The sequence below is a fragment of the Aquila chrysaetos genome, chromosome 8 (genome assembly GCF_900496995.4).
Source record: "Aquila chrysaetos chrysaetos chromosome 8, bAquChr1.4, whole genome shotgun sequence".
NCBI lineage: Eukaryota > Metazoa > Chordata > Aves > Accipitriformes > Accipitridae > Aquila > Aquila chrysaetos.
The window spans coordinates 23,752,653-23,824,741 of NC_044011.1; the positions used below are offsets into that span (position 1 = coordinate 23,752,653).

The window sequence follows — 72,089 nt, forward strand, 5'->3', positions numbered from 1 at the left end:
TATGGCCCAGGCAGTTAGCACAAGCAATTGTAATTGATAGGAACATCTACACTTAAGGTATGAAAGAAGACATGGGTCTTTGGGAGCTATACACACAGTGACAATGAAATTGCACACAAAAAAATCATATGCAGTTAACTACAGTGCCAATGATGGGGCTTCCAGCACTGATAAGCATTGATATTTTGGGGGGTTTGTCCCATGGGGATATCGTGCAGGTAACTAAAGACCTGTGGTCTCTCATGAGAAGGAGGCAAGCAACATCTCATGGGACTGGAAGAGATCACAGTCTCATTTTACTAGATACAGCCTGCCTGTTTACCAGCTCAGCTCCGTAACCCATCCCCAGGGCAAGGGCCAAATATCAGGAAGAAGCAAGTCTGTACTTCTGGATTATAACCTTTAGGGCCACAGCATGCAAGAGCAATTATTCTTCCATCAATGAAAGCCAAAGGTTTTAACACAGACAGAAATAAAACTGCAGTCTATGCACAGGTTCTGGAGTGAATTCTCAGTATCTTCTCCTGAGAGGTGGAAAAGCAGAATTTGTCTCCCCTACCTTTAGTCAGGATACTTAAAAGATAAGTATCCTGTCTAATCTAGTTTTCTAGGTGCTATTTAGTGGAGAATGATTGACACATACAAGGTTAATGTGTCATATCCTAAAGCAGGTGTCACTAAGAAACCTTTTATACCTGCTAAATATAGATTTGCCTATCTCCATTGATAATACAGGAAATATAAATGACCAGTTTAGATTAAATATGTTCCTTGAGGACACCTGAAGTTAGGTGAGATGCATCCTACTTCTAACAGCATCATACCCCACACAAAGTCTCCACTTTGTTCTCCACAGTTACAAAATGCAGTTTCAAGACATTCTTCTAAAATGTCCTCCCTCAAAAATGCTCTTGGTTTCAACATTTCAAGCTGTTGCTGCCCAGGGCTGATTAGTCTTGGAAAAGCAATCCTAGCAGTTTTCATAGATCTGGGCAGAATTCCCATAGATCATTGTTCTTTCCAGTCATTATTTCATGAATGGCTCTTGAGTCAGAGTCTGCCTCCATATATCACACATAAGCTTTTTCAGAGTCTCATGCCTGCATTACAGGGCAGAAAAGTTACCATGAAAGTAGTAAAAGCCCTATGCGACATACTTAAGTACTAAATTGATTTCTGATTTGTGGAATCATTACTGATTAAGAGAAATTTTGGATTTGGGGAGAGGTTTTTAATTTGGCATTTGTCTACTTAAGTCCTAAAATCCTAGCTAACCCATGGCGGTTATATGGTACCCTTGCTACTCAAGCAACTGGAACTTAATTTTATCCAAAATGGCAGCTGTCTGAAGATGGTCTGCATAAACTGGCAGAATGTCACATTAGTACACTGAATGTAGGTGCAATTGAAGGAATAGGCATTGTGAGATTCCCAGTACCCAAACTGCTTAAAACTAACTGCTACCATTGTTACCATTTTTGCTGTTACCATTATTCACATCCAAAACCACATCAGGCATCTCTTCCTCTAGAACAACTTTCTTGGCAGCTTCCCCAAAGAAGCTGAGAGTTGAATTGCCACAGAAACTGGAATGTCTTCTCATGGCTAAGGACATTTCCACAAGAACAGACTGGAGGTATGTTGGTAGTATGAGAAAGCGTTGCCACTGCAAGTGCTTTTACTGTTCTGGGAATTTATAAAGGACTTAATGCCTACCACTTCAGCCTATTCCTGAGCACAACATTCACTTTAAATTATGTGTATACCCACAAGTATGTATTTGCCTACTCAACAGAACTATTGTTATTGCTTAGAAAGGGGTAATGTAGTTCAGCAAAAATAAGAATTGCTCCAGAGCTCAAACGTTTTGAAGTTTGGAAGATGTATATAAACACACAACTAATACCGGCTGTAGTAGTAATAATAGTAATGATGATAATCATAAAATACATCATATGTTGCATCCATCTGTCTGTTGTCAACCAGTAACATGAATATTGAAACACTCCAGTGACTCTTTTTGTACCATTTCTGAGCTGGCTGAGACAGAAGATCCCTGGAATATGTTCAGGAAATCCAGATCTGATGAAAATGTCTGCCTATTTCCAAACCGGGGAGGCTTGTAAATGCATCCAAGCTTTTGGATGCTTAATGAAAACTGAATTTCTTTTGCAGTATGCCCGTTAATGATTGGTACCATGTGAAATTGTCATTGTGAAATTCAGAAGTATGAAAAACTCATCCAGTTTTATTATAAAGTTTAAACTCAACCCTTGTACATTGAAAAACTTATGTCCACATTCTTGTTTACCCCTAACACCCAGGGGAAATTATACCTTCTGACATATGTAACACCAACTAGGAGTGTTCCTCATCAAGGTGAAAGTGTTCCAGCAAATCTGTGTCAAAATCTAAACACAAGGTCCCTTTTTTCAGAGGAATGGCAAGGTAGACAGATGGGAGCAGTGGAATATGAAAATAAGATTTACATGAAATGCCAAAAGCTGTATACTGCTATCCCAGTGCCTCTCTTCTTTCTACAGATAGCTTCAACCTATTTTCTCTTACTGACATTTTCAACATCAGCAGCACTTGCAGTATTTGTATGAGTCAGATCATGGGTGGTCTTTGTCTTGTTCTCATTAACTAGACATCAGCAAGAACTCAGTGGTGGAGATTATAATTGAGATGAGTCCTCAGAATAAGGGAGAAGCTGTCGAACATTAGAGAAGAGAATATGAACAAAAGAGCAAGTTCTCAAATAAAACAAGGAATGTGAAATAGTGTTGTTTCCTGGAGTCTTACACTGGTGCTGCTTCTAAGCTGGAGTTGGAGTTCCTTGCACTCCCACAGCTCTTCCAGGGGCATCCAGTGCACCACTTCCCCATACCCCAGCACTTCAGGATCTCCCTGAATGTCTGATAGGTTCCCACAGGTCAGACAATCTGTTGGTCTTAAATTCCTTCTTCCTGCTGAGGTCCTCTCTGCTTCCTTCTTCACTGGCCCCTGCCATGAGAGGCAGCCTGGGTCCCTCACACTTTTATACCTCTCAGCATCCTCTGCGTGTCAATGGGTTAACATGTTTTGGGAAGACAGTCAGATGTGAGAAAGGAAAACTGAAATGTGTGAACATGTTAACAGCTGCTGTAAATCTGTTTTGCCTAGAGAAAATACTAAGCCATTGGAAGCTGGTACCAGTACTAACTGCATGCTGGAGCTCCATGACTTCCTTGCTTGCCTCTCTTGGCTTTCACCAAAATCATTTGGGTTCATCCTACTGACATTCAGATTATTCTCTGAGATTTTGGAATTGGTTCCACTTACTGAAATACAGAAGTGTTAAGAAATGGGGGTTAGGGCTTAATTGACTTCAGCCAGTGATTATTTCAGCATTTATAGGACTAACAGAGACCTCATGAAGACTTGGTAAGACCGTGGCTCCCACAAAGGCTCTTAATATACTCTGCTATATATCAAGCTTCCAGGATCTTTCTTCTGCCTCTTATTTTAAAACTAAGAATTTGTATTTATATGCATTCTGGGTTTCTCAGGACATTGTCTCTGTGGCTGACAGCTCAGCTTAGCCTTAGCAGTACCTCTGCAGTAGTGGCTCCAGGTGGAGTCCTGTTCCAGCTGGGCAGCCTGGAGGTCCCTCTAGGGCCCTAAAGTTTTGAAGGGACTCATCCTCTTCCCAAAAGTGCCTGTGTGGCCTACCACCCCCTTCAAGTTCTGCTTCTTCCAGTGCAAAATGGTTGTCTTGCATTTTGTACACAGGTTTCTCTTCTTATAAATGATCAGTCAAGGTGCGCAGCAAAAAGCTGGGCCTCTGGAGCAGAGAGTTACCTTGGTGGTAGTCTGTCCCTGGTTTCACTTCAAATGCCCTCAAATTGCCCAGAAGGTTTTGGGGGAAAATTATCTTGGTTTCACAACCCACAGAGGTTGTGACATTTCTCTTCTCCACAATCACGTTGTGAGGCAAGTTGAGTAACTCTTATCCAGTACTTTGGGAGTTACAGTGGAAAGTATTCCTATAAATGTTTCCATGATATTTTTCCTTAATTAAACATTTCACTTCTCATACTAAGAAATTCCCTCGGCATTGAACAATAGAAAGAGCCTAAATGTAACTTTGATCATGGGCAGAAGAATACTGTGAAAAAGACAAGATTGTCTAACCTTTTTGTCACTTCCCGCTCTTTTAGCATAAGACGAAGGTGAGAGGGCTGAATGCCCCAGCAGCTCGCCAGCAGGTTTATATGTCAGCTGCTACCGTTGACTGTGGCAAACATGTAATTCTGACATCTTGTGGGTGAGAAGGATGTCTTTTTAGTGAGCAAGTGTCTCCCCTGCTTTGCCTTCTGGGTTTGTGATTTCCTTGGTGGGGCAGCCGAGTACAAATGCAGATGGGTGAACACTAGATGGAGACAGATGCTCCTGCCATTGGGTGTAGAAGATTTCCTGTGGCGAGCTGACATTTCCTATCAAACAAAGAGCTAAGGCTAATGAGGTGCTGACTGTTCTGAAGCAGCAGGAGGATTTAAGCATTAGAGAGGTTTTACTCCCCCCACGTCATCTCAGACCTCAACAAGCAGCTTTTTAAGGGCTAAATTTGAGCTTTGCTGTCATGTGAATGTCGTATTAGTTCATAGCAGAGATGCAGGGTATATGGGACGTTGCATAAATCACACGGTTTCAAAGGGGTGAATCCAAGGAAAGGGTAACGTTCATTAATCTCTTTCTACTTTGTCTATGCCTGTGATCAGAGGTCTTTGCTAAAACCAGAATTGTATTTGTCTTTCGTGACCTACCTTCTCTTTTTCATAATGTATCCTGAAGATACATACTGACTGCAGCACTGCAAACAAACCATATAAAAGAAGAGGTGGGTGAAAGATTTGGAGTTGGGATGAGATAAACATCTGGAAGTTTAGAGCTTTTTCAGAATGAATCAAACTATCCACCTACCTGAAGCTTTCAGCAGTCTTGTGGTAAAAGCCCCATGTGTAAGCAAGGCATGATAGATGGAGGTATGTTAATAATTCTGGGTTAAAGATCTTGTCCTCCAGATGAGCATCCAGGAACATTTTGTTTTGAAATTCAGATCCGGTTTTGAATACAATAGTTAGAACTTGATAAAAAAAAAAATAGAAACTAGTTACTACTAGAAACTAACAACCAAGCACTTCTCATCTCAAGGGGACATACAATTTCCAGAAGAGTCCCAAAGGCTATGCTTGGGGTTTTTTTTTTGGTTTTTTTTTTTTTTTTTTTTAGCTCATCTCTGATTTTGATCCTTGACAGAAAACTGTGAAAGAGAAAATGGTGTCGTCTGGAATTGCACAAGAGCTGGCCTGTGGGAGGCAGCAGAGCCTGGTAAGGGAGAACAGGAATGCTGCAGGACATGAGGCCCCAGCTGAGGGAGTGTGAGTGACCCACCACCACATGGGCACCCCTGGCACCAGCCTTCCACCCTGAGGTCACTGGGAAGTAGCTGACACCTACATGGAAAAAAGGGGGATACACTGCCTGGCAAGGATGTAAAGTGAATAGATGTCCTCTGCCAGCTGACACCCTCTCTCACCCAGCAAGTGAGTCTGTGTGTCCATACCTGAGACTCAGCTCTGAGCTCTGTTCTGGCCCTTACCAACAATGTGACTTTGAGGAAATCTTTTCATCAAGGTGGGCCTTCACTTGCCCAGAACAAGAAAAAAACAGTAAAACATAAGTCAGTTCTGCCTGAATCAAAGTCAAATAAAAACCGTATGAGGATTTCTCCTGAGGTAAATGAAATCTCATGAAGTGTGGTAGACAATGATGTACCTCGTCATGACAGATAAGAAAAGGGCATACAACAGAGGGAAGAATTCATAAATTTGAATCTTTCTTTAATAAATTATTTTTTCCAGACACATGTTATTTGATTTTTTTCTTTTCTTTTTTTTTAAGAGGAAAGTAATGGCATGAGTATGCATTTATGTAAGCATACCTGAGCCACAAGATGTTGAAGTCCGTCTTTACATCACAAACAAGTGTACATACAATAATCACCAGCTAAGAAGAAAATGGTGCAATAGGGAATGGCTGGTGTTAGAATTGGTCACAGCATTGAAATGAGCATTGAACATTTCATGGAAACAAGACCAATGAACTAAAACACAGCCTGGTGGTAAATACATTAGCCAGATATGTTGGGGTTAAAATCCATTCTCCGCCTGACTTGAAAGCATTTGGGATTAAAAACTAAACTGAGGTCCGATTCGAACAAAATCAGAGACTGGGAGCAACTTAGTTTTTTCAGAAATATGGGGAAGATTTTGCTATCTTTCTACTGCAGAATGAAAACCAGTTTCTGCTATATAATTAGATATGATATGTTCTGAACAGTTCTGCATGCTTTTGACCCACTTATCCTTTACCTCCCCCGTTCCCTGGCTTTACAAGCAAAGAAATCATGAGGAAGCTGTCAAGAAAACACATTTATTCTTTGGAAGGAGCACTCCAATCCACACAAACACCTGCAGCTCAGCTCTGAATTTCATTCATACACTCAGTAAATGACTTCTCCAGCACTTGTGTAGTGAGGTAGGTTGCTCTGACAAAGCAGCAGAACAAGGGAACCACACTGAACACAGAAGTAAATGTAGAATCAGAGGCTCTGAGGTAAAATCCTTCACCGTTGCTTAGTACCAGCAGAAGAAAAATAAATGGAGCACTGGCATGCTCAAAAAGCTGTTATGTTTGCCTCCCTTTGGCTTTTTAGGCACTGAGAAAGATGCGATTTCTCCTGAGAAAAGGCTCCAAGAGAAAGTAGAAGGAAATCATTAGTTTTGCCTCTGTTATATAATTTCAGATAAAGTGCAGTGGGAGTTGGGGCCTGCACTTCTGAATTCAGAAAGGACAGGTTTATGTATGGGCAGTCACCTGCTAGTCTAATACTTAACCCCATCAAATATAATGTTTGTTATGACCATAGCTTCAAAAGCAGGGACTTATTCTATTAAATAAAGCATCCTATCTTTTTTCCTTAAAAATGTATTGATAAACTTTTTTTTTTTTATGTAATAATTTCCTTCCTTGGAAAATTACATAAACCCAGCTGCACTGGCTTTAGCTCAAGGGATTAATTAGTTCCAATAGAGGGAGTTGAAAGTTTTCTGAAGTTTGTCTTAGATAAGTATTCAAAAGACTGATGCTTATTCAAAAGTTGTCCAAACTATGTGAACCTGTTTGGCACAGAAATACGGAAAGATTAAACCTGAGAGCCTTTCACTACATCCTGGAATGACTGCCCTTCTTGTAGTGAGAGATGCCTGACTGCTGCAAACACAGAGTTGGAGAATATTTGTTCACATTCCAGCATTCAATTTGTCTGTAATTCTCTCCCTTGACCATATTCAAACAGAGAATCTTTTTTTTTTTTTTCATGTCCCTGTTTGAGAAATGTCAGTGCTCCCCTTGTATCTATAACTGAAAAAGGGTGCTTAGGCACAAATAATTAATTTGCTTAGAAACTTTCAGCAGTCTGGTCCAAAACCAAAATGTAGAGAACAAATCCCACCCCCTGAACAATGAATGCTGAACAGGCAAAACCAGTATTCATGAAAATCCAAATAATACAAGCAAGACTAGCAACATTTGGATTACTATTGCTAAATACATATGCAGAAACTGAGCTTGCTGCAACAGATTTTTGGACAAGAAGTTTAAGTATGCCAGATAATTTTTCTTAAGTTTTGCCATCTTTGGTAATTCAGACCTACTTAGCTCTTCCCTGAACCTGAGAGTGTGAAGGGTGACTGTCACTAAAGTAAAGTATAGGTTTCCTAGCTTTTAGATCGTGTTGCAGAACCCCATTCTTTGTTCTTATGCTTTATTTTGGCTTTTCAAAGTAAATTCATATTTTGAAAACTGATTATCTCTGCCAGTTTTACTATGTCAGGAAGGGCCTTCTCTGATGTTACCATATCAAATCCTTAGAGAAACACCAGGGAAAAGTGTTGAGCCACAGCTTGTCAGCTTTGATTGCACAAGCATAGAAAGACAGGGACCATATGTAAAGTTTCTTTACAGCACCTCAAAAGCAAAATAAGCCAGTGATGGTGGTGCAAATACTCAAATTTCCATGAATTCAACTTAAATCAGAAATTTGGACCACTTAATGGGCCAGTTGTTGGAGTCTTGAGGAAACCTTGTATGATGTTGCTGTTGTTTAGGGAAGAAGGTAGTGTGAGGGAAATACTAGCTCTCAAAAGACCAGCCCCTCCACGGGCCAGGTGTACTCTGTTGTCACGGAGGACACAGTGCTACCTGCTTTAGGATGGTGCCACCACAACACTCTGCTTGTTCGCAGAAGGACTTGTTCACTGTCTCCCTGAATCTCAGTGCCTTTTAGGACCAATCCTGGGGTGATACACAGAGTCCCCTGCCCAGGACAGTGGCTAAACACATAAAGTGCAAGTAGGACAGACAAAAGACAAATACAAGGGCTGTGTAAGCTACAGTCAGCACTTATTCATAAATAAATTTGTTTTTTTCTTACAGATTGTCTCCCTTTTAAGGTGCAATTAGACACTCAAGTTATTTGGCAGAGAAGAGGGGGAGCATGGTTTGTAAATCAGAGAACCTGCTTCCTCTCTCAAGCCATGCGTCATTGCCTTGGGGGACTGTTACCGTAACCAAGATCCGAGCAAGTCAGTCCTGCTGTCTAGCCACAAAAGCTTTTTAATACAAACACTGCTGAACGCTGCTCTTGAGCACGGCAGATGTCTGCAATCAGCTATTGACTGACTACTGTGTTTGTCTCATGGGCTGGCCCGTGCTTTTGGTTGACAGTAGATATCTAGGCTATGAAGTAATGCTGCTGAGAAGAAGCGTATAGACATGGAGATTGGTACTGTCTCACGGGAGTTTACTAATCCTTTTGCAGCATAGTCAGAGACAGCAGACATGAAATCAGCAGTAGGAGCAAGCTCTGGAAGATTTGGTTATGATTAATCTTTCATGGGGGATGAGTATCTTCCTGTAGCTCCTTTGCTTCTGTGTAGTTTTGATAAAACCTTCATAGACATGTTATAGTGTTCCCCAACAATCTGATAGGCTATTTCCAGCTCTAATAGCTTTAAGCAAAATACCAGGCACCTTATCCTGTTTCCACTCAAACTTCCTTTGGAGCCAAGAGGAGTTGTCTGAATGAGAACAAAGAATCTGAGTATCTTGCTCCACTTATCTGGGGGCTGTCACCACCGGCACCTGTGAGTGACTGTAATGTCACTGATGGCAGACAGCTTAAATTCAACCCCCCTCTCCTCTTCCAACCCAACTGCTTTTCCCATTAGGCCCTGCTCTCTTTAACATACTGAGCTTTGTATTGCAAGGACATTGTGCAAACAGTGGCAAAGCAAACACAGGTTGCTGTGGTGGCAGGTGCGAGGATTTTTGCAGCACCCAACTTACATCAGCAGCCCTCAGGCAGACGTCACTTGGTGCTTGTTCAGCATTGCTCACTAGTACCACGCCAGATTTCTCTGTGTCCTCTGTGTCTTACATGTATTTTGGTAGCTCCTGAAGGTCCCAGCTGGGGTCCAGGCCCTGCTGTGTTGCAGCAAGGCGCACGGCCCCAGTCTTTATACTACAGAGATTGCTCTAATTTGTGGTTACTACCCATGTTTCCACTCACTGTGTTTTTCTCAGTGACTGCCTGACTAGCTTAGTGCCTTTGCTTTGTGTTGGAGTAGTTCAAGTGATATAAACCTTTGCCTGATGGAAACTATCACCACTCCACACAAGGTATACTTCTGTAACTTTTTATAGGGAGTGAAAGCCTTGTAACTAAGGTACAGCTATATTTCCATGCAAAGGCTTGTGTTCCATCTTGTGAAGAAATTAAAGCTTAAAGCTGTCTGACTTATGCCAGTTTCATCTTGTTTCTAAAAGTAAGTAAGTTACTCAAAGCAGCAACTGAAGTAATATCACAGGATTTAGCTAACCAAGAAGAGATTTATGAATAGCAAATGCTGAAAGCAAAGTATTTCCAGGGAATATATTGTGTAACCTATGAATGCATCTTGTAGTTTAAATAATGGGCTTGCTGATGAAACGGAAGCCTGCCTTAGGCAACTTGTGAGCAGACAATAGCATTAGATCAAATAGATCAATAATTTGCCCAGCCACTGCAGAAAATTTATTAGCGACACAGGAAAGGGACAATATTATGTTTCCAGCTGGTTATATTTGTCTAACTTAGTTGTTAGACAATTATACTACTATTATACTTTTTTATACTACTATTATACAATTATACTACTATACCACCATTGTACTCCGACAAGAGCAGAGTGTGCTCTTCTTGCTCCAGCTACCCGCTGAGGCAACCGTAATTGTACTTTGTGCAACCAGCTGACCATGGAAGCAGAGACAGCGCAGACCCTCTTGCTCCAAATACAGGCTGTCCCTTTAATATGCTTACTGGTGCAAATCCACAGGTCACAGTTGACTACAATGTATGCAGCCCATGTATATGTATCCACAAAAATCGTGAAAGCATTGAGAGTAAGCTGTAAGGTTATTGGTACAACTGCACCTTATGAAGATCTTGTAGCTCTGCATTATGACACAGTTTGTTTTAAAAAAAAAGTGAAGGAATGTGGAATCATTCATTAAAATGACTAACACTGATATTAGGAATAAAAAGCAGAGGATGCTTGTTTGACCCAGCTTACCCCAATTACCACTTTGCTCCCCTACAGTCAATCTCACCTCCCTAAAATCTACTCCTTTTTATGTTTTAGTTGTCATTATTTTGATTAGTGTAGAAGTGCACATCTATTCCCACAGTGCTATACAGACATCTTGTTTGATGTATTGAGTACGTAGGAACAATAAGCCTCTCTTCCTGCCAGAAGTACCCAAGAAAAAATGATATCAGTGAATTGCCTCACAGATTAAACTGTGCAATATATATCCAGCAGCTCCTTCTGGGTCTTACCACTTGCACAGCATGCTGTGCAGGAAATGGTAAGAGGGAGGAAGAAAACAATAAAGGTGGCCCAAAGTATGTAAAGTATCAAAATTAGAGGTAACATTAAGAAGGTGGAAAATTGAGAAGAGAGGGAAAAGAAAAGAGTGTGTTTTCGGGCAAAATGCTTTTGGGAAAGAAGCTTTTGAACAGTGAGCAAACACTGTTTTATCCTGCTTTGCCCATCTCCATAATGAAATTTTCCTTCTGCTGGAATCCATCTGCAAGTTAGGAGGAACTTCTGAGTTAGGCTAACTTTTCAAGTCTGGAGAGGTAACAGTATGTTCTCAGCATGGTGCATTCTTTCTGCCTTTTGCCTCATTAGCAACCAAATCTGTTAAAGCACACCGCTTAGGAGACCTTTTAACTTCTTAGCGCATCTATTGCCTTTCACGCAGATGTTTCCTTTGCTGAAACCATGCCAGAGAGATTTCTGAGAAATCTCCATCTGTCGTATGACATGCTGAATGCCACAAGGTAGCTAAATCCCTTATCCAGTCTGACTTGCCAGTGAGATGACTCCGCAGACAACATGTGAAACTGTGTGGGCTGGATTTCTCCTGCAGGCACATTTCCACCGAAAGGCAGTTGCTTTTAGATGAACACGGGTCCATGGGATGGCAGAGAGCCTGTTCCTCTTTGAATCCTTTTCTTTGCACTGTCGGTGACCTGGCTTTGCACTGGGCAGTCTGGTAGCAGATGGCTTTTTCCCCTTGGGAAAAAGTTTTACAAGATGAACAGGAAGAGTTAAAAGTGGTGAGCCAGATTTCCCTGGATAGGAACAATTATTTTTCTTCAGGACAAAACTGACTCTCAATACTTGCTTGCCCATCAGCTTGCAGAAGAGGACTCTGAGCCAGATCAATGACTTTGGAGGCCTACTACTAGTAATCAGTAGTCATATAATCTCCTGATTATGAAAACAGTGAGACACAGCTGCCCTGTATCTTTGAAAGGTGGGTCAGATGTTATCTTTGAAAGGTTGTACCAAGCAGATGTTAACAGGGATCTATCAGATGATTTGCTCTCCAAAAAATCGCAGCACTGACACAGTTTAAACCAGATTTTTGTTTGCCTAACTACAGGTGGACAGGTTTGAAAATGTTGGCCTGGATACTGTCAATACTGCATATTAAAGACTACGTCAGATACAAAAGCACTCAAGATCTGCTGCTATTGTGCATATGATTTCCAGAAAACCAAAGTAAAAATGTAGCCTTGTATCACACATTTTAATATGTCTTGTCTTTCCTTCTCCAGCTGGGTGGTTGTCTCACACAAATGCCAATAAATGAAGTACAGTATGTACTGTTACCTGTAGTTTATGCATCTATTATTTGTGCAGATTTTTTCCGGGAGTAGATCATTTTGGGCAGGAATTGGTTGCCAGCTAGGAAAGGAGAGAAGGAAAAACAAAATAATGTCCCTTAGGGTGGGTGGTACTAGTAAGCAGAACATTATTGGTCTGTGCAGGCAGCAGGATCTGGGTTTGGTGGTGTCACTGACATCTTCTCTGAGCGTGGCAATAGAGGAGAACTATTACGGCAGCCACAAGTCCAGTATGCAATTAGGGTTAGGTAAAGGGATTGAGTAATCCTGCAATGGTTGCTGTTATATAACTTGTAAGACTGTGCCCAGGGAACAGAGATGTAACTTAATACTACAGCAGCAGTTCTTAACTCTGTGACTGCCAAGGGTCAATTGCTATTCCCATTAAAAACCTTGTTTTGCAGCTAATTTAGAACCCAGACACTTTAATTCACAGCAGGCTAAAGCCTGGCATACACACTATTTTTTTTTCCACTTTGAAAGCTTAAATGAATTAGATAACAATAAAAATAGAATATAATATAACTACTGTTATCATTAATTTAGACCCAGACCATTCAAAACAGTGAAAGGAGCTTGTGGTTTTAGACTTGCATTTTCTTCACTTAACACAGGTTCAGTTTATATCTCAAAGCATACATTAAGTCAGTCACTGCACTGGAAACCTTTTCCTTTGCAGTCTGTCTACTGTTATGCTTAGTGTACATTTAATTTACATCCCATTAATTTATATTTAATCTGATACATTAGTTCTGGTTCTCAATAACTCATAATGGAACATCTGAAAGAAGCGCTAAATTATTTTGCTTTATAGGACTGGTTTTTTCTTTCTTATTCTACAGAGTATTTTCCATTCAGGTTATTTTGTTAGTTTTGTTAGCAGTGTTAACCATTACTTTGCAGCAAGATTTTTCATTTTTTTAATTGTCATCTACCTAGAGATTTTTTGCTATAGTGCCACTCAATTGTAAAAATTCTAAGTACATGGAAAGGCTTAATTTAAGCCCCAACTGAATTTCTGTTTATAATGCACTCTTGTTAGAAATTACTTTATTCCTTTATCATTTACCTCTGTGGCATCTAGTCAACAGTAAAAATAGGAACTTTCCTGAACTTGGCAATCTTGTGTAAAGCAAAAAATAACCCAATACACAACAGAAGGTTTGTTTGATTAAGATGACAGAACAGGATACATTAGATAATCACTTAATTCAGACAGATTACACCTGACCTATGGTCCTGAGCAAAGCTGCATGGGCGCAGCGGAGGTCTACAGGGTGGTGTGCTTCACAGCTCGTCCCCAAAGGAAGGCTGTAATATTCTGTGGGCACACAAAACATACCTCATGATAACAGATCTACCATAGTGTAACAGTGTGTGAGCTGGAAGCCAAAGTTTTAACCTATCTCTACCCCCATTGCACCGTTTGGGAAGATCAGGTATAGTCAAGGCATAGGCTAAGGGATGCTTTGTGCTACTTTTCTCAAAATAGCCACAAACCTGGACGCAGAAAATAAAGACAAAGGATATGGCTCATTAATCCTATTTTTTTGCTAATCTATGGAACTGTATGGAAAACACTTGAAAAACGTGGAAATGCAAAAATTGGTCAGTCTACCACAAAGAAATTAGACTTTTCTTCCCTTTCTCAGATAGCCTTATTAGGTTCAGCAGTACTTTTTTCAGAAGACATATGGAGTAGGACCGTATTCTCTATATGGCAGCAGTTCCAAGATGGGGTTGTAAGTTAGGGATCATAATTGTACATACAATATTTCAGCTGACTTAGGATGGCTAAGTTTTATTCTCAGTTTTAGTTCTTGTCATTCAGAATTATTAAAAACAAAATGAGCTTTGTAAATATGACTACTGAACATCACAGTATGCAGGAGGAGATTATGTGATGCTGGAGGGTTATCCCAAATCAGATTATGGAGGTTTCTTGTTTATTTGAGTTGCATACATTTATAACCATTATCTTCACAAAAAAAACCAAACATGTAAAGGATTATTTATAGGGTCATTTTGCTTTCAGATGTACTTCTGTAATAGTGTTGTATTATATCCCTCCATGCCTTTGCAAAATGTTTTATTAATTGGATCTTTCTTATGGTAATTATTTAACTGCTGTGCACGTTTGCAATTAATATTCTGTGAATTTACAGAAAAAGGAAAACCAGGCATTCCTAACATAAGAAACAGGCTTTGAGTGCTAGGTGGCAAATAGCAAGGGGAAAAGTAAAGTGAAGAAAGTTAGTCAAAACCTGTTGTAATCATTTGGCCCCAGGAGACATTTAATTTGTTTTTTGTTCCTATTCCAATGTATTATAACATTATTGGAGTTGACTTCATAGGTCAAGTTTCACTAAGAAACTGCATATTTTATTTAGCATTATGGGTTTCAAGCCTGCCAGAGAGTCAATATTTATCAGAGACATTACATTTAATATTTTTGTTTTCTACATAGCCTAATCCACACTCTAAAATTGAGAATTTAGTCAGTGGTCCACTCAGTCTACCTCTATCTGTAACAGTGTGTACTGATTCAAACTGCCAGCTGCCAAAAGCAAGACAGAGCTACAGTCTTGTTAACTTATTATTGTGTTGTGGGTTTGCAGTTATTGGACTACCCATGACTAAATTAAAGTTTTGGTGGTGGTTTTGGTGCTATTTTGGGGCTTTCAGTCTAGGAAGTGAAGAATTTGCATGTGTTTTTAAATATGCATTATTAGAGAAAAAAAAATTGAAGCTATTCCATCTGTTTCAAGACTTTAATCAAATGCATTCTATTTCTTTGCTCAGTCACAGAAATAGCAATGGTACTTTCTTTAAAACCTACCACAATTTTGAAATTATGTATTTTTTAGGAGTAGCAAAATCTTTTTAGAAAGAACAAGAATCTAAATTCAGCAGCATTCATTAGCTGTTCCATTTCTTGATTTTAAGTTGAATTAAAAATGCCAGAAAAGGCCAAGATAGAACCTAGTCCTGAGATTTCCAAGTGACCAGATGGAAGAACTAGAAATCTCACCAAAATGCCTGTCCATTGCGCAATCAATTTTGCAGACTAGCTCTTGCCAATACTTATCCAAACCCAGCCGAAATTCCATCTGAAACCTTTGAAGTACTTCTGGAAAAGTAATTAAAAAGAGTGACTTGTTAATCACTCATTAACTCACAAATAACTACTTGAAACCTTACATTGTCACTTGGTTGAATTGTCAATAGGGCTACTTCCATTTTCCTTGACGTTAGTGTTTTGACATCTGGGATTCTCAGAACCCAACATCAAGATCTAAATATAAATGACTGCTTTTTTTCTTCTGGTGAAACAGTCATGTATTTTTTCCATAATTGACTTCACAATGTTTAGACTTAAAACAGTCAGAATTCAGCAGCTGTATGTCAGAGCTATCTTTGATTGTGCAATGGCAGAACAGCAAGGGCTTTTAGGAGATGGACACAGCACAGAAGCAGGGGAAGCAAAGCCAGAATGGAGTTACCCTGATCCAACCCTTTCATTGATGGTTTCTTTTAGTGATAAGCTGCCCAAAGAAGGGAGAAAGCCATTGTTGTGAAGAGCTGTAAGTTTTAAGAGTCCTTTTTTTCGGCTTTGTTTTTAATAGATGTTATCTGATATCACTCAAATATAAGAAGCAAGGGCAGGAAAAGAGGGTATAAGGATGAGTCATCAAGCAAACATGCCAGCCTTCCTGCCCATCAGAAGAATTCCTCTGAGGTCAGCCACAGAACCTTTTCATCTGTATCAACAGCCCAAGAGACAGCCAAGAGCACATGGAAAAGGCACAGGAAGGACCTGCAAATTGCAAATGGTTCCTTTTGAGACCCGTCAATACCTTCTCACACAAAGCACCACATCGGTTCTGGGCAATACGAAAATGTAGAAGGGAGTCCACAACTGATGACAGCAGTTTTTAGAAGCAGCATCTTTTGTACGAAACAGTGAAGAGAGCAGGAATGCTGAGCAGATGTGATGGTGGTTTTCAAAATATGGGAAGTTATAGAAAAAGCATGTGGCCTCTTATATTTAGCCTTTTTCATAATACAAGAAAGATGGTGTGCTGATGAAATCAAAAGGCAGCAGATATGAAACAAATGGAAATATTGTCAGAATTCCTGATTAATTTGAGGAACTCATTGACACTAGACATCACTGAGGTCAACAGCTTAAACCCAGGCAAATTAGAAAAAAAAGTGAAATCCCTGGTAGCTACGCACATGTCTAGCTCTAGGGACTCCCCATTCTGCAGATTGCATCTGTTCCGCTTAGTATTTGAACAGCAAATTGGTTAAGATGTTCCTCGTAATATAAGAAAGCAGAATGCTTGCCGAATGGGATCTTCAAGTAATATTAAAAACTCACTTTAAAAAATGTTATAAAAATGGCAAAATTATCTATGATGACTGTTTTCAGCACTTTGCTATCAAACATTCATTGAAGATTGCTGTTGGAAAGTTTATTCTGATTTCCTAGGGCAGCCCTTGTCTTCCTATGCTGTTGGATTTCAGAGGAGGAGTGCTTCTGCTGCCCCTTGCATGAGTCTAGATTAACAGGCTGGCTAACTGCACAGACATTTACTAAAATCTTAAAAAAAACAAGAGCTGAAATCTATGTTTAATGTTCCAGCTGTCTGCAGATTGAAGAATAAAGTAAAAGTTTAAATGAGCTCACCAAAAATAATGAAGTCTGGCTGAAAACCAGCTGGGCAAGAACAGAGTTTAAAATCTGGAGTTACTCTGAGTACTGAATCTGATTCCAGTAAAGCTTTAGTACAATTCCAGCAAAACTCCAATTTCCCTGCTGCTATTTTCTCTGGGAACTACTTTTTAAAACCAGTTGTACCCATGCCATCCCTTCCAGAAAATGGTTTGAAGTGGATATAAATAAGGATAAGATTTTGACCACCATTTTCCCTTTTGAATGTCCCAATAATTGGTGCAGGCTTTACGAACACAAGAAACAGTTGATGTCCCCAAAACTCTTTTTATTTGTCCAAAAACTCATATCAAAGGAAATGAAAACAAGTACTAGTGTCTGAAAACTAATCTAAATAACACCCGGCTGCAAAATGGAACAGCAGGGGGTTGTGTTTCAGTCAACTCTGGGCCTCCAGATCACAGTGAGTAATCACTGCCCTAAGATTAGGTACATGTTTCTTTGAGACACTGTTTACTGCTGAAACTTCCCATTGGAGGCTCTTGCTCCATCAGAAGGACCGTTACCAGTTTGTTGCAAAAGGAGCTGATAGCAAAGATCCATCCGAAGCAGATAATGTTGAATGATGCTAGACCAAATGCAGAAGAGCACAGGTGCTGACTTATGTGAAATGTTTGGCATTGGTCTGAAATGAAAGATATAAATAACCAAACAGGTAAGTTCTGTGCAGTTTATCTGGATTTATGTAGCAGAATAACTTGACTAGGACAAAGTTGAATCTCACATCCGCAGTGTACTGAAAATATTTGGATACATCAGAGGTACTTAAAAACATACTGCATGTAAAAACCCAGATTTACCTATGCAGAAGATAAAGTTCTTTGTAAAGCAAGTTGATGCAACAGATACTTGTGTCAAGTGGATCCCTTCGCTAAGACTGAGGAAGAGATTGGTCTCAAGAAAGTCCCATTAACATGATAAAGAACTCATTTCTGATGTCCGCGGTACATGAAACTGCAAGGAAATACCCCTCAACTGCAAATCAGTATGTTGTTCAGTAGAGATTACAGGGTGATATGAAGTGTTCCAACAAATTGTGAAAATGCTAGCAGACATAAAAGTGCATTAACCAGAAAAGCAAGAAAAGAAGGGAAAAGTCTTCTTTTTAATGTTATGATCTCATCTCCAAAGGAGCAGTGTAATAAAACTTTCAGTAATAACAATCAGTGAAATGTTTGTGAAAAACCATTTGACATGTTGTAGGTCAAATGACAAAGCCAACACAGAATGCAGGAAAAGAAATGCCTGACCTGTGACAATAGAAGAATGTTGTTACAGTTTGTAAAGCAAGAACAAATAAGGGGTGGAATAAATTAGCCACACTGAAGAAAACCCTATACAGCAAATGGCTTTGAAATATGGAATTATTGTGACTGTCACCAAGTCAAAGAAAAGGTGACATGGAGTAGTTGCACAGCCAGTGCGACAGTGGGAGTTGTCTTTTTGAAAGCACACTCAGATATGAGCTGGCTAGAGAATTAATTTTATTCCAAACTAAAGGAATGCCTAGTACAACATAAAAGACTATGAAAATGAAGCCCTTTTGATAAATCACCAGTGCATGTTGTTGGTAGATTAGACCATATGCTCACACGAAGGAAAAACATTGCCCAGAACTATTTAAATTGCTACCATTACATCAGCCCCAAATTATAAAAATAACAGAGAACTTTTTACAGATAAAGTCATTCTTAATTCAGCAGAAGGAAATGGATTGCACAAAAACATTACTGCAACAGAAAACAGGCTTTTATTGCCCCCCCAAGGTCTCGGGTTATGAGCAGGGGCTTAGTGAATGCAATCACAGAACAAAAATGCAAGCAATACAGTTGCCAGGAAGCATCCCATTGACATTGCTACCAAATTTGGAGATGGCCTTGGAGCAAGAGCTGGAAATTTGAAAATAAATAAATAAAATGGAAATGTCATTATTAAAAAGAAAATGTATGAAAATATGCAACTGATTAGAGCCATTGAAAAAACTCAGAACATCACAAAATGGTCATGAAACATGAGAAAGCAAAGGTTGGTTTTGACACATATACTTCAACATTTTAGAGAAAAAGATGATGTCTTAGAGAAAGAGACAGTGATGTGACAATAATCAAATGATGCTACATTTAAATGTAACAGAGATTTTTCAACTTGATTTTTGGCACATTTTCCATAGAGAAGTGAAACTCTCAGCTCCATTAAAATGAAGATCTACAGAGACTGTGTTACTGTCTTTGGGAAAGATGGGAAAGACCAATAGAATTGACAAGTTTCTAAGCTATGCTGATGAACATTGTGGGCTACGGGTTACACAGTTTGGAATTAAAACAGTCCAACAATGGGCCATTTTCCAAAAAACAAGTTTTCATATCCATTTTATATTTCTTTTTTCATAAAATAGCCAATAACTTTATAAACATTATTTACATTTTTCCTTTAATCATTTAAAATTTTTTTAGAACATTAAATTATTTACTGAAAGGGTAGATTTCATCCTGGAAAAATAATATTTGGCTGGAAAAATGTAAAAGAATTTTGGAGATAATTTCAGGAGCTATGTAGACAAATATTTCATACAATGTTACAGGGAAGTGAAATGGGTCATTTAAGCAGTAGGAAATTTGGAACAACTTTAAAACTGCTATTTTCCATGAAATAATCAAGGAGCACTAGCAGAAAAACAAGTGGTGTGTTCTGTTCTCAAAATACTACTCTGTTCCCAAAGTTTCAATAAGTCAAATCATCACCCTGTGATTACTTCTTCTCCCACCTCTTGTCTGCATTCTCAATATGGATCATATGGTCTGAGACAGGATTTGATCCTTATGAATTTACATGACATCTGTCACAGAGAACCTCCAATATTAAGTGCTATCTAAAACCACCAGAGCAATAGAGTGATAAAAACACCTTTTAAAGTGTACTTCTTCCATATGCTAAGTGCCAGGTGTTCAATGACAAACATTAAAATAATATTCTTCCATTGGCTAGAATTGTATTGCAGTTGTCCTCGTGACAATTTTCTGAAATCCCTGTAGAATATGTAGGAAATGTCTGGTGCCTTAGTAATAACTCAGTGTAAACACTTCCGTTTGTGAAAAGCAGATGTGTTTCTCACAACTGGCATTGCAGAAGAATAACATCAGACACCTAGCCATGAAGTGGCATTTCTTCAGGATTTATCAAGGCAACTGGAAAGAAGTAGCTTTTAGAGTAGGATGTCAGAGTGGGCAGCAAGATGAGCTCACAGGAGAAAACAAGCATTTCACTGCATTTTCTGCAGGGCATGTGTGCAGAAAGCAATTTGAGGAGGATGAGCTTCTGGACAGCAAGAGGCAAAAGGCTGGGTACTGCTCTCTTCATTGCCAGTGAGAGAACAGAAAATAGCCAAAACCAATTGAAAATACTTATGTTAATACACAGCAAACCTTGAGAGCTTTTTGTAGTCTAGTATTTATCTAAAGAATAATCCCATTTGCTTTGTCATTTTGGCTTCTCTGCCAAGTTTAGCTGAAGCCAGTCCAGAAAAGACAGAGAAGCTCATATCTAGTACTTCTAGCTGTCTTTCTTGATGATGAAAGAGCAAAAAAGAGCAAAGTTCTGTCAGCAAGAAAGGCTTGTTTATTTATAGACTTGTTTGTTTGTTCCACAGGTGCTGCTCAGTGTAGCCATGTCTCATCATCAGGAAAAAAAAAAAGAGAGAAAGAAAAAAAGGAGTCCTACTGAAGGAAAATAATATTTTTTCCCTCTCAGTAGGTGATTTTCTCTGAGGTCAGCCAGGTATGTGGGACTTTTTGTTTTTCCCACAGTATTGTGATTTGCTTCCCGTTGACAGGAAATGTTAACTTTTGTAGTAGGAATATCACTTGCTTTGGAAATTGTAGTACAACTAGTGCCCTGAATCAGATTTTGTTTGAATTGGTGTAAATCTGTAATAAACCCAGAAACAAAAGACTGAAAAAAAATTACAGAGAAAAACATATTTGCTACAATTTGGAAGTCTCACCTCATAATTTGTTAATTACGTGCGGTAGTTATGCCATGTGCAGTAACCTGAGATATAAGTCAAGAGCAAATAGTACTTTTTCAAGAGCACATAGTACTTTTTGAACCATGCATAAGGATGTAGTTTAGTAATCTGGATGGTAGAGAGGCTCTAAAATATTCACCATCTCTATAAACTAAATGCATATTTAATATACAGATTCTACAAATACCAGTGAGTAATCATGTTCAAATAAAGGGAACAAAATGCTAACACTAGATTTATCAGGATTTAATAAAGAATTTGTAGTGTAGAAAGCTGATGCTTTTCCAGAGGAGCCAGCTAACGCGTGTCCTTGATGTCTATCTAACCCGCACCATTTATAAGAAAAGCTACAGTCTCATCTTAAAGCCTTTTAGTCAGAATGTGTCAAGAAAATTTCTCAGGTGTTCCAGCCACTCAATTCTCTGAAAAGATCTTTCCTGATGGTCTGGAAACACAAACAGGAAGGTATTTATGAGAGAATGGGATAGCTGCTGGTTTGGCTTTTTCTGAATTCCCTTTACTGCACATGTCCAGTTTTCAATGTGTGAAGCCAGCAGCAGACAATAGAGGAGCTACTGTACCCTACAGTCACACAAAGGAAAGATCCCAGGTGCTAAAATGGGCATAATAGAAACCAGAGACATCCCCTGATGTGGTACTTTCTCTAGCAGAGATGACATCTCCACCAGAGCAAACAGATCAACTGTAAAAACAAGACCTCTCTTTAGGTTGCTGCACCTGGTGGTCATATATTTTCTTCCACACGTTATGCTGGTCATTACATTAATTCTACACAGACATTATTTTGATTACACACTGCAGTTTTTTTCCAGGGTGGCTAGGCAAGGTGTTATTTGGGACACATTATCATACATTTTAGGCTAATACACGTTTCACATATTTTTCATTAGTCATTGGAAGATATCAGTAAAGATCAGTAATTTGGAAGGCATATTTTTACTGCGAAAATAAAAGAAGGTACCCCATGCATGGGAAAAACATGTTCAAAACTGTGCCTTGGGCTTCTCCACATTACCTTGAAGCCCCCTCTCAGATGCTTTTACCCCTCCTTGAGCCTCCTTGGAGGCCCCTTTTCTCCCTTTCTCCTTCCTGTAAGCAAGGTAGCTTTTCTCTGCAAGTTCCCAGCAGCTGACTTATTTTTTGGCACAATTCCTGCCACTGATTTCACTTGACAGCTATTCTGCACTCTGGTTGCAGACATAATGGACATGCCTCAAGTGAATTTAAACTTGTAATGGTTCCTGAAGCACCTGGGGCTTAATCAGTTCCCTATTCAAAGCCCTCAAGAGGACAGAACACATCAGTGAATCACCTCAAGATGTCCATTGCTCTGATCCTCAGCCTAGGACTGGGCAAATCCTGTGTGTGAAGCTCTCCTGAAATAGAAAGACAATTTTCTGTGCAAGGCAAGCCCCCCCAAAACCCTAGGAACATATTACCACAGTCATTGATTTCTTTGCCATATAAGAAACACTTTTCTCCTTTTTCTGTACAGTTCTCAAAATCCAGGCATCTTTATGAGATTTTTTCCTTTTTGTGGGGTACTGTAGTCTACAGAGAGAATTTAATATAATGCTTTCAGGTTTTTACTAATGAAAACAAAATACTGAAGCAGCCCTTCTTCCATTCTTCCTCACTCAAAGTTTTTTGTGCTTAAATGCCAAGGTGAACCTGCCTGAGATCAGGTTATTTTGTTGTTGTTGTTATTAGTTGACTATCACTTCATTTTGTCTATAACCCCAGTCCATAATTTGCTTCTGTCCCAACTGTGCTCACCAGTCAGACGCTGTCAGCCGAGTCTTCTCAGCCAGCACAAGCAGAGGTGTGCAGGGTCATGTTTAATATGCTTGCCCTGCTCTGCTTCTCATTACCCAGGAAAAGGACTTCAGGGTAACTGCTCTGTGAGGCATCCCAACAGGAACTGGCTACTTATTTCTGCTTCAGCTCACGATCTTGATTTCACCATGTTAAATATATTGTGCTAATATTCATTCACTGAGGACATGTTAAAAGATGCCCTCCAAAGTTTCAAACTACTGTTCTATTGGATTGTTCAAAATTATATATTGTTCTTATTTCCAGTACTTCTGGGAGTTTTTATATATATTTAATGTAATTAGCACAAAGGAAAAAAAAGTGAAAATACACTTTGGGAGAGTTCAGAGCAGTTATACCAGAGATTAATTTAGGCCCAATTTCTCCAGGGAAGGCAGATGATCTGCAAAGAGTCTGCTCCGTGTACGAATTCTTTGATGTTTCACTGAACAGTCTGGCGATATGGTCCAGAATGCAATTCCTATTTAAAGACTAACACCAAATCCTATTCTGTTCTATGAAAAAGGTGAGTTTTTTTGCAAAACATTCCTGAAATCTAGAGACATTAGTAGAAAACATGAGCAATTTAAGCATTTATGTAGCAGTCATTCGTATGCAATCCGTAGACACAAAATACTATGCATTTATTCTGAGACAGATTGCGCTTTCTGCTTTAAAATAATCTCTCTCACACTTTTGACATGCCAGAATGTTAAAAAGTGTTTCTGTTTTCTGATGAGCAATGGAAAGTAGTAAATGGATGCAATGCCCTTCTCCCAACTGTTGATCTCATTTATTTTGTGCACAAGGTAGAAAGAAACCTGTTTTCAGAAAATGATAACAGCTTTGGAATAGAGTTCAGCTGCAAGTCATGCTTACTGGCTGAAAAGAGTTTTCAGTCCATTTGGTACAACAATAACAGTCAAAGTTAGGGAACCATTTTTCTCCCTCCTAAATATGTCGTAGCACCAGCATGATTTTAACAAGACAGCTCTTCGTTTTTATTTCTTTTGCTCATTCCTTGGGTTTGTTGCCAAGAGCAACACAAAGAATGCACCAGGGTGTCATAATAATCCTCCATTAAATCCCTAGTATTTGAATTTTAATGCTATAATTCAACAGCTGACAAAAGCCCATTGAGCAGGTCTGAGGAGAGGAAAAGAGCTGGTCCCATTTTCTCAGGGGGTGATGCTATAGCAACATGGAATGAATTTGGGGTCAGGGAACAAGCTGTCTCCAAGCTTTGTTTGCATTTCCTGGCTAAAAGTAGAATCTGGTGTTATAAATTTTACCAAAATAAGTAGTTATTTGGAGCTGCATGAAGATCGTTCACTCTGTAAAACCTTTGCCTTGTAAAAAACGAGCGGAGACAACAAAACCAGCAGCCAGAAAGACAACAAACTAACAGACTATTTTAGAAAGTGCCAGCCTAAGAATTATTTCACAGTCTCTCTTCCTTCTCTGGTTTCCCTACCTTCCAGCACAAACCCTGCACCAGAACTTGAAATGATGCAACACACTAAGTCCATTTTAAAGGAATAACACAAAGACAGCAAAGTCAATAACGGTGGAACAGAGACCTCTTATAATCATCAAAGACCTCGGGAAAGTCTGGTATGTCATTTGTTATGCTTAGCTGTCCCCACACTGAAGGCTTTTGTGCGCTGGGGAATGTTGTTCGGTGGAGACAAATGAATACACCTGGAAGACAATTGTCCATTGTGGGAAACGCTGCCCGTCGGGCGCAGCGCAGCCCCCCGCCCCTCCCAAAGCCCTCCTTTCCGCTTAGGGCCGAAGCCGAGGTGCGGCTGTTCTCAAAGTTGGTTTTAGTGGGGATCAGAGCTCAGGGTGTCTGTAGGTAATAACGATATATTGGCAATTTCTGTGTTTTGCACTGTACTGAGAGGTATATTTTAAAGAAGAGGGCTGATGCATTCTTCTTCTCGATTAAAATAATCAGAGATTCATTGGATAACAGTGAAATAATGAGATATAAAAGATTAGAAATAACAAGAAATGCAGTTCTCTGTGCGGGGATACAGCTTTTGTCACTGAAGAAAACTATCAATGTTTTACTGTATTTGAGATCACTGAGCTTCTTTCTCTATTTTTTCACTTTGAAATCCATTGCTGATCACCCGTAGCCAGCCAGCTCCCCAGAGCCTGCTGCAGGGACCTCTCGGGTCTGGCCCTTCTTGTTCAGGCAGGGAGATGAGAGACACATCAGCACAGGGAGTACGGGTGTTAACAGCCTGATGTAAGGAGGGTGGAGTGTGTTTGGTAGGTGAAGTGATGCAGCCAGGATGGATGAAGGTGGAACTGCTGTGACAGTAGAGTGGAGAAGCGAGAGAGATGGTTTTGAGGCCTTCGAGAGGTATGTGTACAGGAAAGAGCAGGATGAGTAGGAACTGGCACAGCAGCAGCCCCCCTTGCAGCTGGTATGTCTAATAGCTGCTTGGTCCCGCAGGTGTTGGACTACAAGACACCTGGAGTAGGGGGGAGGCTGCCCCGAACTGCAGTGCCTGCGCTTCTTACTGATGGGGTGGACTTTTCTGTCTTTCATGCAGATCCCCCTGACAAGGATTTGGTGCACAGCGAGAGGGTTAGGAAGCCTTCCTCCTTCCACCCTCCCCCTCCAGAGCTCAGTAGCAAAGGCTTTCTGTAAGAAAAACAGGGCTACGTAATGTCTTCCTCTGCGATTCCCAACATTTCCTCCTGCATGCTTCTGGATGGGAGAAGCCACTGAGGAGTCAGTGAGCCACTCCTCTCTTCAGCGTACCTCTGGGACAAAACGGTATCTCCCTTCTTTTGTTTGTCAACAAATCCATTATAAAAAATGATTGTTTCTCCAAGCCTGAATTTCAAACTTATATAGGCCAAACTTGCATTACAGGTGCTACATGTAATGCATGTGACTGTTGCTAGGCTGTCCACATACTGCTTTATGGAAGTGGTACAGCTATTTCTGATCTGCGTACTGTAAGCATCCATTTTCTGTCCAGTATTATACCAATATTATTAAGCTGCTCATTCACAGTCCTTTAAAAACAGAGCACCTTGTGCCTGCATTTTCTTTCCCATGTCTGTGAATTGCTTTCAAGTGCAGTTTTGCTATACCTAAGATGAACAGATTTTATGAAAATTCCATTCTTTCACCCTATAAAGAACTGTTTTTCAATAGAAAAGCTCTGAGCACTGGAGCCCCACTCCAAAAGAGTTCAGCTCACTTGACTTTGGGGTCTTTAGAACAGGAATGATTCCTGTCAGCCTGCTAGATCTAAAAGGGAAGCAGTTCATGTGCAAACAGCTTTCCATCATTATCCTGGGAAGAATCCCACTGGGAGAATAAAGAGTAGCCATAGGAGAAATTTTTTGCAGTAATGGCATGTCATTCCCTTGACCCTCTGCTGAAGTGTTCATTTCTGTTATAGCTCAGGCGAGAAATATGACATTTTATTGTCTGAGATTTCCAGGCAAGCATTCCTGAATGGGGTGCAGTTCTCATTGGGTAATAATCTACAGGACCAACCAAGAGAAAACAAGAAACTTCACTGTCATAACTTTAAAGCCTGGCAAACGATAAACTGTGAAGATCCTTTGTTAGATATTTTTTATTTAATGTCCTTTGTGTGACTGAACTGATTTACATACAGAGCTTATTGGATTTATGTAGTAGCTGCACTGATTCTGATTATTCCAAGCAATGAAGAACACAGGCAGAGTTTTGGAAGGTTTGCCAAGGCTTTGGAGCACCTTTTCTGTTCTGGAATTCTGGATTCTGTGGATATAATGAGTCTTATAGCTGGAATTAGGAAGCACCTGATCTTTTGCAGCAATCACCTTTTGCTCTGATGAAATTACCCTATCGCGGTTTAAATGCTGCCACAATGTGACTGAACCAATAGCCTCCTCTGGCAGCAAAGTTTATAGGCATGCACGAATGGCACTACCTGGGATTCACTCCGAGGCAATTCTTCACTGAACAGTATTTTGCTATTTAAGTGCAGATGCTGCTCTGCTAGTCCTGGTGCACTTCAAGGTGCTTGGAGGAGTGGCATGCTCAGGCTTCCAGCATGCCAAACACACACCTGCAAACACATACTGAAAATGCCAGCAATCAACCCTTAGAAAAATGCTGCTTGAAGACTCCTTTATTTTACAGCACTGCTGTTGGCAATAGGTCTTAGAAACAGCAAAGTAAATGGCTTCAATATAAACCAGATATATATGTGCTGGAGAAGGAGAGTTGAAACTGAAACAGAAGGGACCAAGATGAATCGATACTGAAAACAGGGCTCATTGCATTTATGACACTGGGTATGTCTAAGCTGGTTTTGCACACTCTGCTGAGGATTTGTTATGGCCAGACATGCATCAGCTTCAGTCTAAAAGCACCTCATTTCTGCAGTACAGTATTAGACTGGTGCTGAGGTGTAGCTGCAGAGCTGAGCTCTGAAACTGCAGTGGCTGTATTTCAATTACCTCCACTTCCAGGGTGTACAGGGTACAAATATCCTTTCATGCTGAAGATAAGTCTGCTCCTCACTGTCTGTGGAAGTCCCTTTCCCATCCCCTGTTAGTTTGGCCTAAATCCTATGTATTAATTTTAGTTCTGTTTAAAATCTGCTTAATTGTGTTTGACTGTCTATCAGACTCCTTTATACTTTTTGAAAGGCATCAAGTGACGCTCGATGCAGATTTGGCTAGAGAAATGCAATGGCCACAGTTGTAAAATTTTTCTGTGGCTTTGCCCAGGAAATTTTATCAAGTAATTCACAGTGAGGATTTAAAGGAAAAATAAAGATACCTGTTAGAACTAATAAAAAATAAGTTGGAGCACCTCTTCCTCAATAGTATTAATAATTTCAGTGTAATAGAACAGTGAGCTCAGTCTCACAGATCAGCATCTCTTGTGCAGGTAGATAAGTATTAATAAAGGCATACTAAAAATGGAGAAGTAGAAGACGTAAGACAGTTCCTGGGCTAATGCTCTGTCATATAGAAGGCGGGCATTAGGGCTAAGGGTTACTGTGAGCACAGCACTGATGATTTCTGCAAATGGCAATGTCCAAGTGCTAAAAAGTCTGGAACTGTTGTACTAGAACCCAAAGGAAAAATTTCATATTATTCTTTGAACGTTTTCTTCAGTGCTTGCATACAGCTTCAAAACAAAATGATGCATTTCTGAAGCATTTCCAAAACTCCTGTCATGGATCCATGATAGTAACCAGGTCTTTGGCTGCCCCTGTGATGTGTTAGCTCTGGGTCTAACTCTTCCCAAAGGTGTTCCTATCAAAATAACTGATTTCGCTTTTTGAAAGATCCAACCTCTTTAAGATAAAATAAACCTTAGGGAAGATAATGGATGGTATACATATAAGGAATCTGAAGCCCCGAATGAGGTCAGCATTGGAGTTCATAGTCAAGGGCTCTCAGAATCTACCTAAGTGGCTTCCTTCAAGTTTTCCATGGTCCACTTCATATAGTTATCAGAGAAAGGAATCGTCTTGCTAACAAATGTCAACCAGAATCAAATCGGTGATCAGAAATATATCCTTGTGCTTCCTCCTCTTTATTTCCGATTTCCATGACAAGTGACTTACTTCTTTGACCAGAGAAGTGTGAAAATCTAGCTGGGAAGCAGAAAGGGACCTCCTTCACACTGAAGGTGCTGCTGAAGCATGTGGATGTTCGTAAAGAAAGACTATTCTCCTTGTAAATTCATGTGAGAAAGGCTCTATGCCTTGATACTCCCCAGATTCCCATGAAGAAATCTGACCTAGTCTAACTAATGGAAGTCAGAAGGTATCAATAATAACTTTCTGAATTAGTGCAAGCAAGGAGGCTGGTAAGAATAGAGGCAGGACATTTAGCTGGTGGCGTATAATCAATAAACCTGTGGTGCTACCTTGCTCAGGAAGTCTGACCTACTCTTTAACACATGCACCAGCTGAGGAAAGTCCATACCGAGAGTAATTCAGGGTCTTTAAAAAATGCCAAAGGTGGAAAGAATGGAAATTCATAGTCATGTAGCTTGCAGAAGAGAAGACAGAGGAGACGTGAAAAAATCTTCAAACAAATCACAAGTGCCTGCAGAAAGGAAGGGGATATTCAGTTCTCCATGCCATTGCTAGGCTGAAAAAAATCTGGGACTTCAAATACAGCAAGGGACTCCATATTAGAGATACACTGAATATTCTTACAGTAAGGGTAATGAGGGACTGAGACACATTATCTGGGAAGTTTGAGGAATCTCCATTAGTGGAGGTCTTAGAGAACATAACACTCAAACATTTGCAAGGTGGGACCTAGGCATACCTGATCCTCCCTTGAGGCATGGGCTGCACCAGGTGATTTATCTTCCTGTGCTTCTGTGGTGTTGTGGGTTTTTTTAACCTCAGCACTGCATGAGTGTTTGTACAGTCTGCATTGTTTAATGCAAGGCACATAGCTTAGAATACCTCATGCCTTTATTCAAACAGCAAAGCCTTTCTCTAACAATTTTCTCATCAGAACTACTCTTCCATCTTAACTCAGTTCCTCCTGGTTAAGGCTGGAAACAACATTACCGTACTTTTAGCATCTTGGTGGCTACATAAATTTTTGCATTTCAGGAATGAATCTGGGACCTCCCTGTAGCCTGTGGATGTGAAACACATAATCCTGATCCACTTCCTAAGCCATCAGAGACCATTTTTCAGGGGAAATATGAACACATTTTTCCCAACTAGAGTTGAATGATGGCAAAGGAATAGGGTATGAGATATCTCAAAGAGAAGAAGAAAGTTTGGTTGGAATTCGTTGGTGGCGACTGTGGCCAGTGAAACAGCAATCTCCTAATGTTACTTATCTGTCAATGGAAGGGAAACTTATTTCCCATGATGAAATCAACAGATGTGAGTTGCACCCTGGAAACTGAACCTCAGGTCAAACAAGTACTTCTTGAGAGTGAACAATACAAAAATTAAACCAAGGACAACTTAAATTACATTTCTGGTTTAACAAAGCTGGGGGTTTTTTACCCTTTTCTCAGAGCCAATGCATTTGTTAGGTGACAGTAAGTTTCTGTGAGGAAGATATGAAGTTTTTGCAGTATTAAGTTATGCAATGTTTTGCTGTGTTTGCATGAGCACATGCAGCCATGCTAATGAAAGCTGATTTGGTTCCGTGTCTGTGTACTGAGGCATGACGCAACGTGGGCAAACATGGACTCAAGTCACTCCTAACAATGACTACTTCAGTGTGGGCACAGAAAGTGCTCCCATGTTTCCATCTGGGAAATCCTGGACTGGAATATATGTATGCATGCACTGCACAGATGGCTAACACATGCCATCAGAAACGTTTTTGGGTGCATCAGACTAGATGCAAAGATTGACTCCTGCGAGTATGTGCAGTGAGCCCAGGGTGTCTGTAGAGGCAGCTCACACCAGCACTCTGGCCACTGGTCCAAGACCTCTGGACACACAGCAACCCGTCGAGAGCTGCTGCCGTTGTCTGGTCTGGCAGCAGGACACCCCCTAGACCCTCTGAAAAAATGACCACATCCCTTTTTTCCAACTGAATTACATTTTGGGCTGGGTTAAAAGAGGGGACATGTCAGAGAAAGCAGGATAACTATTTGCCCTAGACAAAAAAAAAGAAAAAAAAAAGTCTGAATTCCTGCTTAGCTGTATGTGTTTCAGCCTACACAATAATGAGCAGTCACATGATTCAGGGGAAAAAAAAAAGTCCCTATGTTCACATCATTGCACAAATGTCCAGATAAAACATGTATTCCTCGGTTTCCTTTGGAGTATCATTTTAGAGATCAATTAACTGTTTTTAAAAAGAACTGGTCAGAATAAACATTCCCACCTTAAATGGTGAGTGTGTCTTCGTAAGTATAGACCTTAAACTGGCAAGGAATAATATAGTATTGTCAGTTGAAAATTACAGTCTTTAACTTCTCAATTTGTAACAGTAGTTCCCATTCTCCCCGTCTTGTCTAGAGAGAGAAAAAGAACTGGGGTCTTGCTTTCTATGTAGCTCATTTCCATTTGTAGAAGTACTGTAAGAGCATAATAAACATCCTAGTTAAGTTCAGTAGTAAAAGTAGTTTTCTTTGCTTTATATTGAGAAAGTAATTGTGACAGTATGAACAAGCAAGTGAACCTGCCAGAAATTTAGGAGAGTCTGTTGCTGTGATGTTGCAGTCTTTAAAGCCAAGTGATATATTTTCCTTCAGCTTGGTCAGTCCAAATATCACATTTTAGGAAGTCTTCAGATTTTAGTTTTTCAGCTGCTGTCCAAGCTTTGCATGTTTATCCTTATATAGAGACAGTTGGGCCAATCATCTTCTGAAATGAAATTATGAAAGGAATAGTCATGCCAAGTCAGATTCCAAGGTTTAAGGTTTCTGGTTTGGTTTTTTTTTTATAAATTATTTTCACACACAAGAAAAGATGAGCCACACACAAGAGCTGTACTCTGCAGCTGGATCTGCTTCCAAGTCTGAATCTGAAGGTGGGATATGGACTCTGGATATTTTTAGCCACAAAATATGTGAACCACAAAAGTATGTAAACTACACACATATATTTGCCTGTTCTTTTCAAAGGAATTCTCTTCATTGCAGTAAAAAAAATATTGCCCACAGAAAGTTGGCAGAGCAGTAGCCCATGTCCCAGCAGATGCCTATGGAATGTTCCTGACTGCTTTGCATGCTAAAATGTGCGGCTTTATAAATAGTGTTAAAATATTCAACTCTAGTTAAAAAAAAAAAAAAAAAAAAATTAAAATTAATATATTCCCTCAAAAGCACATGTAATATGGACAATAAACAATGTGCTAGTAAACTGGCCATTGCCTAAATGCTTTTCTCATCTGCTGCTTTAAAAATGCAACCAGAGTGGGCCCAGTTAGGTCAAACAGGACTATTTGCTAATTAAAGTAATACTTGGGGAGAGTGTGATTGATGCAATATGGTGCATATCCATCACCAATTTCATATCTAATTATGACCATAGGTTTAGATTCAGGAAAGCACTTAGATGAACACATAAGCCAGTTTCTCTTCAAGACAGCATATAAATACATGCTGTATTTTAGCTAAGTATCTGTGCCTGTTTTTTCCTATCAGCTGATTCTAATTATTACTTTGCTTAACAAGTAGTTTAAGCTCTTTGAATGATTCTTTAAAGCATGCTTATTTCTCCTAGACATGGAGATTTAAGGAGAATTCAGGCTGTTTGAGTATAGCCCAGAATGATCAACTTTAAGCAGGTACTTCAATCAAATGAAATTTTAAGGTATGCTTAAAGTTAATCATGTTTTTATTTATCTTTCTGAAGACAATTATTGTTTTATTTAAAATAATTACACAAACAACTAATAGAGTTTTTCATTACTTTAGTATCTTTCATCTGATAATCTAAAAATATGTTTTAAAGGTAAGCTACTAAATATTCCTCTGAAATTAATAACTATTAACCCTGAATCTTTAATATTCTTAACAAGGAGTACATTCAATTCCCCTTCTCTTTGAGGAATAGTAGTGATTGAATCAGCATTTTCTCAAATTAGTTATTATTAGAAACTATTCTACATTTGCTCTGAACTGGGTTAATCTTCATCACATCACTTGATAGACGAGGTCCTAAATTCAACTACTTCTTAAATTAAATGGTTTCCTGCAGTCATATGGTATTTGTGTACCTCAGTGGAATGCCTGCCTGTCGTATGTAATTGTCAGCTGTGAATGCTCATCCTGTTTCCAAGGCTTTTGTTAATCACCACTTCTTCTCCATCATTCACCATTTGTATGTCACCATTTGTACAGATTTACCTCTTAACTCTGAGCCGACAAGTCTGCTTCAGAAAATGTCTCTCTTTTTCCTTCTCTAGCTTCTTTCAGTTTGGCACTTCTTTTTTTTTTTTTTTTTTTTTTTTTTTCAGACTTTGCATCCTGAATGGCTCAAGGTCAGCTCAGGCGTAGTCTAACTAAAACCAATCCTTTTTATCTTACCTCCAAAACCCTTTCCACTCCCATTTTCTATGGCTGCCAAGAACACCATTCTGCTTGTCATCCAAACACACAATCTTTGATTCTTCTTTTGACTTCTCTCCTCAGACTCTGACTATAAGTAAACAGTCAGCTGCACATAAATTATTTTGTCCATCTTTGCACAGGGTACAAATATCTTCTCTTGAAATTCAACATTTTACATAGCTCTGTCCTGCTTATGTTTTGAAAGCATCTCCTTTAGTTTTGTGTTTAATTTAATAGCTCACTTTTAAGTAAAATTCCTCATGAAATTATCTTATTGTGTCACTTTTTTAAGAAGAGTTTACTACAACAGCAATTGCAATAACGATACCGGTAACAATGGAATCAATATATAGCAATTGCAAACCCATCTTCATAATTTCTTTTCTTCCTCCCACATTTCCCTTTATTATTATTATTATTATCTTTCACATAATATATATTTGTAAATAAAGATTGTCGAAGGTTCAGGTCAGGTACATTGTCTTTTTTTTTGTTCAGCAAAGTTCTGGTAATAAGTGCACATGTGAAAATACAAACAATATATGAAACTCTTTGGCAGCTAGGTTTCAGTGGTTAGTGTCTTTCTTTGGAGCTGACTCTATGCCAAGGGAATCTGTCCTTGATGTGGAAACAGTTTTGTTGACTTCATAATGCTTCTTTGTTTTGGAGGGAAAAAAACCCTTTGAACCGGCTTTAAAAAATGTGTTGCAAAGATTCATGAAAGAAATAGGTTTTTTATTGTTGGATTGAACAGGTCAAAAGGTGAAACTGCAACAATTTCAGGCTCTGATTGATTGACTTTGCTGTAGAATATCTGCTAGTGCCATTCCCTGGGCTGCTCAGCTGAGAAAGCGTTGTGTGATCAAATCTGCTCTCAGTGGCAGAGGTAACAACAAGGGGTGTCAGGGGATGGTTGGTAGCTCACTGCACTTTTATTTGTAATAATTCATTGGGTTTGTTTTGTTTTTTTCTTAAATCCCCATTTCCTGAGAGGAAAAAGCCACAACTCAATTTGGACCTAATCTTTCTTGAAATTAAATGCAGCCTAAGTTTCATGATACTTTTCAAGTATACCTTTTCTATCCAAGGATAACAAAACAAAGTCAGTAAGAGATATTGCTGCTTCTCCAATAATGGAAGTCATTCTGGACTGAATATGTGATTCATATTATTAAAGCTTCAGCATCCACTTTTCTGCAGTCCTAGTCCCACACAGAAGAGAAACCTTGACTGAGAAGTGAGGTTTCTGATACGAAATAAGGTACAAACCTTACTGATGCTTCTGCCAGAAGCAGGGCTTTCATCAGATCTCCCTTTTGTGTGGCTTATCTGGTGTTTAGCTCACCGCAGCCTTCCTCTGGTGAGCACTCATCTCTCTCCTACCTTTGTATCGTACCTCTTTTCAGGTCTGCTGAACTTGGTTGAAATTGGCTGATGGGTTCAAATGTAATTGGACTGAAATGTCTGACAGACAGAGATACACACAACAATCTCCAAAACCTTAGTGCCTCAGGCAAGAAACCAGACTAAAAGATTATGAAATAAAATATCCACCCCACCCTGCCCCAAAAATTAAGGCACAAACTTAACAATCTTCTGCAAGAAGTTTCTCCTCTGAAAAAGAAAAAAGCTCTGGCATGTCCCAGATGCCCAGTATGGGTTCTGATACTGCTTGTGATTTGATGTGAATGTCCCTCCTATCCAACTGTGATGGCTATTGGTGCACAGTTGTATGATAACCCCAGACAGATAAAATATGGTCTTCAAAAAATTACTCAAGACAATCACCAAATAAAGTTGCAGATCATGATTGTCCCATGTATATTTGCTTCACTACCTGCTGTTGATGTCAAATATCAACATAAATCAACATAAACAGAGTTGTATAAATACCAGAATCACTGTTTAGGCAGCATTAGCTGTTATCTACCTTCTACTTTCCATCTTAAGAATCAGATAAAGGGATTTCGTTTACTATTTAAAAATGCTCAATGACTTTAAATTCTGAGCAATACTAAACACTGAAAGATCATTAAGTGCTATAAGCTGCATTTATCTTTGAGCTGTTGCTTTGCCTCCATGTTCATCCTCATTAGGATTGTGCCTGTTGCACAGATATGAAAAAGTGCTATGCAGTTTAACCATAGGACTCTTGAAAAACAAGGCTGTAGGGCATGTAGTGTGTTTCCCTCTGAAAGGTTCTCCTGGTTTTCTGCATTACATAAATACTGAAGAAAAAATGAAAGTCTTAAAACACAGGTCCTGTCATAAAAGTTTAACCAGCCAGGTGAAAACTTGTTTTAAAAGCAGGCCTCCTCAAAGAGGTTTCAGATTTAGTTTGTCCAAGTTGTATAACCTATAGAAAAATAAAGCTGCCTTTCCATACTTTACTGAGTTGTAAGTATATCTTCATGCTGTAATTTAGCAATTAAATCTGTAAATCATCAAAGTTGAACATGAGACTTTGGCCTTTTGATAGCTCAATTTATTGGTGTGTTACCAGTTCTGCTTTAGCACCATCATTTCCCTGATCTGTGAGCTGGCACTAATTGCTTATTGCAAAAATAGCAACTCTATTTGTTTTATGTGCTGCCAGTGCATTATGAGCTGCTCACTGATTCTTGAATTTCACTGTCCCAAAAGGCAGAAGAAGAAAAAAGCATGCTAGACCCTCAGTTCATTCTGCTTGATACTCTATAAGCTGCATTTTGCCATTGCTCTGCTTCATATTATCCCATGCAGATGACTTGATTGTATGGGGGCTGTAATCCATGTATGTATCTGCATTAACATGTGCAGACCAACAGGGGAGAATTTGTAGAGCTAACTAATTGGTGCTGAAGACCTGACACCCAAAATTATACACATTTCACGGTTTTTCAGACTTCAGACTACCCCTTGCCTGGTGCTGGGAAATAAAGGTCTGACTTGAGCTGGAGGGTGTCAGCTGTGGTCCCATTGTCCAGCTATGGGAGTAATCAAGTTCATTAATCCTAAACCAGCTCCATGATGCAAACCAAAGCACAAGAAGCAAGTAGGACTGTCACAGTTACTTCAAAAGTACAGTCCTGGTTCAGTCAAACTCTAAAGCAGATACACATGTTGTGTCAGAGCAAAGACTTGAAGACCAGTATCGTCTCCAGTAGAAGGCAGTAATTTAGGGGAAGGATGCAAGAAGCAGGACAAGTACGTGGTGTGATCTTTCCCTTTGCTTCCAAACCCCAGTTTTTAATGACCATCTGATTAGAAATGGATACAGTTCCATAGGAACATTAATGTGCTATATAGGATTGTCATGTTAATCTCATAACTGACATGACGAAGAGCCACACAACAGTCCATGTAGAGTTTATGTGGGTGTGTATAGTCAGGAAGAGGAACAGACACAAGCCCATCTGCTGTTGGTTAAACACAGCTTATGTGTTTGCATGAAGGGCCGATTCATCTCTTTCAGTGGTTCTTACCTACCCCTCTGCTAAGTACTCCTAGGTTAAATATGTTGCATTCCTATGATAAAACATGCCATCGTTGTCACCATAGCTTGATTCTGAACTTGCACATGATGACATAGTTGTAAACATGATGTGTACCTGTTCATACATAAAACGGAAAAGAAGGATGCAATAAGTATGGAAAACAATTACCCTTCTTCCCAAATGTGCATTAGTTCTGTGCAGCACTAAACCTCAGACCAGTTTCTCTCTGATACGTCCCTTTCCATAGTTGTATCAAAGCACTTTTTAAAAGCAGGTCTTCCCTTGACTCCTTCAAGGCTTGTATGTGATCTCCTTCCTGCCTTTTCCAGTTTGGCTTTGCCTAAGGAGCGATTAGCAGCTCATGTGAGCAGGCAGCTGTGAGAAGGACAGCTCTGGTGTACAAAGGGAAAACAGCTGTAGTCATCTAAGAAAGCAGCAAATATACAAAGGAAAAAAAAAACCACAAACCAACCAACAAAAAATCACACTGAACTTGCAGGAAGTCTGTGCCAGAAGTGAAGTCTGTTGCAATTAAACCCATATATTTCAAGATCCCTATTTCTGAGCCCCACTTTGAAACAATTCTGTTTGCCTAAAATGCAATTGTATGGTCTGGGCTTTTTTTTTTTTTTTTTAACCTCAGTTGTTTCCTCAAGCTTAAATGGTTACACTGGGCATACAGTAAGGAAGCGAGGCCTCCTGGGTTGAAAAGCCAAGCAGTCTAATGCAGATATGAATGTTACATCTTAGGACAGCACAGCATAGTTACAAGTTGTTCTCAGAGAATATTGACATCCATAGAAGACACAGATTTGCTCACTCAAACGGTAGATCTTAAGTCAAAATTATGGAGAGGCCTCTCTGTGAGAGTTGACAGGTCCCAAGACTGATTTTCCACATTTTTTCTTGTAACAGTTATTAAACTCAGCCTAATGGCAGCTCTGATGATATGTAAACACATCCAAATGCACCCGTTGGTGGAGCTTTAGAGCTTTCACTTTCACTTCTTTCTCTCACATCAGTGTTTTCAGACATTTCCACAGAATGATGTGGGCAATGTGTCTTGCATGGGATCTCTAGAAGGAAGCAGACCCAGGACACCTTCAGTGTCATGTGGCTCCACTGTGCTAATGGAACAATATTTGGACCAGAATGTGCTGGAGTGATGAATGTGGCCTCCAAGTCAGGCATGCCTCATCTTTTCCAAACAACATTCTTGTACAGATTAGAGGATAATCTGACAGGCAGGCCCAGCCAATTAAAACAGTAATTGAAATAGCTGAGAGTGTTTTATTTGGCAGAGACTGATCGTTCTGCTTCATTTTTTAATGAACAAACAAGTAGGGTCATCATAATAGTTTGATTAATTTAAGAAGCCATTTTTGTGCTAAGATAATTTCCTATCTTGTGTTTCTAAAAACAAAAACAGAAAAGACAGACAGAAGGAAAAGATTCCTTTTGATCTTTGGTGAGACACTATAAACATCAGTCAATGAATAAAATCCTGAAATGATGGTGAAACCACAAAAAGCAAAACAGTTCCCCTTTTGACTAGAGGTAGGCAAAGGTATTTCAGATGCAGGGAAGGGGGAAACCTCAGGAAGCCCACGCTCATTAAACGATTGAGGTTCATTTTCCTGAGTCTCAGAAACATTTAGGAAAACAACATTAAACAAAAAGCAAACTAAAACTTCCCCTGCAACTTCTATAACCTTATTGAGGCTCTTGCAAAGAGCTAGGACTTTCTTTCATTCCACCCGCTTTTGACCAACCCTGTACTATAAAGAAAAAACAAGAAAAAAGAACCTAACCCAAAAGCAAAATTTCAGTTAGGAAAGTAAATGTAAGGCATATTTCAAACAACTAGCATACATCACTAATTGACAGTTGCTTAGTGATTTACAGGAGACAGCTTGTTGGCTTTGGTACAGCACCAAGTGGTACCCGCATCACTGAAAGTGTCTCAGCTGGCATTGGGGCATGGATATCTCAGACTCTCCTTCCTACTGTCCCCAGTTGAGGAAAGCATCGCTATTCATCAAGTTACTTAGGCCACATGCTTAATTTTAAGCATGTACTTTCCTCAAAAGGGATGCATTTAAACATGTGCTAGGGATTTAAACATGTGCTAGAGTTATTTATGGAATCGCTCTTTCCAGGAATGGCATACATCTGAAGGCAATATGGGAAGTATTGACTGCCAAGATGAAGACTGTGTCTTTTCTGTGGGTCAGTTGTGGATTTGCATCCTCAGACCAGCTAATTTGGCACCTTGCAGAAGGAACTTAAAGATGTCAACTGTTTCCTGAAGATAACACGCGTGAGTAACAAGACATTGTGTTCAGTCAAAGGCTGGAATGATGCATTAGGTAATTTTGACAAAGAATACAAACATTGATCCGTGTGATTTAGTCTGAGGCGAAGGTGGCTGTGGGAACCACAGTGTATGTTGGATTCAGCAATTAAGTACTTTCAAACATTTTCATCTTTCTTAAGCATATGTTAGGTTTTCCAGAACGATGTGAAGGGAGAGGTAAGTTGGGCTAGTCAGGGATGTCACTCCCAAATAGTGGAAATGCCATCCCATACCTTACATTATATTGCAGATACACATTAAAGCCTGTCTTCTGGGAACTTATCTGCCAGTGTTGTGAAAAGCCACGTGGCTTTGTTCCATTGCTCCTGTCTGTAATTTCCTGATACCAAGAATTAAAAATGTATCAGAGTGCAAGTAGCAAAACTCCTTTTCTTTCACAGTCCCATTGTTATAATGGAATTTTTGCAGTTTAGTTGTAAGAAGAACTAATCACAGTAGTAGTGAAAATATGCTCATGCACCATTTTCTGATTTTGTCCATGAGCTGGATTGACTGGTCTGGGCCATGTTACATGCAATGAAATGAAGCCCCATGTCTGGCCAACTATGAACCCTCCCTTCCTCTTCCTCGCTAGTCATAGAGTAGACCATGCCTTTACCTGGCTTTTGGGCAATAGCACAGCTGCACCAGCTGGCCACTCCATAGGGACACTGTATTCAACATGCATGGCTCCTCCCAGTAAAGGATTTTGTTTAAAGTCCAGGATTCCTGTGTGCTCCACTGTAGAACAATTTGAGGAGATATGCCATCAATATATTGTTGCTTCCTTCTGCTTTTCAAGTCCTAGAAGGACGGAGTTCACAGGACAGATTACATATAAGATGCTGCCGACTACATCAGAAAACTCCAACTTTATGAATTACCCTAGATAAATGCGTTTAGCCATCCTCTTCTGTTCTCCTCTCATAAGGACTGTATATGTCATCTCCAGCCTCCCTGAACAACGGCAGCCTATCCCCTACAGCACATCTATAGGGCCTGATGGGAAACAAATTGACACATTGCTTCACTGCTTCCCTTGGCCTTAGAATAAATCTCTCTATCTCATTTGCTGTCCCACACAGTAGACAGGATGGCCAGGTTGTTGAGCCCTGGCACACATATGTTAGTCTCAGCAAAATCAGAAAATTCTCATGGCAGCATTTGCCAAACTCCACATTAAAGGTTGCATAGTGGCAGCTCATCTGTGCTACTCAGAGCAGTGATGTATTGCTTTGAGCTGCTTATGCTTACCCTGAAGTCTGCATGGGACTCAGCTATTTTTAGTTGTTCCTCATAACTGAACTGGCTGATTCAATATAATGCAAAGCTCAATATCTAAAACGCACTTTGAATTCAAGTTTCAGCATCTGAAGCTGCCACCACTGGTTCTCATAGAGTCAGTCCTTGCTGCAGCCTGGCTTTATCAACCTGTTGGCCATTTAGTCTTAAAACAACAACTGAGATGACAAATCCTAAGAAAAGACAGTACTAAAGCACTTGGAAAAGGTAGCATGTTAGTTATTATGTAGACAAAACCCCCATGATGTACATCATTGGTAAGTGTTTGGGCAAACAGGTCCTGTTCCCAGGAAATTTTATCTGCTGCTTCCTTGGCTCTTTTGCTTGCAGAAGCTGCTACCCCTGCTATTTCCGCATCACTTGCTGAGTCAAGAGTTCTCACAGCTGGAACGCTCCGAGGCCGCATAGCCATCTGCTCTGCGATTTTCCCTCCATACCTGTCTCCTTCTGCCTCTTTGCATCAGCTTGTTCCAAAGCCTATTGCTATCTTTTCAGGATGACCGAAGGTCAAAAGTTCAAACACTGACAAATTATAGTGTATTGCAGAAAAGCTGTAAGTAGGAGTGTAAGCAACTGTCTTGGCACCTTCATTTCCATCTGTTTTCCATGTGTAATAAATGCAGCCAAGTTTATTAATATTCTAATCGCCACTCAAAGGCCACAATTCCATGCTCTGACTGAATTAATGCTGAGGTTTTGGACCTGAGAACCATATTCTATTTATATAAACAGCAAGGATATAACATTGTGCAATCATTTTGCTGATATCTTATTAGGATACTTAAGACTCTCTTTCCATGCTCAGGATGGCTTAATAGGATTATCTCATTGTGAAAGAAACATTTATCCACAAGTTCAAGAGGTGTATATTAAAGGCTCATGTACTACACCACAGAATGACCTTTACCTCAGAATGTGTGTGCCCTGTGTCAGATATAATTTGTACTGAAAATATCATCAGATTTGCCCCCGCTTGATAAAAGAGGCTTTTCTGGAGACACCAGAGCAACAGCTTTCTCAGCTAGCTGTGCTTGTTAGATTACACTTGAGAGAGCTGTATCACGTTTGAGATTTTTGTAGTAATACAATACATTTTATAATACAATAAAGTAGAAGTCATTTTATTCATTTAAATTGGAATTATTGCATGCCATAGCATTTGAATCTGGCAGGTGGAAAAGAAACCACATCAATAAATTGTACTATGAAAGAATACTTTGTGGTTTTATAATGCCTTTCTTCTGAGAATCCCAACACACTTTATAAACTTACATTGCCTTTCATAGCATGTTTGTGGGTATCTGAAGCCTTTTTAATTCACAAAAAAAGAGACATAGATAGATGAACCAGCCTGGCTAAGGATACACATATTTTACAATCTGTGAATCTGTGAATATTCAGTCTGAGAAAAATCCAAAGTGTGATCCCTGTTTGCCTGCTGTAAATATAAATTTAGATATTATTTTCCTTACTGAGTGATCACAAGCAACATGGGAAAACAGACTGATTGAATTTAGATTACATCCAAAAGGAAAAATCAAGTTTTGCATTTTACTACCATGATCACGTGCTCTTGCAATATTTTAAAACTGTGCAGACAATTGAATTTCTAACAATACTCTATAGCATGTGGCAGCATCCTTCTGTGTCAACAATTTTTAAACCAAAACTTTGTGATAGGTTTCCAGTCTCTGAAGCAAAAACTACATGCATAGAGAGATTTTCTGCTGGTTCAAAAATTCGTATTGTGGAGTGTAACAGTTGAGCCAGTGTAACAAAATGGGCCTGGGAGCTCAAATTCTTCAAGCTGCCTTTGCTATCTATAAACTGCTTCTGTACATACAATGATGCTGTTACTTCCCCCCCCCCCCCATGTGTTTTTTGCAGATAATAATCAGACAGACAGCAAACCAATTAAAAAGTCTTTTCAGCCTACTGTGTTCCCTGTTGCCCAATACCTTTCTTAAGGCTAGTAGCTAATTAACCATGAACTGATGCTGCAGTATTTGGCTTGTTGGTAACATCTGGTAAGATCTGAATAGCCTTCCCAGCAACTTCAACTTTTGCTGACAGGACAGTGCATGAGAGCTAAAAACTCCAAACATCATTATATGTTAAAGCTATACAAACACAGAAGGACACTTCATTAAGTTTGATAAAAATTTCATGAAAACTAGTCACATATTTTTATAACAAAACCAGTTGATTTGGCCGCTGAGCAAGTTATGACTGTCCTAGCAACTACGAATGCTACAAAATGAGACAGAAATAATGCCCAGCTAGTTCCAAGTATACTGCTCATCACTTTAAACAGGGAGCTAACAATGTCTCTTCATTGCTGTGTATATTTGGATTTGCAATACATATTTGCAGAGGTGTGACACTGTGTCTAGTAGAAGACAGGCTATGTACACCCCTGCTGAAATGCCACATGCTCTCCTTTAGCAGACAACACACCAGAGGTACATGAGATTCCTTCATGGTATTATTGACAATTAGGATGCTAGATTATGAGCCCAGCTTCAATTTCACAGCTACATGCGATGATGGAGTTCAGACAGAAGTATGCCCACCTTTAGGAAGCCAAAGGATCAGATCAAGGTCTGCAAGAAGTTCTGTGGCTTTTCCTAAATTTACTTAATGGAAGTTTGCAAAGATCATAATTCACAGTTACACTGCATCCTCGAGACTGCTGCCTGCACAGCTTGCTTTCACAGAAAGACTGTCTTCCATGTAATTACAGCCTACAGGAGAATTGTCATTCTCGGATTTACTTGCTTTATGTGTGTGTGTGGTATTGCCCATCTTCTTAAGTCATCATGTCCCATCATGAAGAGACCATCTGTGTTTAGTTAAACAGCGTATTTCATGGGAGCTATTTCTGTCACCCTGCAGAAGGAAGATGCTATGGCTCTGGTTCCCAGAGTCCATCTGTCTCTCCCAGGAGCAAGGAATAACTTCACTAGTAACTTGCATTTTAAAAACAGGTGCAGAGTGGTAAAGGAAACAAACTAAAGGAAGATGAAAAAATGGAAGGAAAAATGAAGAGAAGCAGTCCTGTGTTTCTCTAGGGAGTGGGGGCCAGAGGCAAGGAGACAGCAGGGGAGGCACAGAGGTTGTCTTTGTCTGACAGAAGTCGGAAAGGTCAGTTCATTCCAGTTTTTGTGCCCACTGCTGCCAAACTGTGGAATAAATGTATAAAGCTTTGAAAACTTCCTCATTCAAGTAAACAAATACCAGATGAGAGAATCTCTTGTATTCAGTTTTCAGAAGCTCTCTAGTGTCCCCAGATTATTTTAACTATCTGGATACTATCTACACTCTTCAAGTAGACCCCCAGACTCATGTGTTATTGTCTCACACAGGTATAGCATCAGTCAGATAGATGTTATGACACGAGTGGATTACTTTTAAGAATATTTGTCACTGGAAATATTTTTTAAACACAGAGCAGTCATCATTCAATGATTTAACCTATTTTCCAGTGACTTGGAAAGTCCACAATAGGATGCATCATTTGATGGCAAGCTCTAATTATGTCTACATAATAGTAGCATAGATATAATATAATAGTATAATAATATCTACTACAGATAAAATTGGGTAAGCCATATATATAAGTGGACGGATGGGAAGGTTTACTCTACAACTCCCCACCATCCCGCTCCCCCATCAACTGGATTTTGGGTCTGGCCAATGACTCTCATCTGGATTGCAAGCCTCAATTTCCTCCCTATAGGGGGCATGTGGCTTACAGTAGGGGACAATATGCTTCCCATCCTTATCCTAGCATGGAAACATGAATTGAGCACTCACTTGGGCACAGATACTGGTCTTGTTTCCAGCACCCACAACTTCTGATACAGTCTCAGGAAATGTATGTGGCGTGAGGCCTCTGAAAAGTTGTGCCTTAATAATGCTTGTAAGCATTAATCAGTTTGATGGATGCAGTCCTATAGATTGCTCTGCTGTGGTATCCACTGATTGTTCTTAAAGAAACCCCATATCTCACATTCACTAATATTTTAAGAAAGATTGTCCTGAATTATTGATGATCCTTAGATCTAGAGGGCGATCACTGAACTCTTTGCTCATCAAGCTTGCATTTCCTCTGCATTTCCTTCAAAGATACGTCTTCTCCCTGAGGAAATCCCTGAACTACATCTCTCCCTCTTGATTTGTACACCATAGAAATATAACTGTATGTCTAAAATTTCATAGGCTTCTGGGTAAGAAATTTCAAGACTGAAATTTAATGGAAGCAGATTTGCAGAAGTAAATTAACCATTCATGCTTTTTAAGAGATATCTGAGCTGATGAGTCTTCTGAACTTCACTAAATGAATGCAGTGCACAGCAGAGCATGGGCATGCCGTGTGAACAGCCATCTCTCTGCCCCTTTGTGGGAGCACCCTGAAGGGGCTGCGCTCCTATGGAGCTTCCACAGCTGCGGCAGGCATGGCCCTACCGCACACCTCATGGCGCTGGACACTCTCCTCAATTTGCGTGGGAAAGGCTGGGGGTGAGGAAAGCAGTACACGAGCTGGGACCCATCTTCTATCACTTCACAATATGCATCATATGAAGAACACACTCTCCCACCTTAAGTATCAACCACCTTTAATGCTGTTCAGGAAAAAACCCACATTTGCTCCTTTCACTCAGACAGAACATGGGCAAACTTCAAACCCTTTCACTCTTCCTTCACAGAGCAGCACTTACAGACCCTGTAGTTACCTTGAACTCAGCCAACCCTATCATCTTCTCACCCAACTGGGAAGGCTCTGGAAGTGGCCTAAGGCTGGTACAGAGACTCAGTCCTCTGACAGACCTCAGATATCTCCAGATCTGATCTCAACTGACTCTAGACTGAAAGGCCCCAAAGTCTTCTGAGAGCTCAAGATATGTCTCCAGACATCACCATTTCCCATCCCCAAGAGGTATTTCATTGAATCAGTACTCTTCATGCTATAATATCCCATGTGTGTTGTAAATTTGATTATTTTGTTTCAACCTGTGCCTGCTGCCTCTCACTCTGTCACTGTGCACTTCCAGGGAGACTTTGGCTCCATCTTCTCTCCAAACACCCTCTAAGTAGTTGTAGACATCAGTCAGACACTCCTGAGGCCTTCCTCCTTTATGCTGAGCAAATGCATCTCCCTCAGCCCCTCTTTGCACATCATGTTGTCCAGGCCCCTGATCAGCTTGGTGAACCTACACTGGATTCTCTCCAGTATGTTCATATCTTTCTTGTACTGGGGAGCCCCAAACTGGATTCAACACTCCAGGTGCAGCCTCACAAGTGCCGTGTAGAGGGAAATAATCACTTCTCTCAACTTGCTGCTATAACCTTAAACTGCCACCAAAAGACCAGGTCCTGCTGGTCCCTCACCCTTTCTTTTCACATGACCTCTTCCTTAGCTGGTGTTAGTATGTGGATATATGTGAGCCAGATCACATCCTATATACACACCGATGTTTACTTTCTGTACACACCACTAATGTATGCTAAGTGTTTTTCACCCCTGTAAATGCTGACTGATCCCCCTTCCTTCAGTGGGTCGGATTGTCTGAAAAACACAGTATGAAGTGTGAGAGACCCTGGGATGCAAAGAATAAGAGAACAGAAGTGTAACACAATGATTCATGAAGCGACAAAATGAGAGGTATCAACATTTATTCCCATTAAACTAGTTCCCTTTTATAAAAGTATCATTGTTTTGGGAACATTTAGCTGTGAATAGGATTCGGGGCTGGTCCAGATTTCTTACCTCAGAAAGAAAGGAGAATTTTGTCTCTGACTTCAACAGCAGTAAGTCCACAGATCCTTTGCCAAACCGTACAGTGAATAGGGAGGAGGATGTGTCACAGCCACTGCCGTGTAACCCATAGCTGCCATTAGCATCCCTTAGTGTAATAGTCATAGATAGCCTTCTGCATGGATTGAAAAGTCCTTTTGCAACTTCAGGACAGCAAAAGGAAAAAATACACTATGCAAAAGGAAACTATACACCTTGCTTGTCCTATAAGGTAAAATGAATAAGGGTAACAAATAAGGTAGGATTTAAGACCAGCCATAAACTGCCAGTTTTTTGGAACAACCTAAGAGTTTCAGCTGCTTCCCAAACTCTGGAATCTGTGTTGGAGAAAGGAATTTGCAGACCCAGAAAGAAGACGCAGTGCCACACTGCCTGTCCCTAGCAAGGAGGGCTGGAGGGGGTCCGCAAAAGATTTTTTATGTCAGGGAATAATTATTTTGTAGTGAGACAGAAATTATCTCATTTAAATAACATTTTTCCTACAGTACTTTCTCAAAGCCCAAGGGCTGCTCTTCCAAAAAATGAGATTTTTGGCAGCCCCAGAGCTTTTCTCGTATTTCTGTCTGTCCTACTCATACTATAAACAGTATTCTTACAAAATAATTTCTAGACTACAGTTTCTCCATCAGCCCACTGTAGGAGCAAAGAAAAAAACTATGTTTTATGTAACTTAGCAGCTGCAGACAGTTACTCAGTTGTGCTGTAAAAGTCTACCACTTGTTAGCCAAACAATCCAATTCTACGGCCAGGATTATATGGGAGGTCAGACTGGATGTTTGAATAGCCATTTTTGGCATTAAAAGCTATGAAAACAACTATTATTTCAGTATCATAAGCAACGTTATTAAATACAAAGTGTCTGCATGCTAACCACCCCTTAAAGTTTTTATGTTGTATTGGAGTCACTCATCAGACTTAATGTAGTTTATGGTTTGGGGACAAATTCAAGCTTCCTAGAGGCTGGAAGAGACTGTGGATGATAACCAACACATATTAATAAGAATCCATGAGCAACAAAACTAGATTTGAGGAAACCGTGGGAAAAAATCCTTGTAATTCTGCATTCAACATCAAAAGCAAATATCAGTTTCTGTTCACTACTGTATTCAATTTGCATCTCAGAGGCAATCAATCTAGTCTTGAAGAAAAAAAAATAAGGGAAAGGACCATTATGTTCAAATATCCACTGATAGACCATTTCAGAATATAAAATCCACTTTAGAATGAGAAATTACAGTTGATTATTTTCATAAATCATATGAGGACCAACTAAATTGTGATAGGTAATACTGAAAAAGTACTGCTTTGCTTAGATTGAGAGTATTCCCTTTGCCTCTATTCCTGTACCTTTGGGAATAGCTGAAGTACAATCCTTGTCCTGCTAAAACTAGTCAGGTATTTTGGTTGAACTTGTCAGTTGTTTTGGCAACAGTTAAAACAATGGTTTTATTGATTAATTTACAACTTGTAATATTTTTGCTCTGCACAGGTCTCCAGGGGTACCTTGGATGTGTACTGAATGGAAGGAATTGCCCCTCCTTTTGGCCAGGGATAGTGGCTGTCGATTTAGCGGTCCTGTGATGCTTTAAAACATCCTGGGGAGAAGTAATTGCCCAGGAAACCTCGAAACTGAGTGCAGTCACTCCACCTCCTGCCCTGAGCACAGCTCTGGTAGAACCGTGAATCAGAGACACTCACCCAATGCCCTAAGCTCCATAGCACCTCCTCAGTCAGTTATTATTAAAACAAAATAGAAAGAGATCCACCAAGCTTGTTTGGACTTTCTGGAGAGGAAAAAAAACAATCGTGTAAGCAACTAGCTGAAGCAATTAGGGGAGCTGTGAATGGCTCCACCAAACAGATGGTTAGATGAACAGACTGTTTCCCCATAGGTATTTTAAAGCTATTTTTGTATTTTATATGTTCTATAAACAATTTTAAATGCAGTGGAGTTACTGGGGATGAAGGGAAATATAAGAAGTGAGCAGGGTGGGAGTGCAGGATGAGGGAGGATATGAAAGACGAGCCGTCTGAAATATGAAGATCTTAAGTACTGGCGTGTCTGGTTATTTGAGTGTCCCTAGCAGTCAAATAATGAGCCTTCTTCATGTTTTGCCTTTCTGGACTTGGCTTACTTAGAGAAATTTGTAGGCATTAGGGTCTGTCTGGAGTTAGTTCCAAGATCTCTTTTTTTTCCTTAACATTTTGCAGCTGAGGCAGCCTTGTGAAAAAGACGCTTTGAAGAGAAACGTTACCAAATATGTCTTTTCTCCTGCCCATATCTTCTATTTCCACAGGAAAGGGACGCAGGCACAGGCAGACCAATGGAAACGCAAAAGCAGCCACCGTCACCGGAGGAGAAAGCCAAGCCCTGCCTGCAGCCCTGCTCGCAGAGAGGAAGCAGCTGAAGGTAAACGTCTTCGTCACTAAAGGGGACGCTGTCCGTCACCTTGACATTTCTGCCAGCTTTGCAAAGGTTTTACTCAGCGCTTCCTCACCTTCTAGCCACCCTGGGCCACTCCTGGCCGACCACCTCCGAAGACTGTTTTGCTTCCCTCGGCTGCTCTTTGTGAACTGCAGACAGCAGAGTCTGTCTATTTTTGTCAGGGGACACCACTAACACAAGCAGAATAACTGAGCCCTGTGCTATTAATGCTTCCTGCCAGAACCTCAGCTGCAAATGCAGCTACATAACCTGCTCCCTCCCCTGTGTTTCCAAAGATTTTAGGTAATCATAGAATAAGAGTGGAGCAAGAGCTACTTGTTCCTTTCTACTGCTATTACTTTTATGATACAAAATGTTGTTACTAATTACAGCTGCATGTAAAAGCCCTGAGTAAGGAGGGTCTGCATTGTGCTAATAAGCATAAAATAAAAACAGTTCTTACCCCAAGTGGTGTGCAGTCCTGTCCATTGCTGTCCACTCCCACAATTTTTTAATGATTTTTTTTTTCCCCCAGAACGTCCTAGCCTCTGGAGTCACAATTACGTAAGAGTCCTGATTTACATGTACTGAAACCCTTCTCCCTTTTCCCCAAAATGTTACTGAGAGCTTTAACACAAATGAAATCAAACTTCCTAAGTAATCATCTTTACCCCTTCACCACTCTTCCCTGCTACTCTCCACTCTTCTTTTTCTGTATCCTATAATAACCATGCCAGACTTGAGACCGTATAGACTATGGTTCATCCAGAAACACATAAATGATGGTTTCTTGTCTGGTCCCTCTTCTGACCAAATGGGCAGCTGCTGCGAGGCAAAACCTCCTAAGGCTTAGCTCTGCCTCCCTCTCCTTCTGGAAGGAACTCATCCGGCTTCCTTGCTTCTAACCAGCTTTCACAGAACTTCAAAATTTAAACTTTGTGACAAGTCAGGTTGAAATTAGTGAATGCATTCAAAAGATATCAGAGGTGATCAAATAGATAGGCCAGGTCAATAATATGGTAAGCCATTTTCCTTAGAGAAACAGACAAAAATAATTCTAGACCTTTCTTGTAGATAGGAAGAAAATCTTGAAATTGTGGCTATTCCATTTCAGAATAGGAACAAATCTGGATTATTAGGATAGCAAGGTGCCCCTAAGCAGTCCTTCTGCAAATTCTGTTTTGAATGAAGATTTTTGTTCTGCTTTCTGTACTGCGTTTTTGTGCCATTGTATTGAAATATAATTCAAATCAAGTGAGACTTGTGAAATCTTGTTCTCCACAAAGAGCTGGAGTGACATTACACTTTGACAGCCCAAGAAACTGTGTTGAGACAGAATTTGGACTTGGCTGGTAGGCAACTTTTTGTTGGAGTTAACACATGAAGCTGCAGATAGGATTGGGATCAATAAAGAGCAAAGAGCAAAGTTAGGAATAAAGCTATGTCTAACAATAACCTTGGGCTGGGGTTCAGAGAGAGTAGGTAGTCTCTGTGCACAGTTTCAGGCAGAAACAGTATGTGGCTGAGTGGTAGGTTTCTGATGTGTCTCGTTTGGTGATCGCAGGCTAGCAAAGAGATAAACCATAGGTGACCTACTGGGAAGTCTTTTGGAGCTTAGGTTATGACCAGTATGAGACCTACGATATTGAAACTGGTAGGGGGACATCACATGATAGTTTTGGTTAGTTTTTGTAAATACCTACTGCCCAAGACTATGTTAGATTAGATAAGAACTAGAAGGAAGCAGAGGGCTGAGGGTAGGTTTGAAGCTAGTGAAGTAGCTGGGCCAGGTCCTAAACCGTGCCAGACTCGGTTTAGGATTTGGGCTAGTGGATGGCTTTGGAATGGGACTGAGGATGAATCCAACACACAGCCAGGGTTTGGTGAATGAGGCAGCATTTCACTGAGGGAGTGGTTGAGTCAAATCAGCGTTGTGGGTGGGACAGGGAAGTAACCTGGCTCTGGCATGAAAGAAGAGATCATTAGAAAGTCTTGCATTAAGAAGCTGGGAGACAACAGACCGTACCCGATTTTTCTTAAAACTAGCTGGCAGGGCTGAAAGCGAGACCTCTGACTGAACCCGCACATTAGCTCTCGGGCCAACGGGTGACTTCAGGCTAGCAAAAGCTGGGTGAGATTATAGTGCTGCGGATACAGGCTAACTTGCAGGACCGCAGGCAAGGCTATGGCTGGGGCTGGCAGGCAGTGCTGTCAGAGGGCAGCTCAGGGCTGGCGGGGCTGCAGGTCAGCAAGTGGCTTTGTGCCAGGGCCACCGTCAAAGGTTGCTTGCGGTGCAGACCAGGGGGAGCACAGAGGAGCGGAGGTCTCGGGGTCCGGCTAGGACCTGGCACAGCGGGCACCTAGGGCCAGGGATAAGTCCGCGGTGGCAGGCCACAGTAAATGATCTGAGATTCAGGCTTGGGGGGTGGTTTTGCTTAAACTGCAGGCACAGGGTAGATAAGGATTGTATCGGTACGTGATTTTTTTTGCTAAAATAGGGTTAAGAGGCAGTACGTGGCTGTGAGCAAGGGGCAAGTTAGGAGTCAGTCAGTGTCTTGGGGATAGTGCTTAGGCCCAGGGCAGCTAGCAGTTTGGAGCTTGGATTAGGACTAAATCCAGCAGATTAATCTGGGAACTGCACCCCTCAAAAGACCCAGCTTTATCTCTAGGCTGCTGTCTACCAGTCCTCAATTCAGACTCAACCTACATTTATACCAGTACCTGAGACTAGTTATCTTCCTGAACTCTTAACTTATTAGAGGAAATAACCATAACCCGATTTAGTGTTACCTATTGGCTTCAATCCTAACCCAACTCACAAGTGCCTGCCTACATCAAGAGCTACTAAAAGGTCCTGTCCTGTTTACATCAGTCCTAGTTGCCATCTGAAGCTCAGCACCAGCCCAGTATGTTGTTAAGGTCTTCACGGGTAAGTTTCACCCCAGACAGCTTGACTAATACAATTAAAATAAAGGTGGAAGCTATATTTCTCCACTGAACACCTGCAATTATTTCATTAAATTTCTGTGGCTGCACATTATTCTTCAGTATAACAGGAAAAGGTACAGGGACTCACTTGCACCAGCCATGCGAGGTACAGACATGCCTTGCAGAGACTTTCAGGGATTGCCCTGAGGAAAGAGATCATGTCTGCACCTCAGGAAAGGCTGAGGTTGCTGCGTTGCTTCTCCCGAGCAACACCTCACGAAATGCCACAAGTTTCTGCATACATCTGTGGTCTTTTAATTTACAGTAATAAATGAAACTACTAAACCAGCAGAAAATAAAATGGGTAATGAAAATGAAAGAGATGTTCCTTTTCATACAGACAATAAAAATGGAGGCCTTTGTATTTTCAGGTATAATATTCCCTCTGGCCCTTCAGCTGGAGCATATGGGGGAAATGACTCGCTGGCTTTCTACTAACTGCAATCAGCAAATAACTGTTAATCATCTCTAACCAATATTCTTTCCCTTTAGAATAACAGTCAAATAATGCATGATATTCCCTGTTTACTTCCTGTGGAGACAGATAACAACTGCCTTCTGTTATGACTGCGCACAGATCCAACCCCTCCCGCAAGTCCCCTGTGTCACTCATCCCCCTCTTCCCACAAAGCCCTTGTGCCTACATGGGTAATTACAACCATTCTGAATTTTTGATCTCTCGGATTTTTGGTTTTTTGCTTCTTTCCTGCTCCCATTCCTCTCTCCAGCCTTGTAATACTCTGCAGACTCTGAACAATGGATTAGCTGTTCCCTCCAGTCAAGGTTTCCAGAAATAGTATTTAGAGTTTTGCCATATGTTTATCTTTCTTAATACTCCAGTGAGCAGCCCCCCTCATGACTCACGGGCAAACAAAGGTCTTGAATGGTTTGTTTATTCTTCTGAGCTAGATGGCACCGCCCGGGGCTCGCCATGCGGGCAGCTGAGGAGCTCTGAGGAGGTGCATACTGTTGCACATATTTAATTACAAACAACATCATATTTACCCTGACCCAAACCGCTATGAATCAGAATGAAGGTTAGAAAATCTAGCCATCCTCAGGTAGCCCCACTCTGACATTGTTCCTGGAAGGGGTTGGTCCCACGTGCCAGCTTACTCCTATGCATACACCCGTTCCCATGCGGAGCCGCTGTTGGGAGAAGCACAGGAGGAGTAGGGAGGAAGTCACCCTAAATAACTCAGCTGCTGACCTTCTCCCACTGAGCTCTCTCCTACTCCTGACACAGTCACTGAATGACCCTTGTCTGTCAGCGGTAAGGTATATTTTGGCTCACAAAGAACAAAGGCAACCAACAGTACTACAGCCCAAGAATTCAGTATTAAACAAATAAACAACTTTACCATGCATGACAAAGACAAAACCCCAACAGCCAGTCACAGAATGAAATGCTCAGCAAAAACAAAGGTGCCCAGAAGACCTGAGCTGTGGGGCTAAGCAATGTTCTTCAGAGTACTGAATATAAGATTAGCTCTCACGGCCCAGCACTGGATGTGCAAAGCCATGCAAACCATTCAGGTGTAAAACCTTAAATTACCTAAGGGACTGGGGAAGAAAAGTTGCGGGTTACTCAGTTACCCGTCCCCTTAAGGGAAAGCATCAAGGTGAAAGAAGTCAAATGTGATCCAGGCAGGTACCTAAGCAACCAGTTTTCATGCACTTTTAAACACTCTGTGGTCTCTAAGGGGACTGTGCTGGAGTGGCAGCTCTGACTGGGAACATCTGGGAGCCCTTGCTTTTCCAGAGAAGGCGCTGGAGGCTGGGCATAGGATGCTATTTAGAGGTCTTTCAGGGCTCAGAAACCGCTGCTGAGACCTATCTATTTATTAATACATAAATACAGTCGGGGCACACCATGACATTGATTAAGGCCATTGGTTAAGATAGAAAGGCAACAGGCATTGTGTGATATTTAGACAATCTCCTCATGAGTTCTGGGAAGGTATGCTGGGGAAGATAGATACAGCTGCTGTCTTACACATGAAGATGTAAAATAAAACAGTTAAAAGAAAATATCTAAAGTGTAGGCCTATGTAGCAGAGGTTCCGAGGTGTTCATGGTCCTCATTTAGAGAGGGCTGGACAGGAAAACTTGGAACTCAGCACAAGGGTGAGCAAGTGGCTTGAGTTCTCAGGAGCATGTTCCAGGGGAAAAAACCTATCAGATCACCAAAGGAAGAAGATGAATCAAAACTACTGCATGCTGAAAAGGGAAAAAAAGAAGGATTGGGACTCAGGTATCTGAACATCAGTGTCTAACGTGGCAGAAGGGTACCCAAGTATCCTACCTGGAATCCAGCTCTTGTTTCAGAATAACATGGGCCTCCCACAGTTATGAGCTGTGCCATGTCTCAGGTACCACAGGACACCTACAATGGCACAAGCAACTTGTTCAGGCACATGGATGGGTCCCAAACTGCCTGTCACCTATGTGAGAGCTTAAAAGTCAAACTAGGTAAATAAGGAGGTCTGACCTTTCTAGAATACAGTGAAATGATGAAAACTGCGTACCTCCTAGCCAAAGTCACAAACCATCTCCAAATGCCTACTCACCAAGGTGTGCTATCCCTGGAAGATCAGCAGATTAAAGGTTGGGGGCCCAGGAAACCCATGAACTCCAGCAGGCTGCTGTAGTGAGAACCTTTCCCTTACAGGCAGGGACCTCCCATTCAAAAGACTGCTGATCACAGCTGTGCAAATAGGGTGAGAAGGAAATCCTTTTTCTGGAGTGAGGATTTATGTCTTTCATAGGTCAAGCTCCATCTGAAATCCGGGGGAAGACCAGGACATGTAGTGAAGCATGAATATAACATATACACTTCGAGATAGTACTTAGTATAGCAGATCTTTGTTAAAGGTTAGGAGTGGATTGATGATATCTTGAGTATTCAACATACTTTGGAAATATTGCCAGATTTCCAAGTTTTCAACATCAACAGTAAATGAAAGGTGAACTCCTTTTCTTAAGGGTAGAAAAGGGAGGCAAAGGAAGAAAGATATAATGTTGGCAAATATTTTGTTGCTTTCTCTAAGCCACCCTAATCATCACAAGTCAAAATATTTTGCAACAGGAAGGAAAGGATAACTTGTACACTGAGGTCTTTTATAGGAAAGGAAGTTCAGTTGAAGTGTGTATTTCCTAAGCATCAGAGAAACAAATACTTTCAGCATCAAAAAAATGGAAAAACAGAACAAGTTTCCCAGGCACAGCTCACCTCTTCTCACAAGGCGGGTAGAAGTCCTACAGGAACAGGATGAGACACAAGTTCAGATGCTAAAGAGCCAACACAGTTTCATGCTGTACTGAATCATGTTAAATTCCACCAATACTCTGAAACTAAGGCATAAGGTCTGAGTCTTTCCTTTGCCAAGCTTTCAGGCATGTATGTATTTCTTCTTATTTATGTGTTTATTTTCTACAATATACTACCATTATATACTGCATTGTTTCATCTTATATGAATTGGCATTGGCTGTACAGTCTTGGGAGCACACTAACCGGTGCACTGAAAAGGGAACAGATCTCTGCCTATGTATTTGTAGAGCTCTGCAAAGGCTGCAGTTTACTGCTGCAGCAATGGGTTTGCAAAGAAAGAAGCGTAATTTTTTCTTGTTTTGGACATGTACAGGCAAAAATATATTTTTGCACACAAGTATATTACAGAATTTTAAGGCTGCAAAGTCAAGTGCTCTGTTTGAGGCTTCTATAATATGTATAATATGTATATTATACATTGTAATTTAAAGACAAAGAATCTGCTGCAGTGTGACTCCTCTGGCTTTTTTTCAGCACTGCTACATAAAAGGGAGTCAAAAATATTACTTCATAGAAACCATTTTGTATAATATTTGAGAAATCTATAAAATCTTATCCATATCACTGCAAATCAAGGTGCATGAAATGCTTTTTGCTTCATCAGGTCTTGGGCCATTGGTACAGGTCCTGAGGATTTGAGAGGATCCTGTGCTGTGTTTAGTAAAGACATACCAGGCTGCTGGTTTGGGGAACTATTCACCATTTCTGCTGATCTTTTGTCCAGGCCTGTTCTTGTAAACCTCATCATTGCATGTGACTTTTTAAGTACACATCACAAACAGAGTTAATGGCTTCAGCTGTATAGCAGAAAACATAGAATAACTCAGACTTATGTTCATATATTTCCTGATGTTTTTAGGCAGGATGTTTCAACAGAAAAAAAATTTGAAGTCTGCATAGGTATTATTAGATGGGATAAAAGTGTCTACTCACAAATGGAAGTAACCATAATAATTCATGTGCTTCTTATTTTTTTTAGTAACAATAACCTTTGCCTTGACCTCATACAAGTAGAAAGAAAGGTTTTGTGAGGGTAACTGGAGGTTTGTCCATGCTCTGTTTCTGGTCATTCCAAAACCTGATGACACTCCTTAACCATCTAGAAAGTTTGCTGGGTTTTGCTGATGAAAGTGCTTTAACTACAGAAGTGAATTGTCCGCAAACTATAAAAGATTCATTATTCTTTCAGTGCCTGGTTCTGTTTCTGTTGAATTAGGCGGTACCTCTGACCAGTTCCCACCAGCTCCTTCACCCTTTATGTAAATCAGTTTGCTTTCCTTTATATGAGACAAATTGATAACCATAGGACCAATAAATCATCAGCATACTTCTCTGTCATGTGCATCAGAAATACTGAGATGCATCACATGGCATAAATGTAATTTCAACTCCTTACACATCCTATTTTTGTCCTCTTTGCTGAATGCCAATTTTGATTTGCTGTCTTGCTTTCATATCTGGATATTTAGGCACTTTGACTAGCTTGAAAGGACCAGCCTGCTCCACTGCACAGCTGTCAGTTGCTCATTACTTTTAGCAATTGCTCCTCAAATCATAGCTCACATCTGTCATGATGTCAGAAAAGCATCATGATTACCTGAATTCATTTCCTAACATCAGGTTATAAAGTGTCACATAGAGATTTCTCCATCAGGCTCCTAACCTCTCTTCAAAAGATTGAGATTCTCCAAAACTGCCTTTCAAAAAAGAGATCTTGCCTTATTCAAAGGCTGCTGCAGTGCTCATCACCACATTATACATATATCATATATATTAATCATATTATATTAATATTGTGTTATACTATAACAATATATTCTATAGTATGATATGCTATACATTAAGTATTATGTATATGTTGCATATTATAATTCATTACATATATTAATGTCCTAATACTGCTATGTTAATGTAATTATTGCTTTATTAATTATATACATTAGTATATTATTATAGATAATATATATGCATTTATATATATACACCTCACTGTGTGTATACACATGTATGTACATGTATATGTATATATACACCTGTGTATAGACACACACACAATATATACAGGGTGTAGAAGTGTATAATTTTCCACTGTAAAAAATACGGGTTTTCTTCTAGCTGGATTTTATCCAGTCTTAGTTATAATCACTGACATATATCACACTTTTGTTCTGCTAGATTAAAGTGCAAAATACTAACCTGAATCTTTTCTCCAGATAGGCAGTTGCAGCCTAAAATAAAATCACTGGCAAGCTGTCCTTAGGGATACATATAATGATCTTCTTAAGTGTTTTAATAGCTAGAACAATAGCATTGATTGCAGCCATCATCATTAATTTCTTTTAATCTGTATTTCTTAGGTATGTTAGTTACCATGCGACAAGTGAGTCTATTTTTGTTTTGAATTATTCCCCATGGCACCGGTCCAAGGTATGACACGTCTTAAGAGTCTGCTCGAGCTTAAACGTCAGTGCAGCAGCAGCAGCAGCTACCTACTGGACTGCCAGTGAACGCAAAGGGCCATGAGCAGTGCCGAAGGGTGGGTGAAGGGTAGGCGATGGTGAAGCAGGAGAGGGCAGGAGGCTGGTGAGTGTGCTGGCACCTTCCCCTCATGTTAGACTAACAATTATCAGGTCCCAGAATCTGGGAGTCTATAGTTCAGCCCCACTATTTCGAGGGACAGACTGCTCACCCACCCCAGGGCTCTGGGGGTCAGTGCATCACCTCCCCATCCCGGTGGGTCTTCTCCCTTGCCAAAGCCCTCTGCGAGGTCTTGGCATCCCCCTACATTCTCTGGGACTTTGGCCTCACTCAAGACCCTAGGGCATCATGCTCTTGTATTTTTATTTCTGCATTTTTTTTAGCACAGGTGGAGATGTGACATGCTTTCAGTTGGAAAGGCTACACCCATTAACGGCAGCAGACTGGATTCCTGCCTGGATTTGGCCTCATAGGCCAACGAAATAATAACTGTCTTCTGCTTGCTGTCTTTAAGCTACCTCCTGAAGGCGAGTGGCTGATTAGCATCTGAACTCAAATATTGAGACTTTTCCCTATCACCACGGGATCTGTGTCTGCCTTTCTTAGTCTTCCATCCTACAAGGAGTTAAATTTTGAATTGTCCCTTCCTTTGAATTTTCATCTGACATGTTCCTACTCAGCAGTAAAGATTCTTAGGATCCCATATATCGGAGAGATACTTACCTGCAGTGTGAACAGAATATTGTTTAAAAGCCATGTTGAGTTCCTCAATCAGTAAAGATTTGTATAGTGTGGAAAACCCTACCGTCTCTTACTTTCCTGCAAAAAAACCCTCTACATTAACTGTGAAGGAAAGAGATATCTAAGAAAGTGAAGGACATTGTTATTTTCTGCAGGAAAAAGACTCTCTAAATATTTTTCAGCCTGTTTCTTAATAAGTACAAGCAGCCGGGTGTCTATTATGCAATGAATTAGGCCTCCAGTAACATTTTTTTAAGGCAGCTGTATGGCTTCACAGAATCATAAAAGTCATGGACAGATTAAATGATCTAAGACAATATACTCATTTTTCCATTCCTCTCCTGGTAAATAATTGTTCTCTGAGCAATGTTTTTCCAGTGCTTTTTCTCATTTCTGTTTAAAGGAATCAGACAATAGGGGCTCCCATTGTTTTCTCAGGAGGTTATTCCAGAGCCAAAAAATTCTCCCTAGATGTAATCAGTAAATTTTTCATAATATTATTGTATTTTTGTGTAGCTCGTGTTGTTAATTTCACTTGTGCTCTAGTCATACCTCTGTGGTGTTTACACTCTCAAAACCCTTACAGGTTGCTGTAATGCATGTATTTATGTTCCCTCAGTTATGTGTTGGTCTTAAATAAGATCTATATCAGTGGGTTCCTATGCCTGCCTAGCATTATCTTGGATTTAATAAATTGGTTCTGAAATAGTGATCTACTAATACAGATCTCTCAAAAATTGATTTTTCCTTGCTTCAATTTATTTTTTTTACTGGTCTTCTTTTAATTCCTTCCAAGTTGCTGATTTTTTTTCTGCTTTTTCTATAAATTGAATTTGCTATTGCAGACTGAAAATATATATTTTTTGTTTGGGAACAGATGTTAATGTACCAGTTCCTCCTAGTGAGGTGGAGGTTCTCAGGTACATTGAGCTGAAAATATACAGAATGAAACTTTCTTATCTCACAGATAAGCACCATACTTTTAACGTACTCCAGCACACAGTCATTCACATTTTTAACTTGTACAAAGTCACAGGCAAAATATAGAAAACTTACTCATATTCATGCCGAAACAGAGACAACTTCTGCCTTTCATCAACAGGTGTAGTGTTTACTATGACCAACGACCTATAAAAGCCTTGCAGCTGATATGATTTGGTTTGCAATACAAAACAAATGCCTTTCTACTTATTTAATTCGACTGTGAGAAAGCAATCCTGTGAAAGCACATTCTTACAGAGCTAAAATGTGGCTATAAAAAGTATTCTTCTGTTCTTAAATCTAAGTTAGCGCCTCAGTAATATTTCATTCCCCTGTGAATGTGATGAAAGTCTAAAAAACCCCAAGGTAATTTCTGCTGAAACTTCATTGAGTCAAAATGCACTATAGATATTTTCAGAGCACTGTGCAAAAGAGCTGTCAGGCTACACCACTTAGAAGTGTTGGATGTTGCAAGTAGCTAATGAGTACGGTATGCTAAAAGCACCTCAGTTCCATTACACTTGAGATAGTACTTGAAGTAATTCCCATCTGGCTGGGTCTCAAGTATTTGCTGTTGTCCCTTTCTGAACTACAGCTAAACAAAAAATAAGAAAGGCTCTTTTCCACATTGCATTCCACATTTCTCAGCTCAGATTTTCTCTTTCAAGATCCATATAATTCATTGGCCTGGAAGGTTAAATGAAAGATTAAAAAGAAAAGGAAGCCTTTCAGGATGATGTAACCTGGGTTGCAGAGTAGGTCAGGACAGGACTCCTAGCCAGTGTGCAAAGAAAATTGTGTGGCTTTCTTGTGCAAGGGCGGGGACGAAGAAGCGAGGGACCTTTACAGTACAGATATCTCAACATAGGCACTACATATGGGGACCAAATCATAAAATCACCAGTACCACATATTATCCCCTCTGTGCAAGTGGAGAAAGGATCCTATAGACAAAAAAGGCATGGCCAGGGAAGAGCTAGTGCTGCATCGTATCAGCTTTGCGGCACATTTTGCCTTCTACCTACTTTGAGTCTGTAGTTGGAAAATAAACTTTTCCCTTTCTCAGTAACACAGTACTTCAGGTATCTTGGAGTCGAGCTAAGAAAAAACATTGTTTACTGCAATTGTCCTGTAAAAGGAATTGATGGAAAGAACCTTTTGCTGAATAATGGGATCAGGTCTGGAGCTTATAAATTTGAAGTTTCCTTCATGAGTTTGTTCATAGGGATGTCACCAAAAACTACAGTGATTTTCCATTCACAGAACTGAAATAATTAAAAAAACACTTGTGCAAATTTAAGCAACTAAGCAGTAGAGCTTATTAAAAATATAATTGCCTGAAACAACTGTTTTAAATATTTCTAAATGCCTGTTTAGAAGACTCTTGTGCCTTCCTAAGAAAGTACGGCTGTTAGTATGTGAACAGCCTCTCAGTCTCTAAAAGAAAATATTTCATGATCCACTGTGCCATGCAGGTGAGGGGTTTCCGTTTGTTAGTTTGAGGGGGCAAGCACTTTTGAATATTGCAAAAGGCTGGTATTTTGATTTGAGCTGTGCATGATGTTTACGTAAGTGCTATAAATTCATTAGGATTTTGTAAACTCTCTCATCTGCCAACCAGTTATTACATGCACAGGTATAAATTTTAGTTACTCGTCCACAAAAACAAAATGCCTCCTCCTGCTGGCAGGGGTTACCACCATGCTATTGCTCAGGAGAAAAGCATGAATAGCAGGCAGAGATGAAGTATGTCTCCCATGAGGCTTCCAGGAGAGTTTCCTTCATGGGACCTCTGTGAGGAGAACAGGGAAAAGATAAAACTGGAGGATTTGGTGCTAGACCCACCGTCAGTGTGCTCCCCACTTACAGGGATGTAACAGTAGCCTGACTTGTTTGGGCTGGGCCAGGTATCAGATCAGAAACTCATGATTTACAAACACTTGGAGTTTTTTTCCACCTAAGTCTATATATTCTAATAACATTGATATTGAAAGGTGTCTATCATGTACACACTGATAATGCTGTTTTACACAGGAATGACTTTTAGGAATTAGTTGTTTGTTTCCTACAAAGATTAGGGAAAGAGGAACTAGTTCCCCCAAAAGGCTCCAATGCAGTAACCATGAAGTCAGTAGTCATTTATGCCTAGATAAGATTCTGGCATCCAAACTGCGAGGCTACCAAAACCCCCAGGGATCTTCATATGCCAGATGAATCACATGCCTCCACTTATCATTCAGGAATGGAAAGAGCCAGTAATGACTGCATTCAAGCAGTAAATCCAAAACAAGTGCTCCAAGCTTCTGCACCCTAAGCAATACCAGTGAGGCCAGACAGTATATTTGGCCTTCAGAGTTTGGGCGTATGTGTATGTGTGTGCAGTCATCCTCTTCTATTTCAAGTAACAGGTTTATACCATTGTCTTGCATGCAAATCCAGAGCTAAGTGAGCTGAGGGGAACTGTAGACCAAGTTATTTACACAGTTTCCACAGTCTGCTTACTGAGGTGTAATGGTTTTAAAATCCTCTACTAAGGAGTACACTGTGTTCTCTGCTCTCTAAACGTGCTGGAAAGCACACTCATGTGTTGTCTTACCGGGTTTTGGTGATGTGAGCTCCGTGCCATCCTGCTGCAGGTGAATAACATGTAAAGCTCTTTTAGTACAGTCCAGGCATGCAGTGGTAATCACAGACTTGAAATCCTGGAGCAGACAGGGATGCAGAGAAGCAGACATTACTGGAAAGTTATACTAATGGGACAAAACATGGTGTAATTTCATTACCTAAACAGATATACAGAGATTTACTCTGGAAATCTCACCTGATTCATTGCTATTATCCATCCTGTTACATATGGTTGATAAGGGAAATACTCATAAATGCTTTGATACTCCATGGAAAATGGTATAATTTCACAGGAATATAAATCACTCCTATCTCTAGATCTTCATAGGATATACAAAGAGGGAAAATGAGAACAGAGCCTAATCTGCTCTGGGATCCACAAAAAGGAATGGGAATTTTGCCATTAATTTCAGCGAGGCTAAGATGTCTTCTTCGAATATGAAATCTTTCTAATCACAGCAATTTTTTTTTTTTTGCACCTCCTTTACCAGTTAGTATGTTATGGAGCCTATGATCAAAATACATTCTGTTCTGTTACTGAACTTCAGCTGTAATTTCATGCAGTTATCTATTTTCATATGCTGGGGGATTGGCAAAAGCTTTTATTTTGGAAGGTTCCTTTTACAATCAAATTGCATAGAAAGGCCTGACTCAGCAGAGCTTACCCACATGGTTTTCAAAAGGACCAAACTCGCAAATAACCGTTGTGGTATTGGGAGCTGCAGAACGAGTGTCAAGAGTGGTCCTCTTTAATGAGCAAACCTCTTCATCGCCTGTACATAGGGGCCTCCAAAATTCATAAAAAACTTTAAAAGGGGTTGTCTACAAAAACATAAGGAATTAGAATGAGGTCAGAGAAAAAGCTGTGACGAAAGTGAGCTCAGCGGGGATATTATTAACCAATCGAGACAACATGCTGGTGATACAATGTAAATACCATCTTCAGGTAAGAAGTCCTTCCCCAAATGTCTTTGGTCAACACCTGAGCTCAACTCAAACTTTCCTGGAGGTCTAAGAGAATCATTGCATTCTTCTTAGGCTTTTTCCTGTTTGTCTGCCTCTGCCCTCCTGAGTTTTAGCCTGAATTGAGTCACCTAGTTGTAGAATTCATAGCGGAAATTGCAGAACAGCAGAATGACACCATTGTTGTTGCAGGGTACTACCTTAATTTCCAAACCTCAGAGCGTCCAACAGCAACTTTACCTAGCCTGGCCCTTTAAACAGGATCAGTTCTGATCCTAACGCACAGGTTCCGAAGAAGTCAAGTGAACTGGCCTTAAGAGTGAAGCAAAGAAGAGGTGAGAGGCTTTGAGTTGCTGCTAGGCTAAAGCAGAGGCTCCGTGCTGGCCCTGAGGCTGCCTGCAGCTGACACTGATACAAGGAGGTGTTTGTGCCAAGGGGAGAGTAGCTGAAGACGTAGGCTGGGAAAATAACCAGCAGGAGGAAACCTGTGAGCAAGGCAAAGTTTAGGGGGAAGAGATCGCAGAGCAAGCAGCTTTAGCCCACTTTTAGACTGCAAAGGTTTTAGCTCCTCCCGAGCTTCAGCCGTGCTTAAGGAGAGAAGAGGCTGACAGCACATTTCACCCATACAGGAGAGGCACAAGCTGCTTCCATTCCTGGTGCTCCACTGTCAGTTGTGACTCTAACCAATTGCCCTAGGGCCAGGTATTGGAGATCGCCTGGAAGAGTCTCCATCTAGCCTGATGGCGCAGGTTCACTCTCCCTGGGGTGTTCCTCCTTCTGATAAGCCCTTGCCATGAGAATAGTCTCTGATCAGACACGCCACACAGCCAGCCAGCTAGCCTTGAGGCAGAGCTGGAGAGCACCCCATATTTCGTGTTGTTTCATGTATAGGTTTAGACAGTCTCAGGTGTGAAAGCTTTGCTGGCCCCAAGACTTGCCCTGGCACAAGACAGTCTAGAAGTGACACCCGTTTCTAGTACAGGCAAGATCACAGGGGCCCTTTCAAAGCCTTTGAAGTCGTTGCGACTCTCTAATTCGTGTCCCACTGGGATTTCAGTCGTTTATGTGTTTGGTCTTCAACCCATTTGCTGTAGCCAGGCCTAAGCAAAATGGGATTTACAAGGAGTCCTCAGCACTCCCCTAGACATGCTTCTATTCAAAGAAACTTCAGCAACACTCAAGAAACTGCAGAGCATTTTTGAAAGTCCTGCTTCGATTCCACTTTTGTGATAATGGGATAAGGTATTTTTCTTTCTAAAACTTGAACTTTCCCACACTGTTTTGTGAATGGTGAACAGTATTAAGAGGGTTTCTTCCCTCAAACTTTTGGGATGGTTTTAAGCTAGTTCCTTAAAAAAAGTTAGTTATATACTCTTTTTCCTCACTGAGAGGAAAAAAACACCTAAAAATGATACCCTGAAAAACCTGCAGAGAATGAAAAGTCCAGGCTTATATGCAATTCTAAACAAGCATCACTTCAATATATTTTTTATTCCTTTAATGAGTTCATTTTTCAGTGACTTTTCTTATCTGATATTCCTGGAGGGCCCTTGGCATTCCTTGCATTTTTTCCCTTTTGCTTTCAGCTGCTTCATAGTCCCCTTTCTACTTCAATCTTTCATTGAGATGCTAAGCTGAGTGACAGACTTTAATTAGGTGACATTTGTTGCTAAGGAGACATGCTTATTTAAACTAAATAAAAGGAGGTTACTTTAAAATCCAAATGCACTATAAATGGTATCTTTATGTGTGGGAGGGGGCAATAGTTTTATTGGAGTGGTCATTAGCGTATTTCTCATGTGTTGTGTCAGAAATAAATTTACAATAACATTCATTTTTTGCTGCCCAACATAGTTCCAGTCTTGCCAGTTTGCCATGCTAATTCAATCTTTTTCACAATTATGCAGTCAAAGTTGGCAGTGCCTGGCAAGCACTTTGATTTAAATCCTCTTGGAGTCAATATTGTGTTGTTATAAGAATACCTATGCTTTTAGCATGCTTATTTTGGCATTTTGCAGTCCTAATTCTAGTAATGATGATAACTAAAAAAAGTTGCTAGCTTTACTTTGAAAAGAAAGGTAAATGGTTCATTTTGAGAGTACCCACCCTGGTTATGTCTTGTCTGAATTCCCCCTCTGGTAAAAGGAGTAAAAGATGGATGACACAGAATATTAATTATGGGAACATGCATGCAAGATTTGGTCCCTGCAGGAAGATTAAACCATCATAGTAGGTTTCACATATCAACAGCAGCATTCATGCGTTTCAATCTGAGCCATTAAGAACCTTCTCAAATAAAAAAAAAAAGGTGGATAACATGGCTGAATGTAGGGGGCAAAGATTGATATAACAGATATTAAGACAAGTATACAAAGTAATGTAGTCAATCAGTATGTAGCTGCACAATTATAGAGATCTCCTGCAGCAATTAATGGATTATATACCAAATTCCAGAGAGTTCTGAACCATCCCACAGCTTTTCTTCTTGAAGTGGAACCTTACGCATTTTAGAATAGTGCCTCTGATACAATCTTCGTTCAATTTCTGTAGGTGAAAGTCCTATAAATCCTTGAAGACTTTTCCATAAGAACAAGAAGGTAAAAAAAATGTTGTTTTGAAGTGAGTGAAAATTAAATTAAATTTTCACTAAGATAAGAGAAAAATAACTTTCTATCTCACTTAAATAAGCATTATCAGGAAGGGAAATAAACTTTTGTTTTGTTGTAGTAGTAATAGTAGTGATAAGGCGGATCATTACAGCCATCTTACACTGCAGTTGTTTGTCTTTGACCTTGCCTTTTTCCTGGACAGCATGCTTTGTCCAGTCTGGACAAAAATTGATTGCAACAAGACAGGAGGGAGAATGAACTTCTTCCATTCTGAGTTACAAGGGCCCCAAAGAGTTATTGGTGCCTTTGAACTAATCCAGCAAAGCATTTTGGGTTAGATGCACATTTAGGATAGCAAAATTTACGTGACACATTAAAAATTTGTTCCTTGTTACCATGACAATTACATGTTTAACCATTGTTTAATTATTCAGTGCAAAACATATAAAGTCTCAGTTCAGAAACACCCTTGAGCATCTTGATGGCAGTCAGAATATACCTAATAATAAACACAAATTCTTAAGTGCTTTGCTAATCTAGGCAAGAATCTCATCTCACATAGGTTTTTCCACCTGACATCAGTGTGAATAAACCCATCTATGAGGATTACTTGTGAGCAGAAGAAGTCTGAACATCAGACATTTAACCTTTACCGTATCTTAAGGTTTTTTCATGGAATCAGTCCTTATAGGAAAAAGTAAGTCTAAAATAGCAATCATATTTTGTAATCTTCTTAAGGTTGGTGTTTGATGTTTTGGTTCTGTTTTCAAAATCATGCACCAGTAGACTTATCCATTCTCCCTTGGTCAACCTTAGTCTTTAATTGTCAGCTGTGTGATCAGCCACAGACATGAGCCTGCACTGGTGAATGCTGCAGACTATAAATGAGGCCCATCATCTTATCCATTGAGACAACACCTACTAGCTGAACACATTTCTAGGAGAATGCATTTCCTACACAAGTGCAGACTTTTCCTGTGCAAATGGACAGCCATGAGAGTCCCAGAGGTTTTGGTCTAAGCATGCCAAAAATGTCAGCCAACATAAAGCAGGGATAACAAACATTTTAAATTTTTGGTTAAGCATGGGCTTGTAGGTCTGCTCCCACTTCTCCCATTTGCAGAGCTGCTGGATGGATGCCCTGCTTCAGCAGCACTTGGGCAAAGCGTGGGTGAGGGGGGTAGTTCACTTTGGCAGCTGGAGCACAGAGCTGGTACTTGGGCCACCTCTGCCACCATTGGTGCCTGTTACTGCATTATTTCAGCAAAACAGGATATTGTCCAAGAGAAAAATGGAGTGCCCCTTGCTTTAGCTAAGCTCCACAACAGCCACTTAGCATCAGGATTTTTAATCCTGAAATCTAGGAAATGGGACCGGAGATTTCTCCAAGAAGATGAGGCAAATGAACCTGGTTTCCCACATCCTGAGAAGTGCCTGAGGGAACTGCTCACTCAGAAAAAGACAGGGGTAAAGAGTGCATCTGCTCTTACAGCAAACCGTATGAACTGTTTTGTAGTAAATTTGAAATGTCATTGAGTAAAAAAAGCATAGATAGAGCAAAAGGATTTTACCTTCATAATGTTGAATTCGAGGCAGCTCTAGGAAGAAGGCATTTGGATAGTTACCTGGGTCTGCAGATTCCCCTCAGACACTGCACTGTGTGCTTTTTTATTTGAAAAAGCTTGGAGAAATTGTTACAGAGTTAACCCAAATCCAATGTAAATGAAGTCAAGTAAATTGGGCAAGCTAGTAATAAAGAACAAATTATAGGACTAAAAAAAAAAAAAAAAAAGAAAAGACTTACTAGATCAACTAGGTTCTTGCTGAGACAAAACATAACTGATGTTTACACAGTAGCAAAGAAAATGAGCTCTGATTGATAGTGGATGCTTCAAATACATCAATAAAGCATTTAAGCATGTTTTAATGCTTTCCTGAGTTCTTGTCCAGCATATCTTAGTATTGTTCCCTTCACTACACTTTCTAATGGTTTATTAGAGCAATGCTAAATGTGCTAAACTTTTTCCAACATAATGAGAGACAGGTAAAATGAAACTGCTGCAACTCCTGTGGCTTCTCTTACTTCTATTTTTGTTTCCCTAACGAAGAAGACTTCAGTGGAAATTTCAAGATGTATTTTCTCTTGCTGTTTATTTCCTCTTAAACCTTTTTAATTGAAAAATGTTTAGAGAGTTTCAATCTATCTAGTTATCTGTTTATGTCTATACATATCTATCTTACTATTTCTCTTTATATATACAGTTATATCTCCAAAATATAGGGAAAAAACAAAGATAATTTATTCATTTAATTTAATGACACAATTACATGCCTGTCCATGACTTTAGTCTAATTTGATTTAATATGAACATAGAAAAGTATTTAACTTTGAATAAAAGTCAGGGTTTGACCCCACCCATCCTCCCACATCCCAACCCACCAGCCCAGAGAGAGCCTAAAATAATAACATTGCAATTCTGCAATATGGCCTCAAGGTCAACAGATTCAAGTTCTGCTAGATCAAATACAAATCTGATCTTAAAAGCCCCTGATTGAAACAGTACTCCTCTGTTTAAAATTCAGAGTTGTGCATTCAAGTGCCTAAGCAGATATTAGTGTTGTGGTTACAGGCAAAAGGGGAGATTTCAGATAGCCAGTGCTACTCTGGTTTTCTTAGTGGGAAATATGGGTATGTGCAGAGTCATTATTCTGCACTACCAGATGTGTTGAGTCTGTTGACTTCATTTAGCTAATTTCTGATTTACTCTGGCATCGGGAAGGTCAGTACTGAACTCAGGAAGCCACAGAGGCAGAAATTTGGTCTAGTTCTTTTCCAGCACCACAATAAAAGTTAGCATTTATTATACAGGTATGTCTCAGCTAGATATCTGTGCCTCGAGTACACCACACAAAATATTTATGCTAGGGCCTGCTTTTCCTCCTGTCCCTCTCTCTCCACACAACTATGTAAAGGTGAATCTACCAAACATGTTTGTGGAGAGTAATTTGCAACTGCTACTAATACTTTCCTGTGTTATTCACCCCTCTTCCATTAGCATTAGTATAAGGAGATGGCTATAGTACTATTCACTTCTGTAGACGCTTTTCTTTTTAATTTGCTTTTAACTGCTAACTTCAGGACCAAAAGCTTTTGAAGGTCCAGCTATGAGTGGAATTTAGGTGCTGAAGCAGACTTCAAGCATACTTGAAGATGGGAATGACTAGGAGTATGCCTAAACAATTGTGCTTGGGTGCCAGAATGGGCAGGACTCCCCTAAAGAGAGCAGATGAGAGTTGACCACAGCTAGATTGCTTCCAGGCCCATCACTGACTCCCTTCATGCAAGTGCCAATATCTCTCTGCTAAACGCAGTACAGAAAAGTCATATAAATATACAGCTCATCTTTCAGTTCTTCCCTCGGACCCAGGGGAAGCCTGGAGATTTATTTATCTGCAATGCTGACATTCCTTTTTCTTTCTTATGATGAGGTCAGGAGAGAATTGCCACCCACTCTGAATCATAACATGGTAAACCTCAAAGCCGTGACACAGAAATGAACAGCGGGGCTTATTTTCCCATAGAGAAAGAGAATGATAGGCTGTCAGAGAAAGTGTTGTGACTGTGACTCGTCTAATCTTTTGATATGATTGGATGAAAGTAGCGTCCATAGTTTGTCCTTACTTCCATTAAAAAACAGTCACTGAAGGTGTTAATGGTACTTTGCTGCAAAAAGGCATTAACCACTGGTAATGGCATGGTTCTGCTTGGCTACAGCTCTGGTAGAGCTCCTAAAGGCAGCTTGTTAAATGTAAGTTCTGGTTCCTCATCCTTGCGAGCACATTTACAGGACATGGATTTGAACACCCTTGAGACTCACATCTTTTCTGGGAGGTGGTGTGAGTACACAGGGACTGGAACACACACTTAAGTTGTCTTTGGGGGTAATTTTGCTCGGATAGGATAAAAGCACAAGAAGAAACCTTCCCAGGGACTACTGCCCTTTGCTCAGGTGGTGTGCTTAGTTTTGTGCTGTCATGCATTTTCAAGTTGTCCTGGAAGAGTCTGGACAGTTACAATGCAATGATACTTTTACATGATATCTTTTTGCATATTGTGTATTACTACTGTGTAAAATATGGTGGATACATAAACATTTCCCCATGTAATTTTGATTAAATGATGTGTTATTTGGACTAAAGATCGTGTCATGTAATGATGGTACCTGTCAGATCAAACACATAAAGAATTTCAAAGGAGTGCCACATACCAAAGCTTTATAAGTTCACTTCTAGCTTTCTGTGCAAGTAGTCTGGTTTTCGAGGGTGGTTTTGGGAAATCATTAACTTCCTTTGCCTAAGTCAGGCAAAATACTCCACAAATATGACTGCTCTTCTGAAGCACTCATTTTCTACCCGTTTTCTGTGCTTTTAGAGCTCTTTGTGCCTGCTGTCTGGGTGAAATACCTGTCTCCTAATGCAAGATTTTCCACTTTTTTGAAAGCAGTTACTGCCTCTATAGTCTTCTGAGCATTAAAATCTTTAACAAATGGATATTTTCAGTTTTAGAAGGAAGAACTAAAGTTAGCATCCTACACGTTAATGAGACAATTCACGTTACAGAACTGCTGTTTCATTTTGTATTTGTAGCCCAGGTGTTTGTGTGTGTTTGCACACACATATGCACCCACATAATGAAAGAGAGGTTTGATAAAACAGCATCATACAAAGCAAGAACAGTATAGGTTATGCATCATGAATATAATACCAACAAGATGCTAATATTTGGGGTTTTTACATTGGAAAATAGAAAAAATGACTGTTGCATGTTAAAGCACCTTGTATGTTTTCATGATCAGTCCTAGTTTCTACATTCTTGTGCCTGCAAGCTTGAGGGTAAGCAGCAAAATTCCCACTGAGGGCTACCATGTAGGCGCATGGCTACACAAGAATGCCTGACATGTTTACGTTTTAGTATTTAAAATAAAAACTTTCTATGGAATTTGTTATAACATTTTACATGTCATAAGTTTGTCCAAAGTTTGTAGTTTCTTCAGCTGTCATTGCATGTCACCACCTTGACAGATGACAGGGAAAGACTACACTGAGGTTTCTAAAAAGTTCTGCTCATCATGGACCTTGTTGTCCTCAAACTAAGAGACCACCCTGGGTCAAAGTAAACCCTTAGGCTGATTGTGGGTAAAAAAATCATAGAAACAAGGTCCTGGAAATCTCAGCTTAGCTATCATCCAACCCTGGCGTAAACTAAATTCCATATGTGCTTCTTTTCATGACAGTAAAGTTTCCTGTGTGTCTAAACTTGTTTCCTCACATGCCAGAAGTCCCCTCCAACCTGAACTACCCTATGATCCTATGAACTTGATGCCTAATTCACACATAGGTACAACAATTACCCACAAAGCAGACCTTCCTTCTCCCTGACCAAAAGAACATGCAAAGAACATACCTAATGCAGTACTATATTGACACAAAAAGCAGTGAAAATAAATATTTTCTTTTGAAAAATTGCCACAGCACACAGCAGGTCCCTTCTGGCAACCTGCTGGCTGCTCACTGATAATGCTGACTAAGGCACTCCCTGCGTGGGATGGTGCTTGTCCTCGACCCCGCCATGCAATCCACAGGGAACCTGTATGTTTAAAAGCAAGGCACTACAATGCTCACTGTTGTAGTCTCCAAATAATTTTGGGTTTTGATTTGTTTGTTTTTTGGTTTTGGTTTTTTTTTTTTAATATTTGGCCTTCAGTTTGTTTCTTTTAAATGAAGGCTGATATCCTGAAGATAAACTGGGGCCTGTTTTATGTCTTTCCAGAAGTGGCTCTCTTAGGTGCAGGAAAACACTGTCCTATTGGAAGTACAAAGGAAATTCTATACGTTATTGCAAAATCTGGCCATCAGATCCCTAAAGCAAAAGATACGACAGAGGAATGGCAGAGGTATAGATTCTCCAGAGTATACAGCTCTTGTTTCCTCACCCTGTCCTTGAATTTTAAAAATGAATAAAGATTAAAAACATACAGTAAAATAATCTAAGCCATGGAATACAAGCCTGATGGACAAAGGTAGCCAGATCTAGTTCCCACCCTTGTAAAAAACAATAGGAAATCAATTTCAGACATGAAAATAAACTTCTGCAGAAGAAGTCTGATTCAAAGCCAGAATGAAATATGGTCTCTTCACACAGGTTTGTGTTTGTTGAGTTGCTATTCAAGCAAGGTCTTCTAAGCAGCAAAAAAAAAGGAACTAAAAGTGCTGAAATACAAAATGATCCATCCAGGATAGGAAAATATTTTTCTCTGTACTAATACCTGAAAATGGAGTACAGTTGCATTACTTTTGCTTGTTTGACAGCCACTTTCTTTTTTTTAGCCTGTATTCCTGTGCCAAACCGAAGCTCTAATTTGACAATAAGAAATGTCTGTGGCAATAACGACCTAGGGAACTGCCTTCCACAGACAGAGCGACAACCATAAAGTTTTAGAGGTCGAAATGCTTTCATATACAAAGGTAAATGTGAGGAGAGGATGAGCTGATCAAACTTTATGTTTCTTTTGTACTGCTCAGGATATCCTTAAAGAGCCTCTGTCATTTCTGGAAGATCCTCTATTTTTCCTGTGTTTGGCTTTGCAAGGGAGAGTTACGTACGGACACAGGGTAACTGTGTATTCTACCGATCCTGGACACAAAAGGATAATCTGTCCATTTTCATCAAGAAAATAAAGATGGTAGTACAAAAGCCTCAGGAAAATAATCAAGATATGAAAACATGTCTGTGTCAACTTCTCAGTGAGACACTGGCCCACAATCAAACACAAAGCCACAGACTAAATAGAGATTTCTTACCCATAGAATGAAGTGCAGACTTCTTTGACTATCACAATATTTACTTTTCAATACTTTGATTAGTGCACTACTGTTTTCTCACACTTGATTTCTGGTGTTTTTCTTCATAATACTGCAATTTCCCCTATAGAGAAATGGGAAAGATATTGCCAGAGGGAGAAA

The 72,089-nt window shown here is 40.1% G+C and overlaps 1 long non-coding RNA gene across 1 annotated transcript; it reads left to right on the forward strand.

The window, feature by feature from the left end:
- The first annotated feature begins 24,752 nt into the window (after positions 1-24,752).
- Positions 24,753-48,705, forward strand: LOC115344909. Its single transcript, XR_003924677.2, has 3 exons — positions 24,753-24,795; positions 38,607-38,767; positions 48,221-48,705. It is a non-coding gene; the product is annotated as an uncharacterized LOC115344909 (long non-coding RNA).
- Positions 48,706-72,089: the final 23,384 nt, after the last annotated feature.